The sequence below is a fragment of the Phragmites australis genome, chromosome 2, assembly GCF_958298935.1.
Source record: "Phragmites australis chromosome 2, lpPhrAust1.1, whole genome shotgun sequence".
NCBI lineage: Eukaryota > Viridiplantae > Streptophyta > Magnoliopsida > Poales > Poaceae > Phragmites > Phragmites australis.
The window spans coordinates 30,604,761-30,675,807 of NC_084922.1; the positions used below are offsets into that span (position 1 = coordinate 30,604,761).

At 43.6% G+C, this 71,047-nt stretch overlaps 6 protein-coding genes and 1 pseudogene across 7 annotated transcripts in view; 5 read left to right on the forward strand and 2 right to left on the reverse strand.

Annotated features, from left to right (window-relative positions):
- LOC133908350 (carbonic anhydrase, chloroplastic-like) overlaps positions 1-1,753 on the forward strand; it is a 10,127-nt gene extending 8,374 nt beyond the window's left edge. The window contains exons 10-13 of the mRNA XM_062350334.1: positions 699-815; positions 903-1,042; positions 1,143-1,248; positions 1,397-1,753. Coding sequence (XP_062206318.1) covers positions 699-815; positions 903-1,042; positions 1,143-1,248; positions 1,397-1,531 — 498 coding nt within the window. The 3' untranslated portion in view covers positions 1,532-1,753. The remainder of the gene's footprint in view (positions 1-698; positions 816-902; positions 1,043-1,142; positions 1,249-1,396) is intronic.
- Positions 1,754-6,949: 5,196 nt separating this feature from the next.
- On the forward strand, positions 6,950-10,853 carry LOC133905245 (carbonic anhydrase, chloroplastic-like; annotated as a pseudogene).
- A 24,757-nt stretch (positions 10,854-35,610) lies between these two features.
- On the forward strand, positions 35,611-37,615 carry LOC133905264 (probable glycosyltransferase At5g03795). Its single transcript, XM_062347009.1, has 4 exons — positions 35,611-35,976; positions 36,077-36,207; positions 36,500-36,848; positions 36,926-37,615. Exons 1-4 carry the CDS (start codon positions 35,611-35,613, stop codon positions 37,613-37,615), a joined length of 1,536 nt encoding a protein of 511 aa, XP_062202993.1.
- A 198-nt stretch (positions 37,616-37,813) lies between these two features.
- Positions 37,814-39,880, reverse strand: LOC133908353 (CASP-like protein 4U1). Its single transcript, XM_062350337.1, has 3 exons — positions 38,916-39,880; positions 38,419-38,554; positions 37,814-38,339 (listed from the first exon to the last, which is right to left on the reverse strand). The coding sequence occupies exons 1-3, from the start codon at positions 39,773-39,775 to the stop codon at positions 38,151-38,153; spliced, it is 1,185 nt and encodes a 394-aa protein (XP_062206321.1). The 5' UTR covers positions 39,776-39,880; the 3' UTR covers positions 37,814-38,150.
- A 2,077-nt stretch (positions 39,881-41,957) lies between these two features.
- Positions 41,958-45,696, reverse strand: LOC133908354 (uncharacterized). The gene is made up of 8 exons (XM_062350338.1): positions 45,440-45,696; positions 45,242-45,344; positions 44,566-44,663; positions 44,359-44,489; positions 44,161-44,269; positions 43,301-43,492; positions 43,030-43,166; positions 41,958-42,604 (listed from the first exon to the last, which is right to left on the reverse strand). The coding sequence occupies exons 1-8, from the start codon at positions 45,614-45,616 to the stop codon at positions 42,328-42,330; spliced, it is 1,224 nt and encodes a 407-aa protein (XP_062206322.1). The 5' UTR covers positions 45,617-45,696; the 3' UTR covers positions 41,958-42,327.
- A 2,221-nt stretch (positions 45,697-47,917) lies between these two features.
- LOC133908355 (serine/threonine-protein kinase STY13-like) lies at positions 47,918-52,333 on the forward strand. The gene is made up of 6 exons (XM_062350339.1): positions 47,918-48,559; positions 49,929-50,050; positions 50,708-50,904; positions 51,006-51,180; positions 51,619-51,753; positions 51,842-52,333. Exons 1-6 carry the CDS (start codon positions 48,241-48,243, stop codon positions 52,049-52,051), a joined length of 1,158 nt encoding a protein of 385 aa, XP_062206323.1. The 5' UTR covers positions 47,918-48,240; the 3' UTR covers positions 52,052-52,333.
- A 443-nt stretch (positions 52,334-52,776) lies between these two features.
- On the forward strand, positions 52,777-55,612 carry LOC133908356 (uncharacterized). 2 transcript variants are annotated; one of them, XM_062350340.1, is made up of 8 exons: positions 52,777-53,106; positions 53,236-53,360; positions 53,483-53,520; positions 53,674-53,784; positions 53,878-53,957; positions 54,567-54,603; positions 55,041-55,082; positions 55,189-55,612. In XM_062350340.1, exons 1-8 carry the CDS (start codon positions 52,864-52,866, stop codon positions 55,272-55,274), a joined length of 762 nt encoding a protein of 253 aa, XP_062206324.1. In that variant the 5' UTR covers positions 52,777-52,863; the 3' UTR covers positions 55,275-55,612. The 2 variants fall into 2 exon arrangements, with proteins under 2 accessions (XP_062206324.1, XP_062206325.1); XM_062350341.1 differs by lacking the exon at positions 55,041-55,082.
- Positions 55,613-71,047: the final 15,435 nt, after the last annotated feature.

Here is a 71,047-nt window from a genome sequence, read left to right on the forward strand (position 1 = left end):
AAATTCATCCCTTATAACACTATTACGGTATCCCCTATTTTTTTCATCTCCAGCAGCTACCCTATTTCCTACCTTCTACTACTTTTCATCACTCCTCAGACCCACGGTCATACGTAGCTACAGTAATACGGGTCCTTATTTCCGGCCGCAACTTTGCCGGCTCTCTCTCCTCTCCCGCTTCCCTGTTCATGCTGATACCGAAGCTGCTGGAGGCAGTTGCCGCAGCCAACGATCGGCAAAGGACAGCCACAGTCTTCGGCACAGTAGAATACGGCGAGGAAACCGATTTAGAGACCAAGGTAGAGCGATGGGGAAGCGGAACGGATAGGAAACGGCGAAGTGTGAAATAATGCATGCCGGAACAAGGTTCCATTTCCTATCCATGGTCAATGCTAAATCTCGTGGACCTGCCACGGGAACCTGTTTCCTGGTGCCTGGCCATCGATCTTGTCCTCCTTGTCCCTGTGGTAAGAAGAGGCCGGCTGAGAACAAGATGGTCAGGTCGAACTTAGCAGCCTTAGTATCGCAAAGTAATGTCCTGGAGTACTCGCAGGCAAATCCAGATACAGAACCGTGCATGTACCCCACCGATCAGGACAGGATCGATCTGCCCACCTCCTTATCGATAGCGCCGTGGGGTGTAAAGCGTTCTAATCCGGCTGCTGATCGTCGTCCCTACTGTGGTTGGGTGGATGCAGTACATGGTGTTCGCCTGCGCCGACTCCCGCGTGTGCCCGTCGGTGACCCTGGGTCTGCAGCCCGGTGAGGCCTTCACTGTCCGCAACATCGCCAGCATGGTCCCAGCCTACGACAAGGTACATTCGTCATCTCGTCTGGTAATTTTGGCTGTCGCCGTCGCCGGCAGCATCGACTCCACTTACGTGGTCGGTTGTCAACTGCAGACCCGGTACGCCGGCGTCGGGTCCGCCATCGAGTACGCCGTCTGCGCGCTCAAGGTGGAGGCCATCGTGGTCATTGGCCACAGCCGCTGCGGCGGCATCAAGGCGCTCCTCTCGCTCCAGGACGGCGCGCCCGACACCTTGTAAGCCACAGCTGAAAGTTTCAGACACAGGGTTGGGAAAAAAAAACAAGTCATGTTTTTGACTCGAGTATGTTCTCTGTTGGTTCGATGATGCACTCAGCCACTTCGTGGAGGACTGGGTCAGGATCGGCTGCCCCGCTAAGAAGAAGGTGCAGGACGAGCACGCCACAGTTCCTTTCGCTGACCAATGCTCCATCTTGGAAAAGGTACGCGCGATTTCTCTTTGATCATATGGTACTAGCTGTGCGAATTAACTGGCAATTAGTTCATCCAGGCCGCCATTTGGTCTTCCCTGACAAATGCACGGACCGATCTGCTGACGGAGTACCTGTTGGATTTCTGAATATTCTGCAGGAGGCCGTGAACGTGTCCCTCGAGAACCTCAAGACCTATCCGTTCGTCATGGAAGGGCTGGGGAAGGGCACCCTCAAGCTCGTCGGCGCCCACTACGACTTCGTCTCCGGCAAGTTCGAGACCTGGGAGCCGTAAGTGGTCAGCCAGCTGCTAACTCCTACACGACTAAACCATACATACAAATATGCACCCGATCGATGTGAATGCGTGGAGTGCTTATTTTCCACTGATGTGAGTTGTAATAAGCAATAGTATTATATATAATATACGATGCATAATTTTATCGCCTTGTGGTGGAAAGACATCGGCTATAATCTTTTAAATAATATTATCACAAAGAGTTTACCATTTATACTACTTCTTGCTGCTCTCTATCTTCTTGTCTCTCTGAAATGCTGATGGCTTTCACGATGGAGCATAATTTGTCCTCTGAAGGAGAAGAACTGTTATGGCGTACTATATTTATAAGTCTCCGAAGGTTAGGCTTCAATTCATAAGTCCACGATGAATCATGATTTCCTTTGGATGTAGTCGCCAACATTGCAATCCTTCTTTATTGAATAAAGTCATAAATCTCTTGCGGTTTGTCCTGAAAAATATCCTTATTGTTAGCTGCCTTGTTTAGAGAACACTGAACAACTGTATGTATATTTTGCAGATTTGCTTACTGTAGTTCATGTCTACGCACATCCATAAGTTGTAACTCACAGTGTTAGCTTGCAATTATGTATTTATGGACGTAAAGTTGTAATTGATCTACCGAACAAGTTGTAACTAACAGTGTTTCGAGTTGTAACTAGGAGATGTGCGCAGTTCGAATAATAAGTTGTAACTCACAGTGTTAACTTCTCGTGTTGTAATTATGCATTTCTGGACGTAAAGTTGTAACTGTTCTAACTAACAAGTTATAACTCACAGTGTTTCAAGTTGTAACTGAGGATATGCGTAGTGCGAATAACAAGTTGTAACTCGCAGTGTTAGCTTCTCGTGTTGCAATTATACATTTTTGGACGTGAAGTTGTAACTGATTTACCTAACAAGTTATAACTCACAGTGTTTCGAGTTGTAATTCGGAGGATGTGCGCAGATCGCACTGCGCATATGCGCAGAATAACTCATATATATATATATATATATATATATATATATATATATATATGATTAAAGCAGTAAATTTTCAAAGAGAAATAGAGAAATAACATCATTGGGCCATAAAGTCTTCCTGTTTAGTATGAACAGAAATATGATTAAAGCAACTAGCTAGTTAGGCATTCGTACTCATATTATTATTGTTTTGAAGTTTGAACACCGCGACCCATTTACCCGGGCTTTCATTAGAGGCTATACGAGGGTACGACACCGAGGGATGAACCCTGGTGGTCTCGGCAGCACATTCTGCTTTGCCACAACGCTCCTTGCGTGTTCGACTCTGTACTCATATTATCCCTGCAAACCTGTGGCCATGGAGTGTATGAAACATGCTCTAGGTTAGGCTCTCTATGTCAATCATTCAATCAAGGAATTCGGCTAAATTCACGCCTACCAAAACAAGTGGCTAGATTTCAGAGCTTCTCAATCAGTGAAAGTGCGCTGCATGAAATTCAAGAGCTTAACTGGATTTTCATACCTTCTCTTTTGGCATGACTTGTTCTTGGGTGGACTAAGTCCCTGATTTCCATTCGATGTAGTCGCCAACATTGCAATATTGCTTTACTGAATAAAGCTCTTGAGGTTTGCCCTAACATTTTTTTCTTACTGTTAGTTGCTTTATTTAGAGAACGCTGAAAACAACTCTAGACTTCACAATATATATAGAAAAACTATAAACTTTCAAAAAGAAATAGAGAAATAGCATCATTTGGCCCTTCAGTATTCCTATCAGTTATAAACAGAAATGTGATTAAAGCAACTAGCTAGCCATCTTATATTATCCCTACAAACATGTGGCTGTGAAGTGTATAAAGCAGGCTCTAGGTCAAGTTTTCTCTGTCAATAAAGGGATTATGTTAAATCCACTCGTATCAAAGCATGCCATGAAGAAAATATTGAGTCATCCTCATGTCATAAATACGGAATGTTCTGGATAAGACATGGTCTTCAATGCGTAACTTTGACTACTATTTTCGATTAGAATACATTTATAGAATCTCAAAATTTATGACATTATGGAAACACTTTTCAAGACTAATTTACACACATCATTTTCATGTTTTCAAACTAAATATTTTGAAAAGCTATTTATAGTCGAAGTTTTTGGAGTTTGGCCGAACCTTGTCTAAAATGTTAGAGTATTTTTTACCAGTGGGAGTATTATTTTGTAAGTGTTCCCATGAGAAATTTCTTATAGGAATGCAATTCAACTAAAAAATCCTCTAGTTTTCCTACATTTGCCCATTGTATTGGTATCTAGTTTTCTCAATTGCAATTTTCGTATTTATTAAATAACATTTTCACTGTCATCACATGCCTAATCCACTCCCCTCTTATGTTCTTCGTCATTGGCTCCTCATCCATATCCCCACCTATGTTGTCGTAGACTCGCAATTGCCTCATTATACTTTAGCATTCCATCCCGCTTCTCCTCCTCGTTCCATCGCTGCCAAACACAACACCAGCCATGGGGCCACGCCTCCTAGAGCTACAACCAAGGGCAAAGGAGAAGCTTGAACCCCGTTACGAGCTATGTGACTTCATGTACCCCTCCCAAGTGATGTTGCTATCTACCACAGCCATCAAGTTTCCTACCTTTCCCCCTTAGCTTTGGTGGTGGTGCCCACAAACCCCATCGATGTTGAGCGACTTTGTTTTCTCCGAAAATATCCTTAGGGGAAACTCTAATCCATGACTCCACACACGTTACACTTAGTGCATGACCTAGAGGTCCCACCAGAATCGACAATGAACCATACCATTAGGTTAGAATTTCAAACTAAGATTAGGGTTATAAGGTCACACTCTCCCCCGAACGTAGATTCCTCGACGGAAGGCCAACAAGCGGTGGGCAACGGGTTCCACTGGCTGGGGGTGGTGGCCACGGGCGGGGGTCAAGGTCTAGTCATGAGCATTATGCTAATAAAAAGTTAGGATGACAGGTTAAAGTGGTGGCGTGCGGGTCTTCAACTACACGGTGAGACGGTTAGGACATCAACTGCCATCGGTGGAGGAATATGAAGGATGGTGTTGCTGGCAACTGCAGCGCCACTTGCTGCACGAGACAGGGGCGGTGGTGGAGGGGTGCGAGAGGAAGGGGAGAAGCTGAGAGGGACGAAGACGTGGCGGATCGCACCCTCCGCTCCAGCGTGACCATCAACCTTCGTCCATACAATCCTAATCAAAGCCATAACGGCGGGGAATCGGATCCTCTGACTTCACTGACAGGTGATTTCAAACCTCCGTGGATCGTTGGATCGTGGATGGATGGACCAGATGTACTGCTACAATGTAACATGAATAGTAAAAGCGATACAACAAACTAATAGAACCGGCACTACAGTATTTTGCTACAGTATTAACGTCAGAAAATATTTATCTACTCACAAATTACTGTTCACTCATGACTCGTACCCCTGAAGTCAGGGATCCGGATCCATAACGACAGACCCGTATTGGTATCCGTCTCGTGCACAAGTAAAATTCTCGATCCACTCACGCATGCCGTTTCTGTGCTTCGGTGCAAAGTTTAAATCTGCGGCCTACCTGATAATCCTAAACTCTAGCGCTTTTAGTACTTTCCAGTTCAAATCCTAAATTCGAGGAAACAGGATAAGGCCAACTCCAACAGCATCTGTATCCAGTCCAACAGCAACAGTGACGCTACAGTGTTGCGGAAAGAGGGTGGGGTCTGTATTTTTTCGGACTACTGCAGCAGCACGTATCACTGTAGCAACACTGTCACAATGGCTGACAGTGGGCTGGGAAAAACGCGTCGGGTACTGTAGTAACACTGTTTATAGAGGCTGGCAGCATGTCAGAGAGGAAAAAAAAAAGTAGAAGATAGAAAATGTGGTAACTGCTGGAGATGGAAAAAAAAATAAGAGATGCTATAATAATGATAGAGGATGCTATAATAGTATTTTTGAGGATGAAAATTTAAGTAACTCCTGAAGATGACAAACACTGGATCCGCGAGTCCAAATTTATCCCAATTAATTTTAAAAAAAATTTATCCCGACCAAATCTGCAAGACCCTCTTCCCCTTCCCTGCGGTCTACGGACAATCCAATCAGGCAGGCAACGAACCCAGTGCGCCACCTCTCCATCGATCTCTTCCTCGTCGAGCGGCTCACGAGGGAGATTGAAGATGGGGGGATGCTGCTGCTGCTGCTGCTGCTTCCCCGCCCACAAGCCCCCGCGGGAGAACCCTATGCAGCCGGCTTGGGAGCCGCTCATCCGGTGCGGGCCGACCGCCTACCATCACCCACCACCGGTGATCACCTACAGTGAGGTCGGTCTCACGATCCCTGGAGTTTTCTTGGTGCGCCTGCATTGCGTTGTTTCACTCGTGGTTGTGGCTGACCATTGGTGACTCGTGGTTGTGGCTGACCATTGGTGACTCGTGGTTGTGGCTGACCATTGGTGACTCGTGGTGGATGCTGATCCTTGCAGGGGTTGAGCGCCGTCGATCGATTGAAGGCTGGGTTCAGGGCTTTCAAAAGAACGGTCTATGAGTGAGTATGCTCTGATGCCCACGGAGTGTGATTCAGCTCGTTCTTGTGATTTGGTGGTTGTTGGCAGTCAGAATCCGATGCTGTTCGGGCTGCTCAAGGCTGGTCAGTCCCCAAAGGTATGTGCCACCGGATTGATTGCTGAAAAAACCCACCTTTTGTTGTTCAAGTACATACAAAATGGGCTCTTGTAAATTCATTATGTATCTGCTAAGCACTCTGGTAGTTCGACAAACTGTAACTTTTAAGAGATTCTGGATCAGCTTTTCTTTGGTTGGGGGTGGGGGGGGGGGGGTGGTTAGATCAACATGTTTGATAGATCTGTGGATATTCTGATAATATTCTTGATCTTTTGCTTTTCTCACATTTGAACAAACTTTATATGATGTGACCACAGACAACAATTAATCTGCATGTATTCAGTTTAGAAGAAATAGGTAGTAGAAAGGGCAATGTAGATAGCATTAATGTTGCGTGATGTGGCCCAGACATAGTTAAGCAGGTCCTATTTTAGGGCAGTTTGTGCTGCTGGGCCATCATCAATTTCGTCAAGCAACATAAGTTTGGAGGTCTTATCACAATACACAGAGTGTTGGTTTTCTTGCTCGGGTCTTTGGCAGACTTCTCTCTGATAAGAGAGGTTCAGATAAAGAGCAGAAAGCCAAAACAGGCAAACTTTCACATGGAGCATTTCCATACAGTAAGATGCCTGTGAGATGTACTGGTTAGCATATTCCTTCCTCGCTCCTTGTCAATAAGTATTATGCAACTCTATCCAGCAAAGATTGTGTCTGTATAATATCAAGTCCCTTGTAAAATTCAGGTTCTTAGGAGTTATGAGTGCTCTTTTTTTCTGACTTAGTGGCTAATCTGTCCTTGCTTGCAATACATGGTGTTTGCATGTTCTGTGTCGCGTGTGTGCCCGTCAGTGACCCTCGACCTGAAGCCAGGAGAGGCCTTTACTGTCCGCAATATTGCCAGCCTGGTCCCAGCATACAACCAGGTTCATGCTTATTTAGATTCTTTCATGTTTTATATTCGTGAACTAATAATTGTGGCCTGCATTCTTGAAGGTATAATCAACTAACCTGCACGTTCATGTTTGACTACAGAAATTGCACTTCACTATTGGGTGATTTGGGTCAACCATTGAGTTCGCTGTGACCATCCTCAAGGTGAACTTCTCCTGGCTGACTTTTAGCATCTTTCCGTTCGAAGGCACGAATTTATATATTCTTGATCAGTAACACAACAGCTCAAAGTTTCTTTATACAATCTATTATTTGCCACAGTAGCCTATCTATTTAATAATTTGCTGTGCATGTGATTAAAAAGAAGTGGTGAAGAATATTGTCTTGCTACATGGTTCAGACTTTAGAGTAGCCATATGGGCTATCACTTTCATGCAGAAAGTAGCACCTCCTGTAATGTTGTCAAATGGAAAAAAGACTGTTTAATATTTAGACCTTTTTGGTGGCCCAGCTAAAGAATAGGTGGATCTAAGACTCATGAGCATACAAAGCACTCTCATTAGGAAAATTTATTGCATGCAGTCGGGCTTCACCCTGAGCATCCTTCATGTATTTTGGTCCATTATCAGTGAATGTTGTAGGCTTGTAAGGAAAAAATAATCGCACACATAGAAACAGTCAAATTAAATATTTGTGATGCACGAAGCTGTTTCACTCCTCGTATTGTTAGTCTGATTTAAGAAGGTCCGTAAAGTTCATGTGTCAGATGGTTATAATATGAAAGACTAAGCCGTGATTTGCAAGCTCATAATTTGTTGTTTGGAATTGTTATGGTTGCCTGATATCCAAAGGGGTATAGAATAATTCTGCAATAGTACGATACTGTCAGTTACTGTAAGCTCACATAAACTTACCCTAATACAAATTATCAGAGATTATATTCTTTTATCCATGAAAAGCACAGGTTGACAGATTCTCAATTTAGGTTATTGGCCACAGCTGTTGTGGTGGAATCAGGGAACTCCTCTCTCTGAAGGAAGATGGACCTCGCACCTAGTAAGTAAACGTCTCAAATATTGATCCAAGTTGGTCTAGATCCAGTATCTTCACTAATGAAAACAAACCATGCTAATTGTATTCGACCAGGGATCCGAGTAAATGAAAGATTCAAGAGTTGACTTTAAAATTAGCTACAGTATTGACATTGATAAGCTTCTCTCCCAGAGTCTCTTATTTTATTCTGAATTCTCTTGTTCATTTGATCACGAAGCCGCTTCATTGACGACTGGTCAAGATTGCTCTGGCCACCAAGAAGGTAGAGAGAGAAAACGCCTTGTTGTCTTTTGATGACCAATGCATCTTGTTGGAAAAGGTATGGTTGTGGATTTTGAGTCTATGAAAAATTAATGTTAACTACTTCAGTTTACTGATCGATTTATCTCTGCTAACCACACTTACCAATATTTTCCGGATGCTAGCTACTAGTTGTTTGACAATCAGATGACGCGCTGATGTGGCATCTTTTGCGTTTCTGAATGGTGTTGCAGGAGGCTGTCAATTTGTCCCTTAGAAACCTGAAGACTGGGCATTCGTCATGGATAGATTGGCGAAAGGAACACTCAAGTTGATTGGTGCCCGCTACGACTTTGTCAATGGAAGCTTCGAGACATGGCACACCTAAAGGCTAAATTCCTTTTTTTTATGGAAATACGCCCTCACGGGCTATAGCTCTGGATTAGTCTAGGATCCACCGTACGGGAGATTGCAGTTTACATAAGGGCCAATTACAAAGCTGCAAATTATAATCTAACCCTTATAACTAATGAAAAGGACATAGAATAAAATAAATATTACAACCAAGTCCTTCTTCATCCTCAGCGCACGGCACCGATAGTGAGAAAGGAGATCAAGCCGACATTGCACAGTGGCTCCTAGGTTCACGGAACCGCCCAGGGCGTTGCGGGAGCTGCTTCTTTGGCAGACTTGAGAATCCTTTTTGCAGACTGCAACAACAAATCCAATCCATAAAAAGCGGAGGTTGTAAATGCTTATCGGAGATCAGCAACATCTACCCGACATAGAAGCAAGTCACTGAGCTTTACAGATGTTGACAACAGCAACAACTACCTTAACTGAACCTTGAAATTCGGTGAATTCTAAAGATCCAAAGCAGACAAAGAGAAGAAGGGGGAGAAAACCATGCACGTCGAGGAGGAATCTGATAGCGGAATCAAAAAGCATACCGCTTACACCCTTAAAGAAGAGCAGAGGAGATAATCCTTACCAACTCCGGTGGCCAACAACGAACAAATCACCAGCGACAACAGTGATGGGTGGCATGGGGAGGGGAGAAAGGTCCATAGAACCTAAAAACTATAGATCTATTTATAGCTGTACAGGGATGGATTCCTCACCTTTTGGATCGCCGGTGGATAGCCGGAGAAGGCGGGGAGGGGCTGGATCCGTCCAGAGCAGGGAGACCACTGGAAATTACCGTTGGATACTGTAGCAAGAGAGAAGGATCGAGAGTCAGCCTTCAGTAAATTCCTTAAAGTAGCGGGGATGTGGTTGTATATAGCCCACCTTCACTCTTTTAGAAGTGAGGCAGGCGTTGCCTCGGCGTGCATATGCAATGGACTTTTTTGAATTTGTGTTATGGGTACACTGGGTATGTTGTGACATTTTGTTTGAATGATTTTAGCAGTACTACAAATTGTTGCAACATATTCGCAAGGCGAAAAATCAAGCGTAAACTGTTGACAAATGTGGAACAAGGTAAACTGCTCCGACTCCAGAAATGACCAGATGATTGTTTCTTTATTTCCCCAAATAACTGTGCAGATGAGCTATTTTGTTTTAGTAACAGTAAGCATTAACTTGAGTGCTCAGCTCCATATATTTGCTGACCAAATGCATCAACTTGAGTCACAGACGTGATATTAGCAACCAAAGAATGCTAACACCTTTCCTTAGCTGACCGGATGTTAGTTCTTTAATGCACGCACAAGAGACTAGTGCTACGGGTGCTCTGGTTTTTAGGTTTCTCTCCACCGCTCCTCCTTTCTGTTTCCATTCCCCCTCTCTTCCTCTAGATGATCCTTGCCCATGCCTTCACCTTCATCGTCTCTGGCGAGCTATTCTGCGTTCCCTCACCCCACCTCACACTTCTCCTCCGTCTCCAGTGGCTCCTGTCATTGGATTCGCCGTCGAGGGCCGTGCCTCGCTAACATGGGCCTTCCCCTTGCCTCCTCTACCTTAGCACCACCCTCCTACCTTCCGCGGCTCTAGCGGTGCACTGCCACCTCGCCACGCATCTGCCCACTTCCGATCCAGCCTCTAACCCAAACTATCCTCTAAGCCCGACACAACTCATCCCGAACCCTAACTCGAGCCACGACATCGTAATGGCGGGTAACAAAGCGACGATTTTTTTAAAATATATTTATTTTTATCAATAGTAAAATATTAGGCCCACATTTGCAAAATTCACAAAAGTAGACCATAGTCACCCAACCAGGGGGCGACACAGGGAAACTCGCACTTTGTTTGGGCTATTTTTCCAAAAGTTAGAAAAATATTGCATTCCTTTGCTCAGAACTTGAAACAAAAAATTCTGAAAAAATCAGTATTGTAGATTATGCTATCTTTAAGTGTTTTAAAAAAATTCCAGCTCAGGCAGTAAATTGTACAATTAGAAGAGAAGAAGACAAATTTCAATGAAGCAAAAAACTTGTCTTTTTTACTTCTTGTTGTAGAAGCCATTATTTAGGCTGAAATTTGGTGGAGAATTTGAAGGTAGCATCCTCTACACCACCAATTGTTTTTTTTAACTAATTGGTTGGCGTTTTGAAGGTTAAAAACAAAGGCACACAATATTTTTGTGAGTTTTGCAAATATCACCTAAATATTGGCAATTTTTGCAAAGTCACCTAACTTCGGGTGATTAGGGATTATCTCCTGTTGGTTGGGCGTGGGTAAGAGGGATCAATTTTTATAAAAATTTCAAATGGGGTCTAAATTTGTAATATTAATAAAAACATAATTATATTTTTAAAAACCGTGATCAAATATAAGAACATGCACGACGCCCATGCCCCAAGGTACAACAACCATTGCCGTTGGCATAGCTGCTGCCTTCTTTTAGAATTCTTGTTTTTTGTTTTTATGCGGCGCCCTCGCATTGACGTCGCGGCTTCCAAAATTCGCGTGCCCACGGCCCACCGAAAGGATAAAGAACACACTCGCACCTTTTTATCATAGCTTACATGATTACATCCAGAATGCTACGAGATCAAGGCCCAAGTTCGGATGTTGATGAGCCACCTGGTACGAAATTGATACGTAAACCCAGTAGCGAACGTCATAAGTTCTCCAGCCTTATCCCCTCGCCTTAGACGCCCTCCCGGCGTCGGAGTAGCAGGGTGGTCCTCCTCGGTGGTTAGTATTATTTTAGTTAGTTTCTATTTCCTAGTGATTGTAGTAGAGTAGATCTAGATAGATTAGGGTCTTTTTTTCCTCACGGCTTGCCGTCAGTTGGGGTTTATCTTCCTTGGTTCTCTCCGATGATGGTGGTGCTTTTACACTTCATCGGTGAGTTTCAAGTTTGCTACAACCTGATAAGGATGAGTTGGGTTTTCGTCCCCTTCATTTTGTTGGCAAGGGAAGCAACTTTTGGGCCATCATCGGTGGAATTCTTGCTGGAGGTTCTAGATCATGTCTTCCCCGTCGGTGAGTTCGACGTATTGTCTCGTATGGTGTTTAAAAATTTTGATGTGTCTCCATCGGTTTGGGATTCGACTTCCAGCTACGTTCTAGACGCTCCTCTCCGTCAAACTTCGGCGCGGCGGTTTGAGGAGGGTTGAAGTTGTTCGATGGCCTCGAAGTCACCTCCAGAGAAAGATGCTACGGAGGACCTATCGAGGGTTTCAATGTAATTTTCTTTTTTATCAGAGCCCCCTTTGCAAGGGGTGGAATGTAATCGTACAATAATTTAGTGAAATTTGGGTACAAAATGATCAAACTTTATCAAACTTTTGATTTTTTAAAATTTTGAATTTAAATTTAAGTAACCACTTAATTTTTAAATACGGTGCGGATCAAATTAAACGGTAACCATAATAATTAAACAGTTACCGTCGTATTTTCAAAGGTCGCATAACCATAGATGCCAGGCTCCTTCCTGAAGCAGCAGATCCCGACCCAGGCATCAAGCTCACGGTCCTCGAACGGTGGGAGCCACTCGCCGAGGTGGGTCCACTCGAGGCGCTCCGTGTCGAAGGCGAAGGTGCTGTTTCGTTTGTTGATGTGATAGTTCTTGACGGACACAAAGACGGTGCGCCCGTCCGGGTGCAACGCTTAGCTGCTGACACAGCCAGAGTTGAACGGCAGGTGCGGTTCGAGGCTGGTCCAAGACCACGACTTGTTAGCGGGTAGCGGAAGAAGAACGCCAAGGGCCTGTCAGCAACGAAGGCGTACACGAGTTTACAGGCACCGAGGACCGCTCGGCTCTTGGGGAAAGGGCACACCGTCACCCCCAGCATCTCGGTGTCGAACACGGGGACATCGGGGCTGAACCCCGAGGGTACATCGCGAAGATCTTGGTGCTGTGGGCGGCGAAGGACCACAATAACGTGTGCTGCGCCTCGATGTAGAACAGCAGGCACTCGGCGGGCGCGCGTCCAGGCCAGCGTCAGAGTCGAAGTCGTCCTCGCCCACCCCAGTCGTCCAGCACCAGGTACAGGTACCGCTGCTGCGCCGGCCGCTTTGGCCGAGCGAGAGCCAACCCCACATCCGATCTAATTTGGATTTTGAGTCTACGAGTGACTCGTAAGTATATGAGTATATATATTTATTATCATCTTGTTAGTTGAGTAAGGGTGAAATCAATTTATAAAGTCATTAAAGTCTATGGCATCAGTTATAGGTTAATCCTTTTAGTAAAATAAAGATGAAAATATAAGCGGGCCAATGGAGTGTGTGGTGTGCCCAATGTATGAATAGGTCTAAGTTAATTTTATAAATAATATCAGAGCTGATTCTCGCGATTACATGGGCATGTGCAGGCCAATGGCATGGGCATATAGCACATGGCGCGTGTGGACCCTAAATGGTCACACGGCTTGGCATATGTGCCGGCACTGACGCAGAGACATGTGCTAAGATAAAACGTTTTTGGTCATTTGTCCAAGTGTGAGTATGTTGGTCTGATGAAGACGTCAGATCCTTTGAGAAGGGTGTATGTGATATTCGGCTCAATTTAGATTGATCCCATAAGTGATCTATTAGTGTATGAGCGTACATGTTTAGTATCCCCTTGCTAGTTGAGCAAGGGTGTAACTAACTTATAAGTCGTAGAGTTTATGTCATCAACTCCAAGTTAACCCTTTTACGTGGAGCAAGAATGAAAATATAAAAAAATTGGTAGAGTGTGTGGTTTGTGCAATGTACTATTAGACCTAAGCTAGTTTAGACTCCCTGATGTTACAAACTTCCTCATGCTGCTCCTTACTCTCTGGTTCGTCTACTTGTGACTCTTTGCACGGCCGCTTTGACATGTCCGATTGGTCCCCCTCAATCAGCCGCTTCCAAAGGTAGTTCTCCCTGTGACCTTGCGCACAGAGAAAAAGATTTACACGAGCTGGAAGGCTACATTAACTAGGAGTGTATATAAATCTCCAAACGTCAGCTAACCCGTTCCCGATTCGAAATATCCTCGGTTCAAAAACGAAAAAAAGAAACATCTTGACTGACTTGTAACCCAGATCGGACTGTGACCTATGGTGGAACTCAGGTGGTTAACAAAGTCAGATATGAGAGGTTGCAAGAAAAAACAACATCAAATCAGTCCACCCTAAACCCCAAAATCGGAACATCAACTCATCCGTTCCCGAATCGAAATATCATCGTCCCAAAAGAAAAAAAATAAGAACAGTGGCAAACTTTTCTATTTCTAAGCAGAACGGGGTCAAGTTGGTCTGTTGGTTTTTGGTTGGTTGCTGGGTGGAAAGAGACACCGATAGGTTGCAGGCAGTCCGAGTTGCCCCAGGACAAGGAAGTAACCGTCGCGCTCCGCCACAACCGGTTCGTACTGCGCATTGCCGACGCCCACTACACGTACTCCTGCTCGTTGCGCGCCACCAGCACTGCGCATCACGACTTCCTTGGGGTCTTCCTGGCCCCGAGTTGCGCCTCCCGCAGTTCCCCAAGCTAAACTTGTCAACAACAATGACGGTGGACACTAAATCTGATGATGATGGGCACACCAGGTTCCCCTCGGACGAGGAGATGGAGTCACCTTTCCCCTACCTCCAGGTTCCCCTCGGACGAGGAGATGGAGTTGTACGTTTCTAGTTCATACGAGTGCAAATTGGAGAATCTAGAGGTACCTTTCAACCATCTTTAATTTAGCTAATAATACTAGTTTTCTCAAAGTGAGAAAATTTTAAGAAACTAGTGTTATTGTTAAACTAAAAAAGATTGGAGGGCACCTTAAATTCACCAATTTTCAGCCCTACTAGCTATACTCCATGGCACATCTACGGTCCTAACATGACATATGGATACGGCAGGGGCTACGACACCCACATATGGGCAATTGTGGTCAGTTTCTTTGGGCGTCAACTATGAATCGCAGGCGAAGAAGAACATGAAGCCGCAAAGAGGTAACACACTGGTGAACACTGCAATGCAAGTGCCGGCTTAGTCCAACCGAACTACAAGTTGCTAATGTTCCACTTAAAGCCCCATTTGGCAGGAATTCTGGATTCTGTTTCTCATCATAAATTGGAGAATCTGTCTCAAGCGATGAGACAATCAAGCGTTTCGAATCAGAAATAGGAGAAACGTTTATTGTTTTTACAAAAGGAGGAAGAAATGGCTAAAAGTGGTTTCTCATAAGAATCACCTCCCTGCTCTCACGTACACTCTTTCAAGAATCTAAAATCATAATACTGGCCAAATGATTGAACAAAGTAATTCTCAATCACCAGAGAAATATTTTAGAGAGAAATAAAATAATAAACTAAAATAAGAGAATGTGAAACCCAACGGCAAAAATCTAAAAGTATACAACATACGACATTGTATTTGCTAAAATAGATAATATGTCGGTGTATTTGCAAATTTAACACGTGTATTCGACACCTCATTTACCGAAAATAGGTTTTCGGTACACCATGCACCGAAAATTTTCCGGTCCCACATTTTTCGGCACACAAGGTACCAAATACGGCATTGTGCACCATATTTAGCACCTCATGTGCTGAAAGCTCCCCGTATTCGGCACATGAGGTGCCGAATATGGTCGGCCGTGTCACATCACGTCACGTCAAGGGGAGCTTTCAACGCGGATGCATGCTGCTGCTTTTTTTCTATGTCGCGAACCTGCATGTGTGGTGCATTTTTCCTTTATCGCGGCTGTTGCGTGCAGGCTATAAAAGGAGAGGAGAAGCAGCGTTCAACAATTAGGAGCAGCAAGGATGAGCAGCGGCACAGCGTGAGGGGAGGAGCAGCAACGTAGCGTGAGATGAGGAGCAACAGCGCAAGGAGAGGAGGAGCAACAGCGTGAGGCGTGGAGCAGCAGCGCAAGAAGATGAGGAGCAGCAGTGAGAGGAGTTTCGGTTATAGTAAGTACTTAGATTTTGTATATAATTAATACCTAGATTAGTAATGTGATTAAAGTAAGTTGATAATATTTGTTAAAATATATTAATTTGATAAATTAGAGTAATTAGATTATTTGTATAGTTTGATTAATGAATTTGATTAGTTGGTGTAATTAGGTTATTTACTTAATTTAATAACATGAATTTCATTAATCAGTATAATTAGATTATTCTCTTAGTGTAATTGTATTCATGTCATTAACTAGTATAATTGGAGTATTTACATAATTTAATCAGAGTTATTAGAGTTATACGATTAATCAGATTAATTAGTTTATTTGAACAAATGTGATTAATTAGCTTACTCACTTAGATTAAGTAGAGTAATATGATTAGGCAGATTATTTAAATAGGGTAAGCACTATGAATGTATTTATTGAGTAAAATAATTATGTAATAATTATTTAGTAAATATTTATTAGTACTTTTAGTGTTTATTAAATATTTAATCATAATAGTTGTATATTAATACTTAGTTATTGTTTACTGATAATTTAATTCAATGTTAAAATATATTAAGTTGATAAATTAGAGTACTTAGATTATTTGCATAGTTTGACTAATGAATTTGATTAGTTAGTGTAATTATATTATTTATTTATTTTAATAAGATGAATTTCATTAATTTGTGTAATTAGATTATTTACTTAGTATAATTGTAGATATATCATTAACCAATATAATTAGAGTATTTACGTAATATAATCAGAGTTATTAGAGTTATATGATTAATTTGATTAATTTTTTTAATTAAAATAATATGATTAATTAGCTTACTCACTTAGGTTAAGTAGAGTAATATGATTAATCAGATTATTTAAATAGGGTGAGTACTGTGAATGTATTTATTGGTTGTTGAAAATTATGTAATAATTATTTAGTAAATATTTTGTACTTTTAATGTTTACTAAATATTTAATCGCAATAGTTGTATATTAATACTTAGTTATTGTTTACTGAATAATTTAATTCAATGCTAAATATTAGTTATTTCATTTGAATTCAATATTGATGCTTTAATTAGTATTTTTAATTACTTAAATATTTAGCATTTTTAAGTAATGTACTATTTAACTTGCATTGTTAATTTACATATTATTTATAGAGAGGTGTAATTAGTTGTGTATCTTACATACATTTAAGTACTTATTTTATTATATGTACATTTGTTCAGCAGATATGGTATGACTATCCATATTTATTATGAATAACGTTCTATTGTTTTGCACAGGAGACTCGTAACAATTCAAAACTGCAAACACATAGATAGTATGATTGAGCTACCTATTAACATAGATGGCTTGAAATCACATGTTATGAGCATTTTGCTTATGAAGCAGCAATCTCGTACTGTTGTCCTGGACGGTTTGCAGGGACATCTTCTTCTAAACAGCGCGTTCATTATCTATACGTTGTTCGAGATGAGAAGAAACAACGCATGAGCTTTGTACTCACGCAAGATATTGGAGGAGAACTTTAAAATAGAGGTGTACGTAAACATAGTGTCACGACTGTTGTAAAGTGATGAAATGATTAGGGTGGAAGGATCAAGCCAGCAGGATATGCATGAACATGAGGGAGGGCAGTTTCGGTACAGCGGGAGCTAAAATGGACCCTTCTGAGGTAGATACAAGATGCATAGATGATGAAGCCGGTGATAGCGGAGATGAAGAAGCTGCTGACAACGATGACCCGGTGTTGGTGATCCAGTACTTTCGTGGTGTTGGGTTGTTGAATTATGCTATCATTGAGTACAAACCCATTATCTAACTGGGGATACCAGAATAACGACATCCAAGTCGGGCAACGGTTTTCTAACAGGGTTGTGGTCATCCACTTTATTAGCAATTGTGTTGTAATGGCAAGAAGGGACCATAAGTGCGTTCAGTCTAACCCTATGGAGTATGAGGTCAGGTGTATCAAGCACCCGAATTGTCCCTTCTTTGTACGAGCACATAACTCGAAATATGAGAACTATTTTGTAATAAGTAGACACACCCCACATACATGTAGGGAAGAGTCTGTTAGAAATGTGAGCACACCGTTGATGCGAGGTTCATGGCCCAACTCATCATCACCCTTGTTGGTACGAATATATGTTTGTCGCCAAAATCGATTATGCAAGAAGTACAAACTAAGATGGGTATGCTGATCAATTACCATACCGCGTAATGAGCGAAGCAGAAAGCGTTAAAGATGCTGTTTGGAAGCTTCGAAGAGTCTTACAATAATGCTCTGAGGCTACTGCAGAAGATTGCCATAACAAATATAGTGACGCAGTGGGTCATGGAGGATGAGCCAATAAAGCTAGATGATAGGTCATATAGCATCACTGACCAATAACTCATTAGGTTATTCTAATCCTTCAAACAATGCATTGAAGCTTTCAAACATTGCAGGCTGGTTGTATATGTGGATGACACATTTCTGAGCGGCAAATACCATGATACCCTTATGATAGCGATGGCGGTGGTTGCAAATAACCATATCATTTCTCTTGCCTTTCCAATAGTTGAGAGTGAGAACAACGATAGTTGGTTGTGGTTCCTCACCTTGGTGAGGACACATGTTGTTAGCAATAGGGAACGAGTCTGCATCATCTTAGACCGCAACATGAGTCTTTTGCATGTCTTGAATGTGCTTAATGATAGCACAAACAACTCCATTGCATGGCCTGATGTGGACAGAAGGTGGTGCATGCGACATTTAGGTATGAACCTGTACACAAGGTACCGCAACAAGTCTCTTGTAAAGAGATTCAAAGTGTTGTGTCTTCAGAACCAGCAGGCGAAGTTCAATAAGATATGGAGAGAGTTAAATAAAATCACTTGCAAGATGATGGTAGAGCGGCAAGCAAAGGGGGACCATCTGCGGATGCCAATGGTAGGGAGCCAAACTATCGTTAGTCGTTCTCGTGCTATGTTTAGCCAGTGGATAACGGGAAAGTCGGTGGAGCGTTGGACCCTAATCCATGACACTGACGGTACTAGGTTAGCATTTGAATGATCATATTTTACTCTATCATATGCAGATGGCCCATCTAATTTTTTTGTATGGCATGTTTGGTACACCATCGTGACAACAAACATAGCGGATGCATTCAATAATGTCCTGAAGGGTGTACGGGACCTCCCGTTGTGTGCCATCATTAAGCTCATATTCTATAGAATGACAAACTACTTTCGAGACTGTGCTAAGACTGCTATGGAGTGAAACACACGCTTCACACCTAAGGTGGCAGAGATCATATAGAAGAGGAGGAACAAGGCACACTTTCATCAGACCAGGATCTATGACCTAGCCAATAATTATTTCGGGGTCATGTGCCGCCATAGGTATGCTTCAAGGTATAGCGCAGGGGACATCGTGCAGCAATGTAAACTTGGGCCTCACGAGATGAAGTGCACATGCAACAAGCCTAAACTACACCATACTCGTGCTCCCATGTCTCTATAAGATGTATATGCTCCTTTCAACAATAACCTACACTTAAATACTCACAAGCAACAATATTGAGGTAAATCCCCAAATAATAATTTGAACGAGTAAAGTGCAAGAAAGTAAATGGAGACAAGATTTGTTCCCGAAGTTCGGCCACCTCACAAAGAAGTACCTACGTCTCCGTTGAGGAGCTCACAAAGAGCCGAGTCTTTTTCAACCCTATCCTCACCCAAGCGACCGCAAAGATCGAGCTAGGGTTCTTACTCAATTCACGGGTAATACAAACTTCCAGTGACACTCCACAATGATTAGGTGCTCTACGGGTGACCTCTTGCCATCTAGAAGCACAAAGCTTCAAGAGTAAAGAACGCAAATTGCAGCTTGGCAAGAACTCAAAATGCTCAAAGGTTTGCTTGTTGCTCTCTTGCTCTAAATCTCACTCCCCAAACCCTAACTCTCAAATCTTGCAAAAATCAAGCACTATAGGGGTTTGGAAGGGCTATTGAATGCTCTTGAGAGAGTTAGTTCACATTAGCTCAACAGCATTGAATGGAGGGGGTGAAGAGGTATTTATACCCTTTCCCCAAAAACTAGCTGTTATTGTGCTTTTCAGACAGACTCGGAGTATCCGGGTTCACCCGGAGTCTCCGGGTAGCACAGAAACTCACGCACCTAACCTGTCAGAACTAGTCGTTATGCTGACTCAGAGTATCCGGGTTCACCCGGAGACTCCGGGTAACACTTGAGAAAAACCAGCCAAGACACTAGTTCGGAGGATGCCCGGAAGGTCCGGAAGCATCAGGACCCAGAGACTCCGAACCAACTCGGAGACTCCAGCTTTAGCACCCTCGGTAGACAGAGACTCTTTCTCAGAGTCTCACTCGGAGACTCCGGGACACTAATAGCATCCGGAGTATCCAGGCTAACCTGGAGACTCCGGGCTCAGTCTTTGAAGCCAGCCAGAGACTCTCTCTCAGAGTCTCACTCGGAGACTCTGGAACACTTACACAGTCCGGAGTATCCAAGCTAACTCCGAGACTTCGGGTTCAGACTTAAAGCCAGACAGAGGCCTCTCGGAGTCTACTCAGAGACTCCGGAGCACTTAACAGAATCCAGAGTTTCTGGACTAACCCGGAGACTCCAGGCTCAGACAACTCTACCCTTTTTCCTGGTGTCCATGAGTGATTGTGTCTCTCAAAATTTGGTTTTAACAAGATACTTTGAGCACCGAGACACTAGCAAGACTACCAAAAAGCATCCCTCTTTATAGTACGACATTCCTAAACTCAAATTCAAAAGTAAAACAAATTGAACCCTATGAGTTTCTTCATGCCGCTTCTCTTTTCTTTTTGAGGGACGTCGATTTCTTTTAACCTTTTTCATTAGGACTAAAACCTGTTCATAAGCTTGATAAACTCATTAGTCCCTTAATCGTTTGACATCAATTAGCCAAAACCCATAAAGGGTCTAGATGCACTTTCAACTTTAAATTTTTATTCACCTATTAGTTACACTACCTATTTATAATATATCGCATGTACTAGCATCACATAAGATATTTTTTATTGAATTACGAAGCTTAAAATCATTGTCATGACTCATGGTGCTCTTCCCAAACTTCTTCAGCAGCGATACGACGAGAACCATAGGGGAAGGATGATTTTCACAGGGCAGCAGGTACCATGATTATATATGTTTTTAATTATCATGATAATTTGTTACTTACTTAGTCGATACATGTTTTAGAAACCTTTTGCAGTTGGTTCCGTTGCGGGCTCGGAGTGTACACACGCTTAAGGAGTTAGACCCTCAATTCCATGAGTCACTAGCATGTGTTGGACTACTACCTTTCGCTCTCATGATGGCTAGAGCTCTCATGACGAGTGGTGGCTGGACATCTCTCCCGCCGATTGAGGCAGCACTGCTCACAGGTCTCGTAGACCAGTGGCGTCCTCATGGCACACGTTCCACTTTCCTTTTAGCAAGATGACCATAACATTGAGGAGCGTGGCCATGCTGACCAGACTGCCAATCAGGTACGCCCCATTAGCGGTTTTGATACCAGCAAAGGAGGAAGGAAGGGTTACGTTGAAGGTAGATAATTATTTATTATGTAATACACTTCAAATATTCTAGTGCTATTCAATCTTCATTGAGCCTCTGTATGTTGTAGGTTTGATGTGCAGTATGACATGATGGATGTTGGACTCTCCATATCATGGTTAAAGGGCTGTCATAGTTCGATCCATGCTCATAGGATGCAGACAATACCACAGTTATGCATCATTATGAGGTGTACATGTATATCCTTCTTAGAGGCATCATGTTCTACTACACAGTAGGCGATTATATCATCCATCATCTTGTATAGTTAGTGGGTTAACTCGTATCACATCCTTATAAGTTGATATCTTACAGTTGAGGATATGTTGTACTTACTGCAACCTACAGAGGTTTGTGTGCTGCATCCAAGAGGTCAAAAAAGAAGTGATCTATTACATGCTGCCTACACCTCTTACAACTATAGAGCTCGGAGTACCTCCCAGTATGTCGACCTTGGGTGAGCAAGAGGTACTATCCAGTTCCCATCTCCGATGGTGTTACAGATGACATGAGGCCAACGATGGGGCACCGTTGGATTCATGCTAGGCCGAGAGGGTCCTGCTTGCTGTTCGTTTTATGTGGTCTAGGTGGTTGTGCCCTGCGTTGGTGGGGGTACGACATACCAGCCATGGACCCGTCCCGTGCCTCCCACAACAGGTGCTCATCCAGTGCCCATTCAGTCACTGTCGCGAGAGACACCTTCAACTCTGATGCATCATGTGTCACATTCTGGTGCTGAGGCCAATGATCACACGTAAGATCTTGAGCCCGATTAGTGTACACTAGGTTCACAGCACGCGTAGTGGACATAGCCTCCTTAGCCTACCATGACACCTCTGCATGCATCATCAACACATCAGGAGGGCATCATTAACTGCACACATCAGATGCCTGACTAGAGCGGCACATATGAGTTTGACTGGGATGCTGCAATGCATGCCTCTAGCTTCACCGAGCTCCTCAGCGGATAGTTCCACCAATATCTCGATGCACCTGGGGGTTCACAGTGGTACCAGCAGGGTGAGCCCTCATCACATCAGACTCTAATAGAGCACGTACTAGATCCATCCACATTACCGCATGAGATCCTTCATCTTGGTACATGTAGGGCCGAGTTAGCGGGCCTGAATACACGTTCGATGGGGTCTCACAGGGCAGAACGACGATGATGACGTGCAAGGGCACACATTATAGGGGCCAGCGCAGGCTACTGGGATGAGGGTTAGACATCCACCAAACACTTACACTCTCAGGGATTGCGTGCGGCGTCGTCTTTGTTGAGTAGCTAGTTCTACGATGCAATGTAATTAATTTTCATTTATTCCATTTTATCAAATAATTGTGACACATAAATTTATTTATTAGTTGTTTATTAAGCATTGTTTAATGTTTCTTAAGTAATCAGGGATTCATGCTTTGGTTCATAGCCAGAACGTTGTAGTGAAGGAACAAATGATGATAAACATTACATAGGACATGCAAATGGCCCCTAATCATAAGTAGATGATGATAACTAACCTAATAGCATGCCGCTGCTAAATCTAATATGACTCAGGGAATGAAAATATGATGGGTTACAATACATGCTCTTTAATGAATGCACCTAGGATATGTGCCCTTCCTCAGGGCATCGGGGCCCTCCGTCTTAGAGCGATGAGCTATCTCACGTTTCTGTTCCCTTTCAATAGTATGCTTCAGTCACGGTGCGCTCCTTCGTGGCCTTCCTCATGCGCTCCTCCTCTTGCTGCTTCATCGTAAGTTCCTCCTGATGTTGCTCGTACTCGTGGCATTCGTAAGCTTCCATCCTTCACTGCATGTTCAAATCAACCCACCGTTTCTGGTACTCATTTTGCTCTATGTCCACCCATTCCATGAAATCACAGATAGGTGGAGAAGACTGGATAAATGAAACAAGATGGGATATTAGTAAGAAGTGGATGGAATCGTATCGAAAGTGTCACATGAGTGATCTATATCGTTATACCGGTGGGTACTCATACGGTCCATGTTTGCGCGGGTCGTGCTGATAGTTGGTGCACATGAAGAAGTGTCTACTATAGGTGTAGCAGATGTCTTAAGACTCGCGAAGTCTACAAGGGTCGTCACAGAAGCACATCGGCGGTTCGACCCCCTGGAGAATGGAAGTCGCCTAATGTTTGTTTGGTGGGCTTGGTGGAGTTGAGAAAGACATTGTAATTGAGAGAGGTGAGGAGTGGGTGGTCTTACCATGGTTCAGGCGGGGTTATTTATGGTCAAGGGAGAAGAAGGGATAAGGTCACATGCGAGTGTCTAACCTATATGTGTAGGCCGGTTGTAGCTACAAGTGCTATGGATGTGATGCATCACGCGCTCGAGTATCTTCTATGACAACATGGAGTGGTTCCTTCTACAAATAGAGTGGTGAATTAACTTTGCAGTAGGGATAAGGTCTTGGGCCCTTGTTTCATTACATTTTTTTTAGGTAAAAAATATTTGTAGAATAGCGGCCAACGATAATTCATTCGAGTACGGTTACATAACACAGTTGCACTGCCATACGGCACACACATAGAAAAGTTACAATTTTTGTGGCATTAGGTATCATGGTGCATAGAAAATGTAATCATAATATGTAGCCACGCCTTAGGGAAAGTAAATAGCCAGTCTACGGTGGAGTCGCACTATAGTCAATCATCGTCACTTGATGCTTCTTTTATAAGTGATTATGCGCGGGCTTCTTTCTCATGTCTCCAATTAAGCTCGTCCTTGTCCCACTTCTCCCTGATATCCACACTTTCCTAGTTGTTAGGGGATATACAGTCATCGATCTACTGGTGAAAGGCACATATCCGGTTGGTGACTCGATACGATTTGTTGCCTGAAGACGATAAGTGTTATTATATGAAGGGAATGGAGAAATGTGTTTTCCCAAAATAATTATCTTAGAAGATTCGCTCTCTTCGGAAAGCGCATCTATGTTTGGGCAACAGAAGTACCTCGTCCCGAAGGTATCCAACTCATGGGAGCATCGAACACCGCATGTATCTCGGCAATGGCATTCGGGCCTCGGCATACTTTTGGCACGAAGCAGTTATCGAACGTGTCCCTGTTTGGATCATCTGGTGGAGGACATTCAAATTGTTACATGGCCCTTCTCCATATACCTTTGTATGACATGCTTGGTGTTAGTTATGTTCAGATGGTCGAGATGGATGTGCCTTATATTAACGAAGGGCATGAGAAACTCTGGTAACCTCATCATCTGCCCCTTCAGTGGCAATTGTGACCTGTGCACGAGTCAATGCTGCAGGGCGTAAGACCAGCCATGTGTTGGAATCGAGTCACGAGGGTGTAGTCTACCGAATAGATTTTTTAGTTCTGCCCATAATAGACCGGTGTAATCTAGTGAAGAGACTTTTCAATACTACCTCTAATAGGCCATTGCAGTCTAACAAGTAGACTTTACAGTGCTACCCCTAATAGACCGATGCAGTCTAGCGAATAGACTTTTTAGTGCTACCCCTAATATACTGGTGCAATCTAGCGAGTAGACTTTTCAGTACTACCCCAAAAAGGCTGGTGCAGTCTAGAGAATAGACTTTATTTATTAGTATAGCGAAAATGGCCCTATTAAATCATGATTGTGATTTTGGTGATTAAGGACAACATAGTCAATGGGACTAACATGTTTGTCAAGAATATATGTTAGTAGGTCTCATGGAGTCAATAAATAAAGAAGCCACCACAACCGAGACAAATTCGAATTGAATTGGAGAAGTCACAGGAAGATTTGCCTCACCGGATGTTCCGATACTCTGGGTGTTGAACTCACCGGAGCATATTTGGCAAAGGGGAGAGAGGACTAAAGACCTCACCAGAAGGTCCAGTGATCAGAAAAGATACACACCAGAGCATTTTATTCAAAGAAGATTGTAGCCATTGAAGTTGAAGATCAAAGCACCGGATAGTCCAGTGATCAATGTGTTGCATACACCGGATAATGAACAATGCAAAGAGGCAGAATGAAGATCAACACATTGGATGGTCCGGTGATGAAGGCTGTGCACACCGGAGCATTATTTCCAGAGAGGGTTGCATTGGCTCAGTTGACTGAAGTCAACTCACTAGATAGTCCGGTGATAAAGTGATGTATACCGCATATTTACACGAGAGCAATTTACATAGAGAAGAAGGAAAAGCTCGGATAGCTCAGGATAACTCACCAGATAGTCCGATGATGAAGATGAAGTATACACTAGAGTTTTTGATGTTGAAAGGACAATTATGTCGCCTAGAGGGGGTGAATAAGCGTATCCTAAAAATTTTACAAACTAAATGCAGCGGATTAGCAATATACGGACAGTCTGTAGATTTTTTCGGAGTCTCCTCAAAAGTGAAGACACTCCGCAGAAAACTGTGAATACTCTGGAGATTTTAGGAAAAACTCAAGAGATGCCTATGCAATACAACGTGAACCAAATTTACGAATTACCCAGCATCAGTAGATGTATTCCAGCCTATTTCACCAAGTACTTGCAGCTCAAAGTTCACAATAAAGTGGATCGAGCAATATGCACAAATGTTGAGCAATAACTCAGAAACAAGGAAATAAGAGAGGTGACACGTGATTTGTTTTTCGAAGTTCAAACACCTCCTCAAGAGATTCCTACATCTCCGTTGAGGGGCTGGGTCTCTCTCAACTCTTTTCCTCTCTAAGCTCGGTCACACTTAAGCTTGGCTTCCACTCTTGATTTCTTCCCTTGTGGAGGCGAAATTAAAGCCTTCACAAACTTCTCGCGGCACACCACAACCTTGGGTGCTCGCCGGCGACGCCTAGCTGCCTAGAGGATTGAATCCCTAAGAGTAACAAATGCTTCGCAAACTTCTTGCTGATGAACTTGAGTGCTTAAGAATAGAGTTTAGCTCACTTGCACTCAATCTTTCAATCTCTCAACCTAACTCACTTTTCTTGTCAAATCTCACACTAAAATGGAGTGGGGAGAACTCTATTTAGCTTTGGCTTTGTGTATCTTCGTGGAGGCACCAGCAGCCCTCAAAGGAGGTGGTGAGGGGGTATAAATCCCAACCCCCCCCCCCCCCAAAATTAGCCATTACACCTGAGAAATACGGACACTCCGCAAAAATGTGGTCTCTTTGCAAAAAGGTGCAGACACTCCACAGTTCCTAGTTAACCCCAAAACTAGCCGTTGGACCTAGAATTTGTGGACCCTTCGCAAAAATATGTGGAGTCTCTGCAGAAATGTGCAGAGTCTCCGTTATTAACAGAATAGTACAACCGACCTTCTGAAAAACAGCGATAACTTTTGATCCCAAAGTCCGATTTCTATGATTTCAAACTCTATGGAAAGCTTATTCAGAGGACTACACATCCCAACTGAGTTCATGATATTAAACTCATAGGATCAAACTAGGAACTCTCTGAAACCTAATTTGGACACTTCTACACTTTCGGCACCGGGCTCCTAAAGCGAACTCTCATTTTGGTTTTGGTTAGAAATTCTTGAGCACTGAGACACGACATAGCTCTATGTTGCATCCCTCTTAATAGTGTGGCATACCTATACTCAAATTCAAATATAAAACTCGTTTGAATCACATTTGAGCCTTCGAATACCTTCGAGTACCGCTTCTTTCTTTCAAACTTTGAGGGTTACTAACTTCTATATAATCTTCACTCCATCTCTTTTTGAATCTTCATATGATTGATGCAAATCATTCATAGCTTCGCATGACCTCACACGGTCCATTGGCATAAAGCCTTCACTCACTCTTCACCACCGTCGTGGTCCTTCGGCGCCAAGCCATTTGCTTTCCCTTCACCCCGGATGGTCCATCGTAGCCGAGTATTGCTTGTCATTCACCGTCTTTCCATAGAAAACCATTTTGCATCTGACATCTTCAATAATTTCACTTTATTATGTATGGAGTCCATTCTTTGTTCTTCATTCTTGGCATATATGATTTCAATTCAACTTATGCCTTCTTATGGATCCAAACCCAACTGACTCTCAAGCACAAAGCACATGGGTTAATCCATAAAACTTAATTGACAACTTTATACATTTAGTCAGTTAGTCTTCACAAGTGACTTAGCCTTCATGTTTATTATCAATCTTCAAGCTTCTTCTTCTTCTTCTTCTTATGAGCATCACTAAGATCTCAATGACTTTGATGCAATCCTTTGAACTCATGGCATTCTTCAACGAATCTATACTTCATTTCTTATGCATCTCCTATGGAATAACCTAATAACAATTCTCAACATAATTATTACTCTATAGGTATTATCATCACTTACCCGAGCATCACATAGAGCTTATTGATCTTGATGCATTAATGCATCACCTATGGAACATCATACTAACAATTCTCAACAATATAGTTAGTCCATATGTTTTGTCATTAATTACCAAAATAACACATAAGAGCTAGATGCACTTTCAGGTGTTCACAGAGGTTTGGGTGGGGTTTCAACAGCTAGTTTATGAGACTGTACTCACCAGATGATCTGGTGTTAGTATTATTGTTCTCACCGGATCATACGGAGTTAACAACTTTTCTGAGCTGTTGGGTTAACGGTTAGTGCGTGAGTTTGAGGCTATAAATACCCCTACACTTAGTTATTCGAAGCTGTGGCGTGCTGCTGGAGTCTAGAGAAGTTCATGTACACCTGAGAAGACATCCAAGCCACCAAAGTGCTTAATGTGATTATCCAAGGAAATTAAGTACAAGATTAGTGAGTGATTAGTGCTTATAGGCCTAGAGAGAGTGTTGCTAGGTGATTGCTGCCTAGAGAGTGGATCAAGGAGTGATCCAACCATGTATCAAGTGGTACATCGACACCTTAGAGTCTTGGTGACTCGCCGACAAGCATGTTGACCATCCGACTTAGTGTGAAGTGGCGGCAAGGCGATTGTGTGGGGACGCGGAGACCTTTGCCTTGGTGGCTCAAGCTCTGAAGTGATTACGGCGGCAAGGAATTGGAAGAGAGTCTAGTGGTGAGACCTTGCCTTGGTTTCTTGGTGGCTCATCCGGGTGGAGGCCTTGTCTTTGTGACTTGGTGGCTAAAGAGCCGTGATCGGGTACCGACCGGGAGCATATCCTTTGTGGAGCTCCAACGTGTATTAGGGGTGGCATTCATGCCATCGATATCAGGGGAATAATCCCTTGTGCCGATTTTGCTCTCTCTACCTTATTTACATTTCCGTATTTATATTATTACAATTTACCTTCTTAGATAGGTTGCAAGCGCTTTGATCAGTAGAATAGACACACTAGATAAACCTAGAGCATATCTAGATAGAATTTGATACAAATTCCCCCGAAAATCCAATTTCACTTGTGTTATTTTTGGGGCTGAAATAGTTCTAAGTGTCCTAATTCACCCCCTCTTAGGACATCACTGATCCCTTCAATTGGTATCAGAGATATGGCTCACATCTAGCTCTACAATTTGTGTTAGAGCTTCATACCTTTCACAAAGTTCTGCCAATTCAAGTGGCATTTGAGCTTTAGTCTCATTGTGATAGGTTAGGCTTTACCGTCTAGTGAATTGTGACGTTCGAGGTTGAGATGGATTCTCATATTACTCCACTTTTCAATGGCATAAACTTCCCCCGGTGAAAAGTTCTAATGACTTGTTATTTGAAAGCTCGAGGGTTGGATGTTTGAAGAGTCACCGAGTATGGGATGAAACCTTGCATCACCAACAACCAACAAGGAGAGACAATTAGATGTATTGGCCAAGAGTATTCTTTTATCATCTATATGTGTTGATGTATTTAATCGTGTTTATTCTCTCGCCAAAGCACATGATATTTGGATTAGTCTCATTAAAATACATGAATGCACAAAGGATATGCGCAATGAGAAATATCATGTGCTTGTTATTAAGCTCAATGGCATCAAGCAATTACCCATGAAAGTGCAAATGACATGTACTCGCGTTTGATTATTCTTGTTAGTGAGATAAATGGGTTAGGTTTGACGCTAATTGAAAATGATCAAGTGGTGAGAAGAATACTTCAAACTCTTATTTCAAAGTACAAGTTGATAGTCTCTATCATCTATGACAATAATGACATCAAGAAGATGACTCTAAGTCAAGTGCTCGGTAAGATCACCGCCCATGAGATGATAATGAGCATGGGGGTGGAAGCTTCTTCCTCATCCGATACCAAGAACCTTACTCTCATAAGCAAGCAATCTCAATGCCAACACATGAGGGCAAGGATGAGGAGATAAGAGCAAGAGTCAAGCTCAAGCGAAGATGATGGTGATTAAGATGAAGGGAGCTATGAAAAAGATGAGCAAAGCACCTCAAGCGATGAAGAGATGGACTCCGAAGTTGTCAAGCTCATCTCACAAGTGGAGAAGAACATCAAGAAGATCAATGCTAAGATTGATCACCCAATCTCCACTAAATACTAGGTCAACACAATTGATCGTATCAAGAGGGAGAAAAAAAAGACCAAGATCGAGAAGAGGGAGACGAGGGGAAGAGCCAAGGAACTTGCTAGCATAGGAAGATGGGTGAGTGATAATGAAGATTCAAGCTCAAGTGATCAGAGCATCACCATACATTCCTCCAAGAGAATCTCTTCCTCAAGGTCGTCATCACACAAGTCGTCATCGTGCAAGTCATCTCACAAGTGCCTTATAGCCAAAGGTATGGATATCGATGTAAGTGATGATGAATTCGATGAGGATTCTCCTTCCTGTGATGAAATCCTTCATTTGATCAATGAGCAATAAAGGGTCCTTAAGAAATAATTTAAAGAGCTTAAGAAATTCAATGCACTTAATAACTTTCAGGCTACCTTTGTTTTTAATTATGAACAATTATTGTACAAATTCAATTTGCTAAACAAGGAGTATGAAGAGCTTAAAGCTAAATTTGAGTGCATTGAATCTCAAACTAAGGTCTATTTGAAGCAATCTACCTCTCTATTTAATTTCAAGTCTAAGGTAGATGCTTCTACTTCTTGCAATGATTTAATCGATTTGTCTAGCTCACCTCTTTGCTCTTTGCAATGAGAAATGCATCGAGAATATTTTTTAGAATCATCTAACAACCTCATTGCACAAGAGAATGATGAGATTAAGAAAAAATAGAGAAGCTCAAGAAGGACTTGGCAAGTTTAAAGGGCAAACGATATGTCCAACATCTTCAAGATCACCGTGCTTTCATGGTGAAGAAGCTTGCGGAGGAGTCCACCGTGACATGATTTAAATACCATAAAAAAAGCCACAAGTCTTTCCAATATAAACAAGTGAAGAAAGATACCAAGGAAAAGAAGAAGATAGCGAGCCTCTCCAACAAGACCTCCAACATCTACACCAAACCCAACTACAAGATCAAGACCAGGAGCAATAACTACAAGCTCAAAAAGAAGGACATTGGCAAGATGGTTGTATATATAGTTGGGAGAAAGGATTGGAGGTGGAACTAACCTATTTGAGTGTCTAAGAAAGTCATCACCAACATAAAGGAGCCCCAATCGATTTGGGTTCGAAAGAAGACTTGAAGCTCGAAGTGGTTATGGGGATTTAGAGGCTTGACTTACAAAATGAAGTGAAGATTCAAGCAAAGAAGTCAAATATACAAGATGAGCGCATTGATGAAGATCATGATCATCACATAGCTAAATCCCCATCCAAAGGTAAAAGAGATAAATGGTAGCTAGACTTATATTTATGTGTTTTTGTCTTGCATCTAGCTCATTTGCCTTGTCTAGGATTGCATATGCTTATTTCAATTTATTGCAATGCCTAGTGTAGGTTTTTATATGGTAGATTGATTGTGTTTATCTCTAACCCATAAGTAACCTACATAGTTTATTAGTTGTAGATCTTTATATGCCACTAGTTTTTACAATTGATATCTTTCATGTGCCATGATCCAATCTATAGGATAAATCCCCATTGTTATCAATAACAAGTGCATATATATCTCACAAGTATTCAAAACTTGTATGCACACATTTAGGGGGAGTATATCCTATAGGTTGTAATTTTGAGATTAACATATGTTTCTAGTGACATTTTTTAGTCTCATGGAGTAATCAATATGTTCCCGAAAGTATGCAATGCTTAAATGCTTCAATTGGTATCTTTATCAAATCTTTTTATTTATTTAAGCTACATCCATGCATAATATAGTTTAAACTTCCTATCTTGACATATTATCTAGTTGTGCATATATTTCTTTCTCATCATATGTATGCACACATATAGGAGGAGTTTAGATTATATTATGTGAGTTTCATAAATTATGATACATGTGCCTTCATAGCTTACAATTAGTATCATTCATTTGTAGTGATATCTATAGAATCGGTATCCTTCTATTGGATCATGATTTGTGAAGCTCTCTCGCATGTGCTCCAATGTTTTTCCCTTGACTTCAACATGTGTTTATAGCCTTTTTTGGGAGATTATTGACAAATAGGGAGAAGTTTGACGACCAAAGCAAGATGAACAAAGCGAAGAGATTGTAGCAACAAGCAATACATCTAGGAATGCCGAAGTTGACAAAGGGGAGAAGAAAAGATGCTCGGCGCCTAGATTGACAAAAAAGAATCTCTTGCATAAGTCGTTCAAGGGAGATAGTTGCAATGGAGAAAGGGAGAGCTACAACAAAAGGGGACTAAGTGGTAAAAACATGCGTCCAAGCAATGTGGTAAGACTTTATGCTCGTTTATGATCTTTACATTTAGTATCATTTATTATTTATCACTTACTTTGGTTGTATTGTCATCAATCAACAAAAAAGGGGAAGATTGTAGCGAAAATAACTATTTTAGGCCATGATTGTGATTTTGGTGATTAATGACAATATAGTCAATGGGACTAATATATTTGTCAAGAATATATATTAGTAGGTCTCATGGATGCAATACATGAAGAAGCCACCACAGTCGGGACAAAGTTGGACTGAATTGGAGAAGTTCCAGGAAGATTTGCCTCACCGGATGGTCTGGTGCTCTAGATGTTGAACTCATAGGAGCATATTTGGCAAAGGGGAGAGATGCCTGAAGACCTCACCGGAAGGTCCAGTGATCAGAGAACATACACACCGGAACATTTTGTCCTGAGAAGGTTGCAGCCATTGAAGTTGAAGATCAAATAACCGGATGGTCTGGTGATCAATGTGTTGCACATACCGGAAAATGAACAATGCAAAGATGCAGAATGAAAATCGACGCATCGGATGATCCGGTGATGAAGGTTGTGCACACCGGAGAATTATTTCCAGAGAGTGTTGTATTAGCTCAATTGACTGAAGTCAACTCACTGGATAGTCCGATGATGAAGTGATGTGCACCAGATGCTTACACCGGGGAAATTTATACAAAGAAGAAGGAAAGTCTCGGATGGCTCAGGATAACTCACCGGATAGTCTGGTGATAAAGATGAAGTATACACCGGAGTGCCCGATGTTCATAGAGACTTGAATGGGGTTCCAACAGCTAGTTTGTGAGAGTCTACTTACCGATAGCTAGTTTGTGAGAGTGTACTCACCGGATGATCCGGTGTTAGTACTATTGTTCTCACTGGATCATCCAGTGTTAACAACTTTTTTGAGTTATTGGGTTAACGGCTAGTGTATGAGTTTGAAGCTATAAATACCCCTCTACTCAGTCATCTGAAGCTGTGGCGTGCTGCTGGAGTCCAGAGAAGTTCATGTACACTTGAGAAAACATCCAAGCCATCAAAGTGCTTAATGTGATTATTCAAGGTAATTAAGCATAAGAATAGTGAGTGATTAGTGCTTATATGCCTAGAGAGAGTGTTGCTAGGCGATTGCTGCCTAAAGAGTGGATATAAAGTGATCCAACCTTGTACCAAGTGGTACGCTGGCACCTTCGAGTTTTGGTGACTCATCGGTAAGCTTGTTGATCCTCTGACTTGGTGTAAAGTGACAGCAAGGCGATTGTGTGGGGACGCAGAGACATTTGCCTTGGTGGCTCAAGCTCCAAAGTGATCACGACGGTAAGGAACCGGAAGAGAGTCTAGTGGTGAGACCTTGCCTTGGTGGCTCATCCGGGCAGAGGCCTTGCCTTTGTAACTTGGTGGCTCAAGAGCTGTGACCGGGTGCCGACCGGGAGCATATCCTTTGTGGAGCTCCAACGTGGACTACGAGTGATATTCATGCCATCGATACCACGAAAAAAAAATCCCTTGTAGCGAATGTGCTCTCTCTACCTTATTTACGTTTCCTCTGTCTACCTTATTTACGTTTCCGTATTTACATTCATACAATTTACCTCCTTAGATATGTTACAAGCACTTTGATCGATAGAGTAGACACACTAGATAAACCTAGAGTGCATCTAGATATAATTTGATATAGGTTTACCTTGTGTTTTTTTGGAGCCAAACTAGTTCTAAGTGTCCTAATTCATCACTCTTTTAGGACGTCACCGATCCCTTCAATTAGTTATATAGTAAGCATTGTTACATATTAATTGTGATGTTCAATACTTGTTTAATGTTTTTTAATTAATCAAGGATTCGTGCTTTCGTACATAGCAAGAATATTGCAGTGAAGGATCAATAAATCTATGGCTTGATCTTCTATTAAAGCCTTTTCAGAGACACCTATAACAATCTATATAGCACTTAATGCATCATTGTAGGTTGTGCGTGGAGGGAAGGATGATCCATTCAAGGAAAATAACATAATCCAAGTGGTGTCCAAATTGCATGCAAGACCCTTCTGTTCTGCGCTAACCGTTACGCTCCAACATGTAACCACCAACGACCTTATGGTCATCTTGCATGAGCGGCATTAAAGGTATCTCAAGGTGTGCGAACTAACCAACCATCCTTCTATGCTAGGTTACTCTAGGAGGCAAAGAAGGATAGTGATGTTGCCCCACCAGTATGCATCCCACATCTAAGTTTTGCATTTTCTATTTGGTCACCGTACTTATCTTTGTTCCATTTATTCAAATGCTCCTCTTTTACGTTAGGCATTTCCGAAAGACGATGAGTTGATCAACAAAGACATCCAAAACTTCTTAGTGATGTATATGCTCTGGGGGGGGGGGGTGATGCCTGTTCGCGTAGAAGACAATGAAGATCAATGAACCTAAGAGGTACATGAGTGTCCTCTGCTATTCAACTAGAAAGTGATGAGGATGATTATTTTATGCCACCAATGCATCGACGTTTCAGCAGCAATACAAGAGAAGGTTCAAGGAACATTGCAAGAATATGTTTACGCACCACATCGAGATACCGTACAACAAACGATGATATAGGATGTGCTCCTACCGTAATAGCTCAAGATGACGACGACGACGATTTCATACCACAATGACCCCTCCCTCCGAGGCTTCCATCTTGGGATGACACTGATGACCCTGGAGATGAAGGTGGATTTTCTTGTACCCATCCTTATAGTTTTCCATCACCACATAGAGACGACAAGTATCTTACCCTAATAGCATTGACTAACATAACTATCATTCTACCGCTAATTTGCATCATCACTTTTTGCCGCCATCTTGAGATTATCTAGGTATTCAATAGCTCTGCAGTATGCCTGTTCTTCTGTCTATTATGTGAGGTATTATTGTTGCTCTACGCCGATATGACGATCTGCCAACTTAGGCTACAGACACGAAGTAACCACTTGACGGAGCTTTAAACATAAAATGACAACACTTCTATCCTGACTTAGACTTTTGACACTAATTGACCATATGACAAAACTTTAACACGACAATGGCAGCACGCCATACGCTGAAAGCTTTCATGCAACAAAAGGAAACAGCAGCAGCACGCCGACCTAACGCACGCCAAAAGCCCTGAGCGGGCAATGCGCGAGGCACCGTGAGCAAAAGGTAGAAGCACGTAGCATCCGCGGGCCATTCGCGCCTGAGCGACGTGACACGACAAAAGCAGCATCTGAAGCGACATGATGACGCAGCTAGCCGTATTCAGTACCTCGTGTGCTGAAAAAGGTGGGATCGGGAAATTTTCGGTGCACGGTGTACCGAAAATCCGTTTTCGGTAAATGATGTGCCGAATACACATACTAAATTTATAAATACATTAATATATTATCTATTTTAGCAAATACGGTACCGCATGCTGTATACTTTTGGATTTTTTGCCGAAACCCAACCGGGCCTAAAAATAGAAAAAGTTGCTTCCCGTTCTTAATTCCGAAATTATGGGTCCATGCATGCTTAAATGGGAAAAAGACCGTAAAGGTGAAAGAAGCATGCCAAACCGGGAACACCGCCATGCGTCACGGCGTTATAGCAGTTTGAGGCACGCCGAATAATCACCAGACATCCGCCCACGCGCCCGCCCGCTCTTCCCTTCATGCCTCCCGTCTCCTCCTCCTCCCCCTTCCAATGCTGCCACCACCGCACCTTGCCGCCACCGCCGTCGCCAACCCGAGGATCGCCGCAGCCGCCTTCCCCGCTGGGTCGTCCCGCCGCCGGCCCCGCCACCGCGGCGCGATGATGTCCGTCTCCTGCTGCCGCGTCGCGGCGCTCGCCTCCCTCCTCGCGGTGGGCGCGGCCACCGCGTTCCTCACCTTCTCCCTCCCTTCCTCCCCGCGCGTGTTTTCCACCACGGAGTTCACAAGGGAGCTATCCGCCCGGAGATCCGCACCGCCACCGCCACCGCCAACTGTGACACGCGCTAAGACGCCTCCTCCTCCCCCGCTGTTACCGTCAACGACGCCACCGCCCGCCGCAAGGCGCCGGAAACGAGAGGTGCGGCTACGCGCGCGAGATGGTGTTGCAAGTCTATTTGCCATTGTGCTTTCGTCGTGACTGACCGCGCGAGGCTGTTTGATTCTATGTTGGTGATCAGCCGTCGTACTGGAGGATGGCGCCGGAGGAGGCGCTGCGGTACGCCAAGAAGGAGATTCGCGACGCCGTGCCGGTTGTTGACGACCCGGACCTGTACGCGCCTCTGTTCAAGAACGTCTCCCAGTTCAAGAGGTAACCAACGGTACTCGTCTACGCCGCAATGGTGCATGCGTTGCTTCTCCAAGCATGGAGCAGTTTCCAAGTTTCTCGAGTGCGTTTTGGCATGTTTCCCTGCACATTTTATGCTGCATTTGACGTAATCGTGCTGCCTTTTTTGCTCGATAAAGTGTCCAAGAAACAGCATGCTTTTATTATGAAATTCACATATCTTAAAATGGAGCTTTACATTTCCACGCATTGTATTGCTAGCAATTCCGTTCATTAAACTAAACGCATCGTAATTGTAGCAAATGTGATCATCCAGGAGCTATGAACTGATGGAACGGATACTCAAAGTTTACATTTACCAGGACGGCCGGAGGCCCATCTTCCACACGCCTCCCCTCAGCGGCATCTACGCCTCCGAGGGCTGGTTCATGAAGCTCCTCAAAGAGAGCCGCCGGTTCGTCGCCGCCGACGCCAGCAAGGCGCACCTCTTCTACCTGCCCTACAGCTCCCAGCAACTAAGGCGCACGCTCTACGTGGCCAACTCCCACAATCTCAGGCCGCTGGCCGTGTACCTGAGAAACTTTGTCAGAGGCCTCGCCAACAAGTATCCATTCTGGAACCGTACAAGAGGAGCTGATCATTTCCTCGTCGCCTGCCATGACTGGGCAAGCTTTTGATCCATAGGATTCGATCAAGCTCAAGAAGTGTTCCTCTGAATGTGACCATTGTTTGGTTCTTGCAGGGACCTTACACGACAACGTCGCACGGCGATCTCCGGAGGAACACCATCAAGGCGCTGTGCAACGCCGATAGCTCAGAGGGGATCTTTACCCTCGGCAAGGACGTCTCCCTCCCGGAAACGACCATCCGCGCGCCGAAGCGGCCCCTCCGGTACGTCGGCGGGCTGCCGGTCTCCCGACGGGGCATCCTGGCCTTCTTCGCCGGCAACGTGCACGGCAGGGTCAGGCCTGTGCTCCTCAAGCACTGGGGGAACGGGCAGGACGACGACATGAGGGTGTACGAGCTGCTGCCAAACAGGGTGTCTCGGAGGATGAGCTACATCCAACACATGAAGAACAGCCGGTTCTGCCTGTGCCCCATGGGGCACGAGGTGAACAGCCCCCGGATCGTGGAGGCGTTCTACTACGAGTGCGTGCCGGTGATCATCGCCGACAACTTCGTGCTGCCGCTCAGCGAGGTGCTAGACTGGAGCGCCTTCTCGGTGGTCGTCGCCGAGAAGGACATACCGGACCTGAAGAGGATCCTGCAGGGGATCTCGCTCCGGAGGTACGTAGTGATGCACAACTGCGTGAAGCGGCTGCAGAGGCACTTCCTGTGGCACGCCAGGCCCATTGTTAAGTACGACCTCTTCCACATGATCCTGCACTCCATTTGGTTGAGTAGAGTGAACCAAGTTCAACTTGAGGACTAAATTAACAGCCAGGTTTTACCTACGGCAGTTTGCCTATGTTGTATACTAGTAGAAGATCGTTTAGGTTCTTAAGATGTACTCCCTCCGTCGTTTTGGAAAAGGTTTGGAGGGAGTAGATGATTTCGTTAAGATTTTGCCGTAGATTTTTATTGGTTCAGCATAAGCCTCTGTCTTTCACTGCATCAAAAGGGAGTGTCATTGTGTCAAGCTGACCCTGACCATACGGCATGCTTTGTTTTTTATTAACGAGACGTCCACAGTTCCATACTCCGAGTGACATGCAACAGTACTGCAATAGTACACGACAACATGTTGTACTATGCGACGAATAGCTAGCCATGCACAAAGAAACGACTAGTTTGAGACACAGCTGCCAAATTATCAAAAACTCAACATTCTGTTTGCCCCTTACATAAAGCAATTCCTGATGTGCCGATGGCCTAGTACCAAGAACAGAGTATGTGCCGTATATTTCCGACTAATTCGCGTCAATATGTGCTCCAAAATTTACACATCGGCAACGGTGATCACCCTGTCAGACCATGCTGAAGAGATTTGCCGTGGAGATGAGGGAGCTTGCAGCGAGCGTCAGGAACCCAATGAACGACAGCCAGACCGCGACGCTGATCTTCTTGTTGAAGGGATCGGTGCCGAACCTCGACACCCACAGATCGTTGCGCGACGCGGCCGCTGACGATGCCGACATTAGGAGATACGCCAGTACCTGCAGTATGTTGTCGAAGCACTCACAGTTCAGTTACTGCACATGAGCATTTTCAGTTCCAAGAATGTGCTGTACTTGCCTGGTCCAGGAACAGGCTGAAGTAGTAGCTTGCCATGCTCCGGAAAATGAAACTCGTCGAGATCAGGCGGCGGATTTCACCGAGTGATTGCGCGATTGAGTAAACGCAAACGATCACGTTCACTCCGACAGCGTACCTGCCACACATTTGCGAAAAAAACAGAAACATAATTTACCTCCAGTAAAAGAAAGAAGAAAAAGGCTCTGAACGTCTGAATGGACAAGCTAGGAACTTGATCAGGCAGGTTAGATTCATGGTTCATAGTTTTAAGTTTGAAGTAACATTCAAAATATAAATCAAAATTGGATTTGCCATTTCAAATGGATGGAGTATTGTTATTCAACAGGATTTGAACTCGTGACTCGAGCCTAGTCAACTGCCTCTTGTACGACTAACGACTCCAATAACCGTCAGAAACAGGACACATCCGAATAAAATGCAAAAGAATAAAAAGAAAAGAAACGGGCGAAACTTTTGAACAAGTGGTGATCACCGACCTGTACTGCTCGTGGCGGCCGAAGTAGTCGCCGGCCCACCCGGACGTGCGGGCGCTGACCATCACCGAGAAGGCAACCAGGCTGAGCACCGCCGTGGCCAGCCGCAGCGCCACCGACAGCAACCTCCTCTCCCCGACCGCGGCCACGGCCGCCACGTCGGGCGGCACCGCGGTGGCAGCGGCGCCCCCATTCTCTGCCGCCGCCTGCGCGCGCTGCTGCTGGTCGAGCCGGGCCTTGCCGATGCGCAGCGGTGACGTGACGGCTGCGCGCTTCTGCTGGTCGATCCGGGCCTTGCCGACGTGCAGCGGCGACGTCACGGCCTCCTCCACAGGGTCGAACTGCACCGCGATCGCCGCTGCGACGGGCGACGCCGGCGGCTTCCAGGCCTCCGCGCGCTTCGGCGTGCTCTGGCCGCTCTTGCAGTTGGGTGCCGTGGGAGCGGGAGTAAGCGGCGACGGCGGCGTCGGCGATGGCGACGGAGACGGCGACCTAGCGAGAGACCCTTGCGACGGCGTCCGGACGAGGCCGGTCGTCAGGCGAAGCTGCGGGCGGCCATGCGGCGCCGCCTGCGCGGTGGCGCCCCCTTCGTGCGCGTTGCCCGTGGGGGATTCGGGCGGAAGCAAGCGGTGCGGCGGGGGGAAGCGCACGGGCGAGAGCGGCGGGCTCTTGGTGGGTCCTCTCCCATCGCTGGTCAAATTGGTTTCCTCCCGCGGCGACGCTTCGCCCAGCGACGGCGGCGGCGTGTGGAACTCCTCGCCCGGCGGCGATGGCGACGGGTCCGGGGGCGGAGGCTCCAGCTGCGGCGGGGGAAGGGCCGGCGGCGGCCTCTCCGGCGGCGGCCTCCTTGGCGTCGACGCCATGGTGTGTGTGGCCGATGCGCGTGGCGGAAGGAGGCGGGCGGGCTGATGCCGGGCAGGGGAGGAAGTTGCCGTGTTATGTATGGGAGGTTACGTGTTGCTTTCCTGTCTACGCAAATAGGTACTTATGGCTAATGTCCTCATGGAACAGTGTTAAAAATCTACATAAAAACTATAATTTGTAATACAAATAAAAGTTACATGTATTTTAGTACTAATATAAATAATGGTCCGTAGATATCTTATTCTTCACTAAACATGGACTGAGTTCATCTGATTTTAATGTCATCGTGACAATATCAGTGATAAAGTTACAGTGACATTGAATTTAGAAAATCCCAATACCCTTATATGTGCTAATATAGTTTAGAAAAAAATCTAGATTTTTTATAAACATCTTCTCTTGCGCTTCTTTCCCTCCCTGGCACTTCTCACATTCCTCAGTAGTTCTCTTCACTGCTTTTGCATAGCGCCCATCCAAGTACAAACAACTCTTGTATGTCTCTCTCTCTCTCTTTTTCACAATGCTTGCATTTTTTTATCAGAGACAAACACTTTAAATTCGTATAGATGATTCCATCGATTTGGCCTGGCCGTACACACGATGTTTGCATGGATTACCACGCGAGGGGCGCCAAACCGAATGCAATATTAATCGCGTCAGAAATTTTGGGTTTTTTTTTTTATCCCTTTTCCTTTTCCCTGTTTCTAGTTCTAGCTTGCAAGTGACAAACTGGGATATATTTAGTTTGAGTCTAATCTTGCCACGTCTATACATCTTGCAAGTGACAAACTGGGGAGTTTGATTTTAGTTTAATCTTGTCACGTCTAAACTTAGTCATGTCATAGATTTTTAATCTATTATTTGATTAACTGTCATAACTATGATAAACCATATTTTATTAGTCATTATCCTACATGTCATACATTTAGTTTTTTTTTTACTAACTTTAACACACATATAGCTAAAAATTTATTGACCATACTTTTTGTAACAAATCACATTTAGTTACGGTTAATCTTGTCACCATTAGGAATGAATCAAACATGCCCTCATTAGGCGACTGTCAAATTACCATGTGATGTAATCCTAAATAATTGTGGTGTCCACTTCGTCGGTAGGCGACTGGGAACTGTCTTTGACGGGCTCAACTTAGCGGTCAATATGGCATCTTCGCTTCCTGCTCGTGTTGTTTAAATGTTTATTGCTGCACTCTGACAGGAGTGAAGTGGATCGGGAGATTTGTCGAGCAAATACAGACGATGATTATCCGGCTTTCGATGATCTTGTGGGCATTGTGACGCCAATCGAACCACGCAATGAATCATGATATGTGTGTTAATTTCTTTTGCTGCCTTGACATATACGTTATGGATCGATCAAGGAAACTACATTTCTCTACGGCGATCCAATGGTGCCTTGAAGCAGATTTTGTGGAGGACCATGAAAAGGATGGGGCTACATGAAGTTAGGCAGAAGAAAAGAATTGGTTCGAAGTGGACCTCACGATAGAATATCGTGGCACCTTGTGGCCGTAAGGCAGCAAATATTCCTACTACTAATGCTCGTTAACCAGCTTGGAACACAGGAATTTCACATGAACTCCGTAGGAACATAGTTCATTTTTCGCTTGTGGAGCTGTGGTAAGAACAGCATGTATGCAAAGTACGTAAGAAACTTGACCAAGATACTCCCACCAAACATGAACAAGACCTAAAAGATCACTTGCAGAATGGCCATCTACGGGATTAGACAGTGCTGTGTGCCGTGGAACGAGGAATATCTTAAGCTTCTGCTAAAGCAACGCGTGGTCGTGTAGACCGTCTACCAGTTCCGTTGCAGATTAGTGCTAAAGACGCCCATTATAAGCAGTGTAATGTAATGGACTTGCTTTTTGGAAAGAAGGCACTCTGATCTGGTGGGGCTTGCGCTAGTTTTTTTTTCTTCCTGCTTTCCTCCCTGGCCAGGTGAGTTGGTGCCATGCATACCTTAATGGTTAAGGTATCTCAGGCGAGGCAAACTTGCGAGCCTTCCGTTTCCTTTCTGTCATTCCTGCATGTCGCCCTCATCCAATGTGCTCATCGATAGGATGATCCGAGCCTTTTGGAACAGCCCGCAACAGAATTTAACTTTGACAACTCAGACCGCAGCATGAACCATGCCAAACGGACAAATGTCACGCACTCAAAGAAGTTGGAGATGCATTGCTTTAGAACTTTAGCCTCCTGCGACGGTACGGTATCGAAGTGCGAAATGCAAACATCTTGTTACAATCTTATATAGTGAACCAAGTGCGAGAAATACCCAGTGTATATCCGTGTCAAACTCTCGATTAGGATACCCCCGGATTAGCTGCACCATGTCAAAATGTGTTCTTGCCCCGTGGCAGATGAAGACCCATCGCGGTGATACCATATCACGAAATTCCGCGCAGTCCTCGGAGATGGCATAGCTTCTAAGAACTGCACGATTGTATCTTCATTTCGTGTCAATTACTTGCGTTCGTCAAGTTGCCCCCCAGTACCTGTTATACAAATGACTGTACCGTTTCGCATCACACGGCGACCTGAAATTTCTCTGGTACACGGAGCAGCGGTAGCTTGTAGTCTCCAGGCTCTCCTAGCTGCCCGCAAGCAGCCATCTGATCATCCCCTCTGCTGAGCCGAAGAAAAACCACAAGGCCAGATTGAATTAAAACGTTGCGGAACTCAATTATTTTCTCGTCCGGTGTGGGCTTGAATTGGGAACCACTATGGGGATTGAAAGAGATGAGGTTGATCTTGCAAGGAATCCCATGGACGAGCTCTATAAGCCTCTTCGCATCATCCATACTGTGAGCACAGTAAATCCACCAAAAAAAGAAGTTAGGGTGCATGCATTAACTTATTTAATTTTGTGAGAAAAGAATACTACAGAAAAGGATTCAGTTTGCCAATGGATAAATGATCACACTAGGTTACCCAAAAAAAAGAGATGGAGAAGATTCAGTATTTCAATCTGTTTACGAGCGTATGATTACAATAACATTAACAATAGACTATTGCTAGTAGGCCTACATGTATGCCTGGATCAAATAGGAAAAATAAAAAAGAATCCCCCTTCCGAATAAACAGAAGTACTCAAGTAGCCTTTTGAAAGCACTAAACAAATGCACGCAGACCTCAACAGAAAAGATGTTTATATCATTATATGTAAGCTATGCCAAGACATCACTAGATATAAACGGTCAGCAAAGACACAGAAGCAGATTCCTGACCTGTCGTTCACTCCAGAAAGCATGACATATTCAAATAGCACTTTGTAATTTTTTCTGAAGCGAAGTCCCTCCCTTAAAGTGCCAAGAAGCAAGTTAAGATTGTATTTTCTGTTTATGGGCATTATCCAGTTTCTAACCTGCAAAACAATGCCAAAACTATTTCGCATGATAAGAACCACAAAATAATGCCACAAATATTTCGCCTGATCAGTACTTTACAGAACCACAAAATAATGCCAAGACTATTTCGCCTGATCAGAACAACCCTTACCTCATCTGTTGTTGCATTGAGACTGACGGCCAGGGCGCAATTGGATTCATGGAGGAAGCGTTTTAACTGTGGGACAAGACCACTTGTGGAGACAGTAACCTTGCGAGGACTAAAATGAAGGCCTTGCTCATCAACCATTATTGCTGATGCTTTTATCACATTGTCAATATTGTGCAATGGTTCACCCATGCCCTGAACAAATCAGAGAAAAATGAATGATTCGGGGCAAAAGTAACAGCATCTAATCAACAAAAGAAACAGAGTTTCAAAATCCGGTATGCTACATGATGAGATATTATTAGTAGCTAACTACGGTAGGTAAACATAAAAAGATGCTACATTAGTAGTGAATAATCCATGCCCAAATGAGGTACACATGGCATTGCTATCACTATACTTGCTAACACAGTACTCCAAAACCAACATCAAGAAGCCATGAAATCAGAAGCCTAAGAACTGAAAAAGGAACATAACTCAATAATACCATTGATAAGGACACGGCAACTGATAAAACAAGATGTAACCATACATAGGTCAACACGATTCTAGAATCGCACCAAATAACTGAATATGGCATGAAAGCAGAAAGCAAGGACAATATCACAAATTCACAATACTGCAAGAAAAAAAGTGCTGCTTCAACAGCAGCAATATAAACTGACTTGAGAGTTGCAGTTTAAGATACTGTGTAGACAGTAATACATATTTTTTGCTGCCACTTTAGGAAAACTGGCATGCAAAGGCAAGAAATCAGGATTCAAGATGTACACTACAAATTGTATGCTATTAGTTAAACAAGATGCTCAGTTAATCATCGTAATAAAGTCAAAGCCCTAAGTTACAGTGAAGAGAATGATTACCATAAATACAACATTAGTAATAGATCCAAATTCATCTGAAAATAATCTACGAGCAAACACAGCCTGCTCAACAATTTCAGCTGTCAACAGATGCTTTCTCAAACCCATCCTATATGAGTCACAAAAAATGGAAGCGAACATAGGGTTAGTGATGACCAAAAGAAAAGCAAATGTCTTATCCCAATGAAGTGAACAAACCTTCCAGTGAAGCAAAACTGACAATTCATGGCACAACCCACTTGACTTGAAACACAGACAGTTGTCCTGCCCCTAGCGCAAGGAATGATAACTGTTTCAATCACCGGACCATCTTCAAGAGAGAACAGTATCTGTAAAATCCTGTGTTCCATAATCAATCATATTCTGTAAATCATTGCAGAAGATATCAGTAACACTGAAAACTACCTTACGAGTTCCGTCAGATGCAGTAAGGATGTCCTTAACAGTTAAGGCCTTGAGATGAGCATGCTCGGTTATCATCTTCCTGAAGTCCTTGTTTAAACCTGAACAAGGTTAGCGGTAAAGGATGAAATCCATTCAGCAAACATACCAGCAGAGGACATAAATTTCTACCAAGGAGGAGAAAGATAAGCACATTCAAAAGTAAAATTCCAGGTGACACGAATAGATCCCTATACAGAAACTAAACAGTATGAATGGTGTCAATGCAGTCAGAGAAAGATGCCACACAAGTAAAACTTATAAAGGTAGAGGCATTTGCAAGTTGCAAAGTTCTTTTATTTGCTTATCAAGATATAAGTTCTACTTGATAGTACAATATGCGCTAGAGACTTTCTATGTATTTCCAACGGCAAAATTTGATAATATTGTGTATGAAACATGACTTTCTGTGAATGTCAATGATACTGACAAAACAATTTGGAAGGACAACTCCATGCAACCATGACCAGTACCCAAGCATGATTGGGTAGCTTAAGTACACGCTCCTACATAGACCTCATAATAACTTTCTACAATGTGAGGTATCAGTTAATAACTTACTCCAGAATAGATTAATTTCACAATTCATCACAGTCAAAATTATCGAAGTTAATATTTATAAGGAAAAAAATTAATTTACCAGCCAGTTCGTCGTGGCAATGCGCCCAGACGTTGTTCCCGTAAAGGCATTTCCACAGCATCATGGCCTGCCCCGGCCGGAACCCCTGCGCCTGCACCCAATCCTGCGCAAGACTCACGCCAAATCAGCTCGCACGCATGCGCATACCACCAACCGACGGACTACATAAAACCCGCAGGTCGAGAGCCGAGCCCTTACCTCGAGTTCCGGGTAGTCCATCCCCTTGAGCACGACCTTGGAGCCGGCCTCGCAGCGGGCGGCGGCGGGGCGGCGAAGGGCTGAGAAGAGGCGGCGCGGCGCGGCGGGGGAGGAGCGGGCGCGGAGGGATGAAACGCTCCGGCTCCACCGGAGGAGGGGCAGCGCCTGCGCCGCCATGGGGACTTGCCTGGCTCTGGCTGGCCTGGGTCGCGCGAGCTTGCGACCTCTCTTGCGACCCCTCGCGGTTGTGAATTTTTCTGGCGAGCAAGGCTGCCGATGGCAGGATAGAGTAGGGATGGGCTGCTTTTCAGTATGGGCTTCTGTTGCTCGGCAGAAGGGAGAGAATCACATATTGGGCCCTGTGTTCTGCTCCGAAATGGGCCGAGCCAAGTATGTTATTTCACTGGGCTGCATATGCGTTACAGTATTTCTTCAGATTTGTTGTGCAAACTGCAAAAGTGCAAAGGCTGTTCGGCCTATCCACCTATTAGGGGGCTAATTTGCCAATTTATATCTCGGCCTAGAGACACCGATTCAGCACTATGGCTGGTGGCATCACACAAACCGTGATGGAATAAGCATAAACATAAACGGAGCACCAACATAGTTTTGGGTATTAGGGCTTATTATGCACAAATCCTGTTACTGTATCTTCATCCATGGTTAGTGAAAATATGCACCAATAGTACGGCAGACAAGACATACCATTTCTTTGTCTTCCTCAGATCGCTACGGTAGCGTCCAAAAATGGAGCCAGTGTAGATCACCTTCATGTAAGATTTGATCAGTGTTTTGTTAAAGATCATATTATTTCTTCTAAGCCATAAAGCTTAACAAAGTGCAAAAGCCCTTGCCAACAATTGCAATTTTAATTTCGATCCCATCAGCATTAGCCAATCATCAAACATATCATTAACACTAGTAGGTGGGTCTAAATTAAAAGCAATATGAACGCCCCTCTAAATAAACTTAGCAAAATGACAATAAAAAAGAGATATTGTATAATCTCATTACTAAAACAAAAGCAACATTTCTTACTTTCATTCTAGTTATGTCTAGCTAAATTGTCTTTGTCAGGATTACACCTATTTTTAAATACCAAAAAAATGATCTTCAAAGGCACTTTAAGCTTCCAAAGAACCATGTTTGCATTTACAATACCATTGTTCAAAATGGCTTTATACATCACGAAAACTCCATCTAGAAACATCCGAGCTATTGTTTAACTGGACATTGGCAACTCTTGGTACAAGGTTGTGCCATTCCACTAATTTATCTTTCACCAATGCTATATAAAAGGCTATATTGAGTGGGACACTGTTTAACACTTTAGCTACCAATGCATTTTTTTCCGAACAATGTTATATAGAGATGGATATTGATGATGACTACCAGGCCAGATCTTAGTTTGATTGACGGAATCCAAAGCTACCTCTATGTTAGAGTCAGAGTTTGGTGTGGAGGTGTTTGTTACGATAAATGATGTTTTGAGGTTGCTACTAGGAGTAAAGAACTTGCACACTTACTCCACATCAAGTCAAGCGAAAAGGTTAGGACCTCAAATAGCCACATCTTTAACGAACCAACTTCTCAAAAAGCTACAATACAGAACAAACTGCGGAGAAGCCACAAGAAAAGCAAATATACCCTTAATGCTACTTTTATTTTGTTAGTATATATGCCCACACATCAACATTTAGAATGCAACAGAATTTGTAGTAGCTATTACACTTTAGTTTGACTGCCTTAATGTTTGCCACTTGTCAGGACGAAATTGCAAAATGAATGAAGGCGTATGGCCGGAGGAGTTTCCATGAATTTGTTGTCTATCCCTCCAGATGGTAACATTATAGTCAATTATAGTATGATATGTTAGATAAATCAAATTTAAATGTAGATATACGTTTACTTGGCAATGGAACATAGGTTTCTTTTGGGACAATGTGGCTTGTGCGGAAGCCAGCTATGAGAGAATTTGGTGAATGTTCCCTGTGCTTCTATAGTCGTAGTTTTTGCTTTGTCAGTACTAGCGAGTAGGGAGATAAGTTTTGGTTTTTTTGGATCCAAAACTCATTTAAATAAACTAAAGATTTATCTCTATCTAATTAACTTAACAAAAATAAACTAAGTAGCAACCATAATTACTCATTGTGTACATATTTGCATCCAGAGATCGTGTATTCAAATGCTTAGAGCATGTTTGGTTGGCTAAATCATGTTCTTCAAGTGCTTAGAGCATGCTTGGTTGGCTAATGCATTTTACAACACCTAGTTGTGATAAAAGTGTGGCGAGGAAACATTTGGTAGCCATGTATCGGCTGTGGGCTTTTGTGCTAAAAACTGCATTTTACAACACCTAGTTGTGACAAAAGTGTGGCAAGGAAACATTTGGTAGCCATATATCAGCTGTGGACTTTTGTGCTGAAAACTCTTGTCTTGCTCAACTGTGGAAATGAAAAAGGTCTATCTGTGACGGGACGCCCTTGCCCGAGTCAATTCGTCGAACCCCTGGGCACAAGCCTCCTGAGGGCCCCCGGCAACACGAGTCCTCGGTCACTTGGCTTTCCTCCCGTACCGTACCCCGTGGCTACTTCGGCAACCCGCTGTCCCAAGCGCTCACATGGAGTCTCCCGCACGAACTCGAACCACCTCCGCCTCGCCACCTCTTTCCCTTCCCCAGTAGCCGCCGCCGCTACCCGCTCCGGAAGCCATACCACCTGAGGCCTTCCACGCCGCTCACCCACAGCAGCCCACCGCTGCCGCCGCGCCCCTCTCCGGCCATCCCGGCTCCTGCTCCAAGCATGAGGCAGCCCACCGCGGGCGGGGACGCGGGGTTTGTGCGGGCGGACCAGATAGACCTCAAGAGCCTGGACGAGCAGCTCGAGCGCCACCTCGGCCGCCCGGCGGAGCGGGGCGGGCTCGCCGCCGCGGCGCAGACCGGGACGGGGAGCCGCCGGGGCGAGTCCGCGAGGCTGGGTGAGGAGGAGCTGCAGACGCCGCTGCGGCGGTGCCGGGAGGACTGGGAGATCGACCCCGCTAAGCTCGTCATCAAGGGCGTCATCGCGCGCGGCACCTTCGGCACCGTCCACCGCGGCCTCTACGACGGCCAGGACGTAGCCGGTATCGTGCCAGCATCCACACTACTTCTTTTACACATTTTAACACATACGCGTGCATAGCCACCCGACGAGCCAAGTTTCAGTGTCCATAAGCTGTTCCATGAAATCGCCATGTTACTTATCAGTAACTTCACCTGCGCTAGACTTTTGGTTCTGAATCTGATTGATTCGTTCGCAAGTTCTTAGGAAAGTCTGCTGCATGCTTCATTTTTGTTCCTGGTTTAGAGTGCCGAGTACAATTGATCGATAGATGGCAATGGCATTTGCCATAGGTGGTCGTTTTGGGTGATTTCACGTGTTGTTTTCGCCGGTCGTGTCACCGGTGCTTTTCCTTGTCAGCAAATTGCTAAAGTTGATATCTCTGCTTTTCTTGATTCCATGGTGTATTCCGTGACTTCTTTAGATAAGCCCGCTTTTGGTTTGTAAGTGTAGCCCCCCTCATGTGATCCGAACCAACCAACAGTGAAAAGTTTTGGTACGCGTGATCCTTGTGTTCATCTTATGATGAGCCCCTGGAAGTCAACAGATTACAGACTAAAGCAGCTGATTTTTTTTTTTTTGGCAAAAAGTTGCAACTTGCAAGTGGCGTTGTACTTTTCATGGGACCAGGAAAATCGGAAAGAATCTAAACTGGGTTAGTTTTTCCAAACAAAAAGCGCAGAATTTTGCCGCTAGAATATAAGTTACCAGTTTTGCATTGTCCCACTAAAGCATAATCACATGGCACAAGACAAAGCAGATGCAATATGTCCAGAACTTTATCATTCATTGCATGTTGCCCTCTCAATACGTTTTATTCACCAGCTAATTCAATTCTCAAAGGTGTGATTAAAATGCCATACTAAATGTGTCGAGGCATTCATCGGCTCACTGAAGTTATTAAATGGCTTGTTTTGCCTTTACTTGATACTTCGGTTGTGCGATGAACTCAGCTTCCTCACTGTCCTACATAAATTACATCTCAGATGTCACATTCTACTTCCCTGGGTGCTTCATTTACATGCTATGCCCTTAAGAGGTGTCTCACTATTCCATTTTTACACATCAGGCAAAAAATTCTAACTGATACATTTAAGCTTTTATTAAGAATTGCTGTTCAACGTGCACAACTAAATGCAGCCTTTTTTTTTTCAAGAATGTGTTACCTTGGTCCTCATTAACTGCTAACCTATTTTTTGGATTTGAAATGTGTTGTATCCATCCTCATACAGTCACTGCTGTTATGCATAAGAGTCAACAATATGGAGTAAAATGCACAGTTCAAAAGTACCTTTGTGAGCTTGTATCAACTGTTCAGTGTACGAAATTTTATGGTTACCATGGAGACTTCCATTTTTCAACATTAATTGTTAAATATTATTATCTTCCAGTGAAATTGCTTGACTGGGGGGAGGATGGCCACAGATCAGAACAAGAAATCTCTGCACTAAGAGCAGCATTTGCACAAGAGGTTGCTGTCTGGCATAAGCTTGATCATCCAAACGTTACTAAGGTAATCTTTGCCTGAAGAAGCCTTTTTCCCTCCCCATCAAATTTCATAGGTTAAATCACTTTGCTGTATACATCAATTCATTTCGTAGCTTTGGTTCACAGGACAGAGTCTAGCATTGCTATCCGATATTGTCCATGACAACCCCATTGTTACACTTGTTTACTACCGCATGGGATATCTGTAGCAGTATACTGAAATATGTGGTCAATCATCCCTGTGGTATCAGTCTTCACATTTTCTCCACATATATAGATATCTGACAGCATAGTGATGGTCTTGTTCAGTACTACCAGCTATCTTTATGCTTCAATGTCATAATCTAATTCTAAACATGCCATATATGTCAGAGTTTGCATGTTTTCCTCCTATGGATATAATAAGGTATAGAACATTAATTTTTTTAATAATAGTAGCAAAACTGGATTTTGTTTTATGACATACTAATTTGTCTACATATATCACTATGAGAATTGACCTCAACATGATAGCAAATTTAATTAGCAATTTATAGGAGGCTTTTGTTTTGTCGTCTGTACAATTCATTGTGGATTATCAACTACTATTATTTGTTTGTTCTAGTCTCTTGGTGGTGAACGTAGATATCTTTCTGATTGTCAACTAGATGTCCTAACAATATCTTGAACTTTCATCTGACAGTTTATCGGGGCTATAATGGGTGCAAGAGATCTAAATGTACAGACGGAACATGGGCATCTTGGCATGCCAAGTAATATTTGCTGCGTTGTTGTTGAATACCTTCCTGGAGGGGCACTAAAAAACTTTCTGATAAAGAACAGAAGAAGGAAGCTTGCCTTTAAAGTTGTGGCCCAAATAGCTCTTGACCTTGCCAGGGGGTAAGTAATTAACTGATTTTATCTTTTGGTTTTGCCTAAAATGTTGTTGTTCTGCCTCTTCAGTCATCAAAGATATAATTGTGAGCGTTGTGTTTCAATAGATTAAGCTATCTTCACTCAGAGAAGATAGTGCATCGTGATGTCAAGACTGAAAATATGCTTCTGGACAAAACGAGAACTGTGAAAATTGCTGATTTTGGCGTTGCTCGAGTTGAGGCTTCAAATCCTAGTGATATGACTGGTGAAACAGGGACACTTGGTTACATGGCACCAGAGGTATTTGATCTTTAACCATTCACTTTTTTTCTTAATTTTAAAACTGAACATCTGGAGAAGTTACCTTATATCATTTATCAATTGCAGATATGTCTTAGTTGCACGAAAACTGTGTAATTAAGTAGGAAAATATGTGGCTTCATGGCACAGCAATATTTGTTTTAGTGGATGGCACAACAAAGTTGCTTGTTTAGATAGTTGAAACTGCAAGATTGGAGCTCATCTTTTCGATAATTTGGACGAGTGTTTGTGCTATTTTCTTTTCAAAGCTACGCTTACCCATTGCTTCATATATCACACTGATTTATCATTTATAAGGAAGCAGGCTTTTCCCATTGATCTCAAATTTATTTGTTCTTTTTTGCACTGGCACTTTTCTTTTCCTTGTTTCTTGAAAGAATATACTTGTTCTTTACATTGGCATATGCATACGTGCAGGTTCTCAATGGCCATCCTTACAATAGGAAGTGTGACGTTTACAGCTTCGGAATCTGCCTGTGGGAGATATACTGCTGCGACATGCCGTACCCCGACCTGAGCTTCTCGGAAGTCACTTCTGCTGTCGTTCGCCAGGTAAAAAAACATGCCTCTGTCCCGTTCCTTTCCCTCCTTGCTACCATCTTGTGTCCTGAAAGCCTGAACCGAAAACGAAATTTCACAGAACCTGAGGCCAGAGATCCCGCGCTGCTGCCCGAGCTCGCTAGCGAACGTGATGAAGCGGTGCTGGGACGCGAACCCTGACAAGCGGCCCGAGATGGCCGAGGTGGTGTCCATGCTGGAGGCGATCGACACGTCCAAGGGCGGGGGCATGATCCCCAAGGACCAGACGCAGGGCTGCTTCTCGTGCTTCCGTCGGCACCGAGGCCCCTGACGCCGCCGTGTGATCCGATCGCGCCGCGGCCGTAGCTACCCGGTGAAACCATGCTGCTATTGATCGCTAGACCTCGGTGTAATCTAGTTGCAGAACTGGCTATAATTGGGATGTTGTCATGGGTGTAAATGAATGAGCCGTTCGATCTCATCCTTGCACGCTTGCTGCGAGTTCTAATGCTTGCTGTACGTTGAGGTCAAACCTAGGGAGAGAGTTGCTCACATGGTTTGATTATTGTCCCTGAAGCAGGCTTTGCACTATTGGATTAACCATGTTTACATACATGATGTTAATAATGATTATCGATAATGAATAATAGTATGAATCATCATCAGGATATGACATGAAACTGGATTGAAGAGAGCTTTGCTGAATCTAAGGACAGGTCAACGTGTGCTAATGATTAGGAAGCAAATTCTATAAAATCCTATTTTATAAAAGATATTTTGATGATATGTGTCACTCATCTCTCCTCTTCAGTACAACTATTGAATCATAGGATGAATAGTGTGAATGGGATCTAGGGTTTTTCTGGATATAATTCTATAGAATTTATTTTCATCCGATCTCACCTACGCACAACCGGCATGTGTGTGAATATGGTTATCTCGATCATCTATTTTTTTATTTAATATTCATCTATGTGTTTATTTTTAGCTATTTTTGAATTTTTTTCTCATATCTTCAACACAAATAAACGTCTGATAGCTATGAGTCGGCAAGACGAATTTTCCCTTTCCCTCCACTCGCCGCCGTTTTTCTGTGGCCTTCCGATCCGGAACCTAAGCCCCCCACTCCTGTACCTCTCCCCGATGGCCGTGAGCTCGCGACTCCCCTCGCCTCCCGCGGCGCGCGGCCTCCTGCGCCGCTTCCCGCGGAGCATCCTCCCCCTGGAGCGCGCGCCGCGCCGCCTAGCCCCGGGCGCCCGCGCCGTATCCGGGAACCCCGGCCCCGGCGGCTCGCCCCTGCCCAGGCGAACGCCGGCGCCGGCTGACTCCACGCCGTCGTCGGCCTCCTCGGTCATCGATTTCCTCACCCTCTGCCATAGCCTCAAGGTACAATTATACGCGCTCGCCATAATTAGTCGCGCTTTGATTTGGATTGATTCGTACCCCTCATTCATTGATTCTTAGATCCATGAAAGCTCATGACTCTGACGCCTATTGCTTTATTGTAATCTTCAGACCACTAAAAGGAAAGGATGGATAAATCATAGCATTAAGGGCCCCGAGTCTATTGCTGATCACATGTACCGTATGGCCTTGATGGCTTTGATTGCTGGAGACCTGCCTGCGGTGGATCGAGAAAGGTCTGTTTCTTCAAATGATTGTTCTGTTCTTCTGAGTTTTGGTTCTCGCAAAGCATCTGCCTTGGACTTCCCTCATCATTTTTTTGTTCGGTGCTGACCACCACATTGTTTGTCTGAAACAGGTGTATTAAAATTGCTATCGTGCACGACATTGCTGAAGGTAGGCTGTGAACACTGTGCATTAGACAAACTATTGGCCTGTTGTCTATTGAATGCGCCTATTTGACCGCATGAACTGCACATCACCTGGCAGTAGATTAGCCTGAATCTCAGCTAAGTAAAACTCAGATATTGAAACTACTTTGTTCGACAGCTATTGTTGGTGACATTACTCCATCTGATGGTATACCTAAGGCTGAAAAAAGCCGGCGTGAACAAGCAGCTCTAGATGAAATGTGTGAAGTTCTTGGTGGTGGACCAATAGGTGTCTGTCCATTCTTTTATGTTAAATGTCAGTTCATGCAGAAACATCCAACAACAAAAGATTCTCAGTGATCTATAATTGGTTGTTTTGCAGCTGATGAGATTAAGGAGCTGTGGGGAGAATATGAAAATAATTCTTCTATTGAAGCCAATCTTGTAAAAGATTTTGATAAAGTAAGCTGACAAATTTTTTTCCTGAAATGTCTACTTGTCATTTTTCTCCAAAATCTCAATGTATGTAATTTACAAATTAACTACAAGAATATTAGTTTGGGTTTTATAGCACTTGTTATCAAACTTGAAAATATCCATTGTAGAAATACATGAGTTTTCTAGTAGCTACCAGGATTGCCATTTTGATCAACCTTGGTAGAGTATAAACTCTTGGTAAACTTATATACAAGTCCCTGCACAAATCACATGAACAGTTTGTTCTGACTTAATCTGTTCTGTCCATTCGAGAGTTCACTTAAATGCTTCTATTGACGTGGGCATAATAGACATATTGATCTTGAATGGCCCAATTTTCCAAGTTGGAACGTACACAGTTTGTTAGGAATGCAAAAGCTTATTGGGTTTATTCCCAATATCCCAATGTTCCAATCCTTCAAAACATGCAAGTAAGCTGTTGATTTTTTTAATTACAGACATGATATTCGCTACACATTTTTATGTGTAGTATTTCAGTTAACTTCAGTGCATTTTTAGTTTTGTTTCTTTTGTTTGTTATCTTCTGTTTGGTGCTTGAGATTTGAAGTTTTACAATACTTTTATTTGTTTCAGGTGGAAATGATTCTTCAAGCATTAGAATATGAGAAAGGTATTGACTTTTTGTCATATTTGATTTGTGTACCCACAAACAATGAGCTAATTCTCATTTTGCTTACTTTAAGTATGCTATGCTGTACATTCAACGGTAGTACTCCTATTGAAGTATTGGGTTTCGTTCACTTTACAACAGCTTAAATTGCTTCGCTGGTATGAAAATGATTTGGTATTATGAAGTATAGATGATGAATTATCGATGTTTTTAATGATGATATTCTTGATATATTAAGAAATTGCCATGGTTCTTTTTGGGGTTAATCATTGTGCAAAACACTTGTAAGCATTTGGCTTGGATAAATAATTAGAATTGATGCCTGCCTTATCATGTCAAATGTCGTACAATAGAACTTATTGATCCATACCACCAAAAATTGTACTTCAAACACATCCATTTATTCTGCTAAATTTTTGCATCTTGAAAATTCGCAGAACATGGCAAAGTGCTAGATGAGTTCTTTCTCTCTACTGCTGGTAATTTGATCAATCTCTGTTGCAAAAACATGCAATTGCTAAAGTGGCCACAAAACATTTCTAGTTGCTTCCTTTTGTTAAATATTTTCCCAAACTTGTATTGCAGGCAAGTTCCAGACAGAGGTTGGTAAGAGCTGGGCTGCTGAAGTGAATGCAAGGAGAAACAAGCAGCGATGCGGAAAACAGAAGTAGGAGCGTTTGATTGCATCATTCATCCTCTACTGAAACACTTGTTGTGATGACGGGGGTGGTGTGGCGAACTGGTGATTGGTGTGTTGCAGACCCTGGAGTCAAACCATAAGCCAACTTCAACAATGGCATTTAACCGATTGCTGCAGCGATCCAGCCTCGGTAAGGAATAACGGGAAGGGCATTGAGGACTCGGGATGTAAGTTTAGTTAGAGCGCAAGGTTCGAAATTAAGACTAGCTGTACGTACTAAACACTAATGTTATAGTTAGGGTCCAGTGAGGAATAAGTTATGCTTTCGTTACTCGGGGGAATAATGAAAAGGTGATGCTGTTGGCCCCATCCCATCGTCTTTTCCTGCCGACCTTTTTAAATAATATTATTTTATTCGAAAATTACAAAAATAATAGTCAGAAAAACAAAATTACAAGAATAGCTATTTGTGAGGAACCGTCCAAATAATATTCTAATTAATCACCAGGAGGATCATTATTCATAATCACAACCTCGATGATTAACCAAAATATCATCCCGGTAGTCCCGGCACGTGTTTTGTGCCCAAGATCGGAACACATGCCTTTCCAACATGTACATCACAACAAAGCTTAAGAAAGAGCGAGTAATTAACATTATATTACAAGTTCTTAAGCATGCAATAAGTTATCATAATTTACAGCAAAAGAGAATTAGGAGGAGACTAAAATCTGCTCAACTCCTAACCAGCAAAAGAACTAAGCAGCGGAAGACTAAAAGCTATACAACAAAAGGATATGGAGCCACATGCCCTTAGGCTCCATACCCGAACACCGAGTTCGGAGTAGAATGTGCTACTCCTGCCCGCCACCCTGATCGGCAGGCACAAAGTAGCCAAACACCGCCTCTTCCTCAACAGCAGCACCTGAAACGCAGGCATGAGTACGAAGGGTACTCGCAAGACTTAAACCATATAGAGCACATAAACATAGCTCGACTCCAAGGATTATGCATTGAGCCATTAGCAAGGATAAAGCCATATGGTTATGTTAAACATTAGCGGTAAGCAATCTAAACATCTATGTGTGAGCAACTAACTTAACCAACAACATGATTCTACCCTACATATACCAACTGAACATAAAGGTAACTGTAACCAACATAAACATAAAACTAGAACCAACATGAGTATATATGTAACCAAGAACCAACTCGCCCATCTCCCACATAACCAACCACAACCACAATCGAAACTCTACGACCGGGTGCAAATGAAACAATAGCATGCTCATGACCGAGAGCGCGGCAGTTCGAACTGTTTATACACCCTGCAGGGGGATACTCCTGGACCCACACGACTCGGGGACCATACGGCTTGTGCCACCCGCTAAAGTGCACACAAGGGGGTACCCGTGTCAACCTTTCCCAACCAGCCCCAACCGTGTGGGGCATGCATCGCTCGGCGCGGCGATACTAGAACTACTCCCGGAGCAAACTAGTACCGCTTACAAGCCCGCCCGCTCACACCGTCGATGTCCACGCCCACAAAGCCACAGCTGCGAAGGTATTCGGCTCGCCTTACCATTAGATCGGCATGTGGTGAGTAAGGTAAGTGCTAAAGCCAACTACCCCGACGATCGGCCTTAAACGATGCAAGCGGTCTACGGTGTCCGGTCTTCCTCTACCGGCCTACCCAGGGGAACTCCACATCCGGGCAGGACAAAACACCATCCTAGCACCGCCCACATCTCGTCTCATACTCACCACTCATACAACCATCACCAACCAATCTCCAACATTGTGATCATAACAACAGTAAATAATGCCTATGCTCGCGAACGATGAAACCATTCACCGCTCGACTTCTACCGAAAGACCTATGCATTGCTAAGCATTTCGATTAATTTGTAATCTAGACAACAACATATTCAAGGCAACAAGGGTATGGATAAACAACATATCAAGGTAGAGGATATGCAATTCAACATAGGATCTACCCATTTATACCCGACAATAACTCACTAAACATGCAAACATACACAAGCATAATTTATCAATTTTAGACTTCATTCAATTCGATTAAATGGGTGCAATATGCAAACATAATAGGTTGCTTGCCTTGATGCACTGGTTCACAAAGGTGCGGCGCCTCGGGATCGACCTCGGTCTCCGGGATCGATGGATCAGCGCGTTCTAAGAAACATAACGCGTGCAATGATAAGCATAAATGAAATGCAACAATCTAAGCCACAAGGTGCAAATGATGAAATATCATGAAAATGTACTTTAAAATGTAGGAAAATATTTTTCCTAACTAGAACAAGTCATAAGAAGACTAGCAAAATTGGTTTCATCCATTTTGGATCTGTAAAGAATTAATGGTGAATTAATGAAGCTTAAGCCTAATTAATTAGCCTCAAAATTTTAATTCGATATTAAATTGCTGGGGATATTTTTAATAGATAGAGTAGTTTATTATGAAACCAACAAAATTGGTTTCATGATTTTTGGAGTTCGTATGAATTAATTATGAATTTTACAAGTTTCAGCAGAGACTGATGAACAGTGCACCCGGATACTCCGGTGAAGGCCGGATACTCCGGGGTACCGGAGACTCCGGGAGACTCTCCGGCAGCACCCTCTCTGTTATTTTCGGCTGGAGCTCACCGGAGACTCCGGGGAAGGCCGGATACTCCGGGGAAGCTCCAGAACTGGGCTGTTTTGAGGGGAAAAATGCCCGGAACGAATTGCAATCTTCTCCAAACCAAAAGGGAACATGTTTGAGCTAGTTCAAGGGTTCTAGAACTCATTTAACAACTTAGAAACTCCATTCCTAACTCAAATTCATCCAATTCCTCAATTTAGGGTTAAACTCACAAAAACTCATGAATTTCACTCTTTTGCAAAATCGACCAATCGAATCACGAATTCCTGCTATGGGGAGCCTAAGAGACTTACCCACAACACTTGTGAAGGTTAGTGGCCGCCGGGTGATGAAGAAAACGGTGGGAAATCGAAGAATTCCGGCGTTCTTCACTTTTCAACCCTATCACCAAAAGACATCCAAATCGGCTCAAATCCTTCGGGAATGAGCAAACAAATTGGAGGAATGGAATGCTTGTGAGCTTGTGATCGCAATGGTACCACATGCATACCTTGATTCGGCTCCTAGAGCACGGATTTGAGGGAGAAAGGGAGAGGGGCTTGAGAGAGTGAGAGAGGGAGGTGGCTCCCTTGCTTGCACGGGAGAGGCACGGGAGTGAGGTGGGGCTGCTGTGGAGTTGGCAGCCGAGTGAGGGAGAGAGAGTGAGGTGTGGGGCCGGCCAGCTGGTGGGTCCCACATGGTAAGGAAAGAGTCCGCTTTGACTGCGAAATTCATTCTTTTCGCTCCCGAATTCGATTCTCTCATCCGATTGACAAGAAACGAATTGCGCTAGAGTTATAAAACAAAATTACACAAAATTAAACATAATGCTTAAGAAGCATAATTATGCTTAATTATGTGATTATGGAATTTGGGACGTGACAAACCTCCCCCCCTTAAAAGGAATCTCGCCCCGAGATTCGGTACGAGTCGGGGAAGAGCACGATGAGTCTAGGAACCACGCTGTGAGAGGTAGGATCCAATGAACATTTCCATTTAACACGGTGATGAACACATACATGCGAAATGTTCCAACTGTGCAAAATTTACAACGACTTTTCCAAGCCTGCAAAGAGCTCGGGATACTCGGAGCGGATCTTATCCTCACGCTCCCAAGTTGCCTCGTCTTCCGAGTGGTTGCTCCATTGGACTTTGATGAATTTGATGGAACTTCGCCGTGTCTGGCGTTCGGCTTCGTCCAAGATACGGAGTGGCCGCTCACAATATGTCAAGTCCGGTTGCAACTCTTGGGGTGCAACATCGACAACTTCCGTTGGGACTCGGAGACATTTCTTCAATTGTGACACATGGAACACATTGTGCACGGCGGAGAGAGACGGAGGTAAGTCCAGTTGATATGCCACCTCTCCACGACGAGCAACAATCTGGAATGGTCCCACGTATCGAGGCGCTAACTTGCCTCGAACTTGGAATCGGCGAACACCCTTGAGCGGTGAAACCTTGAGGTATACATAATCTCCAATTGCGAACTCGAGGTCTCGGCGACGACGATCCGCATAGCTCTTTTGCCGGGATTGAGCCGTGAGAAGACTCTTGCGGATATTTAGAACATGATCTTCCGCCTCCTTGACCAAATCCGGACCTAGATAAGCACGTTCGCCGGATTCGGACCAATTTAGCGGCGTTCGACATCTCCGGCCATAAAGAGCCTCAAACGGCGCCATCTCAATACTAGCTTGGAAGCTGTTATTGTAGGAGAATTCTGCGAATGGCAGGCATATGTCCCACTTCTTCCCATAAGTGAGAACACACGCTCGGAGCATGTCTTCTAGAATTTGGTTCACCCTCTCGGTTTGACCGTCTGTCTGAGGATGATATGCCGTGCTGTGAAAAAGCTCGGTTTCCATAGCCTCTTGGAAGCTCCTCCAGAAATGAGAAGTGAATTGCGTGCCTCGATCGGAGACAATCTTCTTCGGAATACCATGAAGGCAAACTATCCTGGTGAGGTACAACTCCGCATATTGCTTGGCCGAAAATGTGGTCTTGACGGGCAAGAAATGAGCGGACTTCGTAAATCGGTCCACAATCACCCATATAGAGTCGTACCCATTCGAGGTCTTCGGCAAGCCGGTAATGAAATCCATTCCAATTTCCTCCCACTTCCAGGAAGGAATGGGCAAAGGCTGAAGTGTACCGGCTGGCCTGAGATGCTCGGCCTTCACTCTTCGGCAGACATCACACTCAGCTACATATCGAGCGATCTCTCGCTTCATGCGAGTCCACCAAAATCTCGGCTTGAGGTCTTGATACATTTTTGTGCTTCCCGGATGAATAGAGAGCAATGAATCATGAGCCTCATCAAGAATCTTCTTTCTCAAAGCCTCAACCTTCGGAACCACGAGACGGTTCCCAAACCATAGAATGCCCTGCTCATCTCCAGAAAAGCATAAGGCTTGACCGATCTTCATCTTCTCTCGGATTCGAGCCATGCCTTTGTCATCCTTCTGAGCTGCCTTGATCTCATCCAGAAGAGTGGATTTGATCTCCAGGTTGGCAATGAATCCATCCGTGACCATCTCGAGCCCAAGCCGTCGGAACTCATCACAAAGTGTGGAATTTCCGGGCTCGACCCTAAGACAATGGCAATGAGCTTTCCGGCTCAAGGCATCGGCGACCACATTCGCCTTGCCGGGGTGATAATGAACTTCCAGCTCGTAGTCCTTAATCAGCTCGAGCCATCTTCGCTGCCTCATATTCAAATCTGCTTGAGTGAAGATGTACTTCAAACTCTTGTGATCCGTATAGATACGGCACAAGTTTCCCAACAAGTAATGACGCCAAATCTTCAGAGCGTGCACGACAGCAGCAAGCTCTAAGTCATGTGTCGGATAATTCTCCTCGTGGCGCTTCAACTGTCGTGAGGCATAAGCGACAACCCTACCTTCTTGCATAAGGACACATCCGAGGCCCATGCGAGAAGCATCGCAATAAACATCGAAACTCTTGCTCATATCGGGCTGAGCGAGAACTGGAGCGGTCGTGAGCAACTTCTTCAAAGTCTGAAAGGCGGACTCACACTCACTTGACCACTCGAACTGGTTGCCCTGCTTCAACAACTCAGTCATTGGCTTGGCAATCTTGGAGAAGTTCTCGATGAACCGGCGGTAATAGCCCGCAAGTCCGAGAAAACTCCGGATGTCAGTGACATTCTTGGGCTGCACCCAATTGAGCACATCCTGCACCTTGCTCGGGTCGACTGCAACACCGTTTTCTGATAGAACATGACCCAGAAAAGCTACCTTCCTAAGCCAAAACTCACATTTGCTGAACTTGGCATAAAGTTGATGATCTCTGAGTCGGCCAAGGACAATACGGAGGTGCTCAACATGTTCTGCATCAGTCTTAGAGTATATAAGAATGTCGTCGATGAAAACCACGACAAACTTATCCAATTCCTCCATGAACACCGTGTTCATCAAGTACATGAAAAATGCCGGTGCATTCGTCAATCCGAAGGACATGACGGTGAATTCATATAAGCCATAGCGAGTCGAGAAAGCCGTCTTCGGAATATCCTCCGGTCGGACTTTGATTTGATGATAGCCCAGTCTTAAGTCAATCTTTGAGAAAACCCGGGCTCCAGTCAATTGATCAAACAGAATATCAATCCTAGGGAGAGGATATTTGTTCTTGATAGTGACCTCATTCAACGGACGGTAATCAACACACATCCGTAGGGTACCATCCTTCTTCTTCACAAAGAGTGCCGAGCATCCCCAAGGCGAGGAGCTCGGACGAATGAACCCCTTCTCCAGCAACTCCTTCAATTGTTTCTTCAGTTCCACTAATTCATTAGGTGGCATCCGATACGACCTCTTTGAGATTGGAGCTGCACCGGGCACGAGATCAATAGAAAACTCGACTGCTCGGTCGGGCGGCATTCCTGGCAACTCATCCGGAAAGACATCCGGGAATTCCCATACCACAGGAATACTCATCATGTCTACGGTGGGGATAGCCTTCAAGGCAAAAAGACAAGATTTGTCACCCTCAAGCTTCAATTGAATACGAGTGTTGGACGGACCATTTAGAGTAACTGTCCGCTGAGCACAACCTAAGACTGCCTCATTCTTGGTGAGCCAGTTCATCCCCAATATAATATCTATTCCCTTCGAGTTCATCACTAGCAAATTTGCCCCAAAAGATATCTCATTGATGATTATCGAGGCGTTGGACACGCATTGCTTAATAAGGACCTTGGCTCCAGGTGCATCTATAAGATAGGGCGTAGGGGTGGTGCTGACTGTCAACCCATGACGCTGAGTATAACTTGCCGCTATGAAGCAGTGAGAAGCTCCAGAATCGAAAAGAACAACTGCTGGAGCTATGACAGAATGTGAATGCACAATCAACGTACCCATCAGGACGGTGTCACTCTCGTGAACGTCTTCAGCGGTGGTGTGGCGTGCTCGGCCACGCTTGGGGACGTGGGTCGCCTGAGAGGACTGTGGTCCAGATTGAGCCGGTGGTGGCCTTGGAGCGGTCACCACGGCTCCCGACCTCGGGTAGGGGCAATCCCGCGCGTAGTGGCCGACACGGCCGCAGTTGTAGCATGGGCCGCCAGGGCCACCAGTCACGCTCACTTGCGAAGCGGTCGGTCGTGGAGGCTGTCCCTGTGGAGCTGAGAACGACGGGCGTTGCACGAGCCACATCGGACGAGGAGCACTTGATGCCGGCACGCGAGATGGTGGAGGTAGACTCTCCGTGCGGGCGCGCTGCAAGCTCCCGCCCACAGAAGGCGAGGGACCCCTCTTGCGCTTCTTCTCCTCCTGGTGGTTCTTGAGCTTGAACTCCACCGTGAGCGAGGTGCTCACAAGTTTGTTGAAATCGGCGAACTCGTGCGCCGACAACCGGTCTTGCATCTTTGAATTGAGACCGTTAATGAAGCGGTATTGTTTCCGCTCGTCAGTGCTCACTTCATCTTGAGCATATTGTGCAAGGTGGTTGAACACCTGCACATATTCCATCACCGATCGGCCTCCCTGCTTGAGGTCCATGAATTCCCGTCGCTTGATCTCCATAAGACCCTTGGGAATGTGGAAATCCCGGAATGCCTGGCGGAACTCCGCCCAAGACACCTGGTGGTTGGCAGGGTGCATGGCCAAGTAGTTGGACCACCATGCGCCCGCCGGGCCCTGAAGTTGGTGGGCGGCGAAGAGCGTCTTCTCGTGATCCTCGCATCTGAGGAGAGCAAGTTTCTGCTCGATAGTCCGGAGCCAGTGGTCGGCATCCAGAGGATCCTCAACCCGCGAGAAAACCGGCGGCTGAGTCCTCAGGAAATCCGAGAAATCATCTCGGCGCCCGGCTCCACCCCCTCCATGAGGAGTCGTGTTGCGCACGAGAGCCTCCAGAAGCGCCTGATTAGTCTGGCGGTTCTGCTCAATCTGCATGAGCACTTCCGCCATTGTTGGCGGCGGGGGAGGGTTATTCTCATTCGAGCCCTCGGGATCATCCGACTCACGACGAGTTCTCACCATACTGTACCGACAAAACAAAAAAGGGAAACGTCAAATTCCAACATAACCTAAAAGCATTCGCCGGATATCATTTACTAGCCCCCCCATAATACATGTATATAGATCATGCATGCATGAATGCAGTATGAGAATGACGCTATGCTCGATCCTAGATACCGTTTCTTTCCCGTGCACTTCTCTCCACAACAAACATCGAAACTCACAAGCAGTTATACTTAGGGGCATAATATAGCAGATTCATACATATTGACAGGAAAATGTATAAGTAAACTTTAGTTGGTTGCTTAGTGGGTTTGACACACTTACTAAACAACGTTCTAATTGTGTTTAGGCTACTTAATTAAACCAAGCTCTGATACCACGCTGTGAGGAACCGTCCAAATAATATTCTAATTAATCACCAGGAGGATCATTATTCATAATCACAACCTCGATGATTAACCAAAATATCATCCCGGTAGTCCCGGCACGTGTTTTGTGCCCAAGATCGGAACACATGCCTTTCCAACATGTACATCACAACAAAGCTTAAGAAAGAGCGAGTAATTAACATTATATTACAAGTTCTTAAGCATGCAATAAGTTATCATAATTTACAGCAAAAGAGAATTAGGAGGAGACTAAAATCTGCTCAACTCCTAACCAGCAAAAGAACTAAGCAGCGGAAGACTAAAAGCTATACAACAAAAGGATATGGAGCCACATGCCCTTAGGCTCCATACCCGAACACCGAGTTCGGAGTAGAATGTGCTACTCCTGCCCGCCACCCTGATCGGCAGGCACAAAGTAGCCAAACACCGCCTCTTCCTCAACAGCAGCACCTGAAACGCAGGCATGAGTACGAAGGGTACTCGCAAGACTTAAACCATATAGAGCACATAAACATAGCTCGACTCCAAGGATTATGCATTGAGCCATTAGCAAGGATAAAGCCATATGGTTATGTTAAACATTAGCGGTAAGCAATCTAAACATCTATGTGTGAGCAACTAACTTAACCAACAACATGATTCTACCCTACATATACCAACTGAACATAAAGGTAACTGTAACCAACATAAACATAAAACTAGAACCAACATGAGTATATATGTAACCAAGAACCAACTCGCCCATCTCCCACATAACCAACCACAACCACAATCGAAACTCTACGACCGGGTGCAAATGAAACAATAGCATGCTCATGACCGAGAGCGCGGCAGTTCGAACTGTTTATACACCCTGCAGGGGGATACTCCTGGACCCACACGACTCGGGGACCATACGGCTTGTGCCACCCGCTAAAGTGCACACAAGGGGGTACCCGTGTCAACCTTTCCCAACCAGCCCCAACCGTGTGGGGCATGCATCGCTCGGCGCGGCGATACTAGAACTACTCCCGGAGCAAACTAGTACCGCTTACAAGCCCGCCCGCTCACACCGTCGATGTCCACGCCCACAAAGCCACAGCTGCGAAGGTATTCGGCTCGCCTTACCATTAGATCGGCATGTGGTGAGTAAGGTAAGTGCTAAAGCCAACTACCCCGACGATCGGCCTTAAACGATGCAAGCGGTCTACGGTGTCCGGTCTTCCTCTACCGGCCTACCCAGGGGAACTCCACATCCGGGCAGGACAAAACACCATCCTAGCACCGCCCACATCTCGTCTCATACTCACCACTCATACAACCATCACCAACCAATCTCCAACATTGTGATCATAACAACAGTAAATAATGCCTATGCTCGCGAACGATGAAACCATTCACCGCTCGACTTCTACCGAAAGACCTATGCATTGCTAAGCATTTCGATTAATTTGTAATCTAGACAACAACATATTCAAGGCAACAAGGGTATGGATAAACAACATATCAAGGTAGAGGATATGCAATTCAACATAGGATCTACCCATTTATACCCGACAATAACTCACTAAACATGCAAACATACACAAGCATAATTTATCAATTTTAGACTTCATTCAATTCGATTAAATGGGTGCAATATGCAAACATAATAGGTTGCTTGCCTTGATGCACTGGTTCACAAAGGTGCGGCGCCTCGGGATCGACCTCGGTCTCCGGGATCGATGGATCAGCGCGTTCTAAGAAACATAACGCGTGCAATGATAAGCATAAATGAAATGCAACAATCTAAGCCACAAGGTGCAAATGATGAAATATCATGAAAATGTACTTTAAAATGTAGGAAAATATTTTTCCTAACTAGAACAAGTCATAAGAAGACTAGCAAAATTGGTTTCATCCATTTTGGATCTGTAAAGAATTAATGGTGAATTAATGAAGCTTAAGCCTAATTAATTAGCCTCAAAATTTTAATTCGATATTAAATTGCTGGGGATATTTTTAATAGATAGAGTAGTTTATTATGAAACCAACAAAATTGGTTTCATGATTTTTGGAGTTCGTATGAATTAATTATGAATTTTACAAGTTTCAGCAGAGACTGATGAACAGTGCACCCGGATACTCCGGTGAAGGCCGGATACTCCGGGGTACCGGAGACTCCGGGAGACTCTCCGGCAGCACCCTCTCTGTTATTTTCGGCTGGAGCTCACCGGAGACTCCGGGGAAGGCCGGATACTCCGGGGAAGCTCCAGAACTGGGCTGTTTTGAGGGGAAAAATGCCCGGAACGAATTGCAATCTTCTCCAAACCAAAAGGGAACATGTTTGAGCTAGTTCAAGGGTTCTAGAACTCATTTAACAACTTAGAAACTCCATTCCTAACTCAAATTCATCCAATTCCTCAATTTAGGGTTAAACTCACAAAAACTCATGAATTTCACTCTTTTGCAAAATCGACCAATCGAATCACGAATTCCTGCTATGGGGAGCCTAAGAGACTTACCCACAACACTTGTGAAGGTTAGTGGCCGCCGGGTGATGAAGAAAACGGTGGGAAATCGAAGAATTCCGGCGTTCTTCACTTTTCAACCCTATCACCAAAAGACATCCAAATCGGCTCAAATCCTTCGGGAATGAGCAAACAAATTGGAGGAATGGAATGCTTGTGAGCTTGTGATCGCAATGGTACCACATGCATACCTTGATTCGGCTCCTAGAGCACGGATTTGAGGGAGAAAGGGAGAGGGGCTTGAGAGAGTGAGAGAGGGAGGTGGCTCCCTTGCTTGCACGGGAGAGGCACGGGAGTGAGGTGGGGCTGCTGTGGAGTTGGCAGCCGAGTGAGGGAGAGAGAGTGAGGTGTGGGGCCGGCCAGCTGGTGGGTCCCACATGGTAAGGAAAGAGTCCGCTTTGACTGCGAAATTCATTCTTTTCGCTCCCGAATTCGATTCTCTCATCCGATTGACAAGAAACGAATTGCGCTAGAGTTATAAAACAAAATTACACAAAATTAAACATAATGCTTAAGAAGCATAATTATGCTTAATTATGTGATTATGGAATTTGGGACGTGACACTATTTGTTCACATGCAAAGTACCGACAGGCCGATAGGCTATGTGGCACTAGGTGTAGGGACTTGATAGCATATGGAATGCGCAGAAAAGGTATGTCGGTATTTCATATTAGCGATAGACCCTTGGGTAGACACCAATATGGGTGTTAGACTAGTTGACAACTGACCAGTCTGTCGGCACGTGGAATACTAACAGATATGTTGGTAATTGGAATACCAACAAATATGTCATTATTTTACGTGCTGATAGGTTATGTCTATTTTTTTGTTTTAATAAAAATTTGAGAAATATTAATGAGTTATAGTCAAAATTCAGTGTACATCCTACAGAAGAAGTCACACTCGTTTGAAAATAGCAACTACGCCTACACAAAGACTAAAGCAATGAAGTGTGCGAATGTTTTGTAATGAGGCTGAGCTAACGGCATCTTGGAGTGGCTTATTTTTTACTAATTTTAGTTCAATGTGATTTATTGACATTTATTTATTTAGTTGATCTAAATTTGTGTGAGTAATTTTTTTAGTAAAGTAACATTGGGATGATACAAAATCTAATTTTATGAACAATAGTAGTTGTGAATCACAATTATCATAACCGGTATGGAGGTTATATACGCGGATAACCTAAAGTGATGACGATAACAACCGTTGGTATATATGATACGTCTAAAGATAATCTAATAGTGTATCGATGCTAATCCTAACATGCCTTAGAAAATAAAAATATGCTGAGTTACAATAGATGCTCTCTGCTGAGCGCATTTAAGATATTTGCTATATCTCATAACATCAAGGTACTGCACCTTAGCATGATCGACCCTCTCCTGTTTCTTTTCCCTCTCTGCTTCGTGTGCTTCAGTCATGGCACACTCCTTTGCGTTCGTCCTGATGCGCTCCTCCTCTTACCGATTCATTTGCAGTTCCTCTTGATATTGCTCGTACTTGTGGTGTTCATAAGCTTCTCTCCTCTACTGCATCTCCATATCAACTCACTGTTTTTTTTTTTTGCCCATTTTGCTCCATATCCGATCATTCTATGAAGTCACAGATAGGTGGAGCAGATTGGACAAATAAAACAAGTGGGGAGAATAGTAAGATATTGCATGAAATTGTATAAAAAAGTGTCATATGAGTGATCTATGTCGCTATACTGGTGGGTACTCGTACGGTCCATATTAAAACGGGTCGTACTGGTAGTTGGCACACATGAAGAAACGTAGGCTATAGGTGTAGGATATGTCTCGGGACTCGCGAAGCCTACAAGAGTCGTCACAGAAGTATATCGGCGATTCAACCTCCTGGGAGATGAAAATCCCCTATATTTCTTGGATGGGCTTGGTGGAGCCAGGGAGGATATTGTAGTTGAGAGAGCTGGGGAAGGAGTGATGTATCAATGGATGAGAGTAGGGTTATTTATAGTGGATGGGGCTGGTGCATGGACTGAGTGCATGAGCTTGCATAGGGGCTGGAGCATAGGATTCGCTGCGAAAGCTGAAAAAGTTGTGGCATTGATGCTTGACAGAGATTCTCTGTTAAAGTTGTTGCTTAGTGTGGTCATTTTATTCTACAAAAGTTCAACAATGAGTTATTATTGCCTCTGCATGTAAGATAGGAAATCCTATAAAAACATTGGGCTTAAAAACGTATTGGTACAATGATAAAATTCGATCATTTCATTAAAAAAGTAAAGTACATCACAAATAAAGTTTATTCTAAGCATTCATTGCATATATGTGGGTATAATACATAATACAATATGTACCAACTCGTACACATTCTATAACAAGTTATAATGACATGTAGTACTCCATCGATAAACAAAACATGCCTTATAGAAAAAAATTGCTAGGTGCAAGAAAATATCTACTGAGTGAGTGAAAAAAATGAAGCCTTCTTATCCAGATATTACCAGCGGATCTCTTTAAAGTTGCATCCATGGGGATAGGGCTTGCTGCATATGTACCCTTGTACCATTTCATGTGCCACAGGTCGCGGCACAGCCGATACACCACACACGTGTTATGGAGAAACCTGCATTTACCGCATGTAGTGAGGTATTTATCATATCACTCTTCGTTGAACTCCTGTAGCCTCATATTCAATCGTTCAACATCCACACGCCTCATTACCTTAGCCTCATTGTAGCCATAGCATGTTCGCATCTCTTCTAGATTGTCTAACTATTACAAAATTCCTAACTAAGTATGATTTGTGCTATATTATCTATTCTATACATATCTAAATTTTTCTACTCTAAATTTTAAATAAATCACATTTTCCCCTTCCATTCTAAATACAATTCTACAAAAATCCATAACAATTCAAATGTAAAATTCCTACATCAAATAATATCCAATTTCCAAATCATATTGAATAACCTATTTTAACTATACATTACCAAAATATTTGAACTTTTCTAACTATTCTACATTTTCTAACTAAGAATACTATATTTTCTACCTTTAACTAATTTCCGAACCATACTTACTATATTCTATATTTCATATCCTTATTTTTCCAAATTATCTACTCTACTCGACATTTTTCTAATATTCTCTAACTATTTTTCTACAGTTTTCATAAATACTCTTAATTTTTTTAACTAATTTTTTAATTTTTATAACTATTCCTAAATTCTAACTAGTATCAGCTATTTTTCCTAAATCACCTAGGATTTTTCTACCTACTCCTAATTTTTTATAATTTTCTAACTACTCCTAATTTTTCTAACTACTTCTAACTATTTTTTAAAAAAAAGAAAAAAAACTTACCGACGCCGCTTGCTCACTGCACACCACACGCCACCGCCCCGCGCCGCCCACCTCCCTGCATCGCCCGCTCGTCGTCAATGCTCGCCATCGCCACTCGTCGCCGCCCGCTCTGTGTACGATCGCGCATGGGAGAGAAATTGGTGGTCATAGAATATATAAAAGCATATCGGCATTCCATGTACCGACAGACCTAACGTGGCACCTGTCGATATTTCATATGCCGACATGTCATAATGCGTCACCTATCGATATTCCGAATACCGAAATGCCAACAAGCAACTATGCACCACGAAAAGCCTATGTAGCACCGCCATTTAGCCGGACTTACGACCAGTCGGTATTTTGTATACCAACAGGGCTTTGGACCTAGCATCTGACATTCAGAGTACCGATAGTTACATATTCTTATAATTTTTTAATCTAGTTATTATTTTTATAATTTTTTAATAAAATAGTATTATTTAAAAAACTCCTTCCTGCCCACATGATAATTGAACCTGATTTGAATTTAATCATCGGTCTCTAAATTTTGTTTGTATCGTGAATTGAGCATTTGAGCTACTGTGTTCTTGACATATGATGGGCTACTTAAGCTGCACTGCTGCTGGTTGCACTGCCTGCTGACTTCATACGTCCATGAAGTTTCATGGCATTGATCAAACGAACGTACGTCTCAAATTTAACTCTTGATTGCTCCTCATCCCCCTTGTGCGACATCGATTACAGTCTTACAAACTTTGAGAAGCACTGACGTACACGGCACATAATAAACACAAGAAATTGAGGACACAGCTCGCTTGCGATGGTAGGAGGCTAAAGTGTGTTTGATTAGAAAACGAGGTTGGATACGATAGTTTCATTTATATATTTTTTTGATAGGTATCTAATTTTTTGTTTAATTAGGATATATGAGATAATTCAGTTTTTTATTTGGTTGGTGAGATTATCATATGTGGTGAGATTAGAGTTGATACAATGAACTAGTTTTCTGTTTAGTTAGTGAAATTAGAATGAATAAGATGATCTATTCATATTTATATACGTTCTATAAGTATTTGGATGAATTTATGCATGTTTAAATTTATTTAAGTTGAAATTAAATTAAAAAAATAATATCACATGAAATGATAAAAATGCATATAAATAGAGAATTATAAAAGAATTTACTTTTTCACCAATAAACTAGTGTTAGAAACATTTTTATAAATTTTTACATCACACGAGAAGAATATTAGTAATTTTTTTCCAGATTTTTGAGAATATATTTGAGTCATTAAAAATTGTTACAATTTACAAAAGTATGCTTCTCTTAAGAATTTTAATTAAATATTAGTTCATGTTCTTTGGATCAAATTGATTAAAATAGGTTGCTAGTGAGTTCTAATTTATTCATAAAAATATTTAGAATTTTAAGACCACTTTTACACTTTCTAATAAAATTGAGAATTCAATAAAAAATCATAACGCG

Coding starts and splice junctions, on each gene's coding strand:
- LOC133905264 (XM_062347009.1), top strand. CDS start 35,611: ATGCTGCCACCACCGCACCTTGCCGCCACCGCCGTCGCCAACCCGAGG. Junction 36,208..36,499: donor AACGTCTCCCAGTTCAAGAG/GTAACCAACGGT, acceptor GTGATCATCCAG/GAGCTATGAACTGATGGAAC. Junction 36,849..36,925: donor TCGTCGCCTGCCATGACTGG/GCAAGCTTTTGA, acceptor TGGTTCTTGCAG/GGACCTTACACGACAACGTC.
- LOC133908353 (XM_062350337.1), bottom strand. CDS start 39,775: ATGGCGTCGACGCCAAGGAGGCCGCCGCCGGAGAGGCCGCCGCCGGCC. Junction 38,555..38,915: donor GGCCGCCACGAGCAGTACAG/GTCGGTGATCAC, acceptor AATGTGTGGCAG/GTACGCTGTCGGAGTGAACG. Junction 38,340..38,418: donor TCAGCCTGTTCCTGGACCAG/GCAAGTACAGCA, acceptor AACATACTGCAG/GTACTGGCGTATCTCCTAAT.
- LOC133908354 (XM_062350338.1), bottom strand. CDS start 45,616: ATGGCGGCGCAGGCGCTGCCCCTCCTCCGGTGGAGCCGGAGCGTTTCA. Junction 45,345..45,439: donor TGGACTACCCGGAACTCGAG/GTAAGGGCTCGG, acceptor AGTCTTGCGCAG/GATTGGGTGCAGGCGCAGGG. Junction 43,167..43,300: donor TCAATGCAACAACAGATGAG/GTAAGGGTTGTT, acceptor ATTGTTTTGCAG/GTTAGAAACTGGATAATGCC.
- LOC133908355 (XM_062350339.1), top strand. CDS start 48,241: ATGAGGCAGCCCACCGCGGGCGGGGACGCGGGGTTTGTGCGGGCGGAC. Junction 50,051..50,707: donor ATCATCCAAACGTTACTAAG/GTAATCTTTGCC, acceptor TTCATCTGACAG/TTTATCGGGGCTATAATGGG. Junction 50,905..51,005: donor GCTCTTGACCTTGCCAGGGG/GTAAGTAATTAA, acceptor GTGTTTCAATAG/ATTAAGCTATCTTCACTCAG.
- LOC133908356 (XM_062350340.1), top strand. CDS start 52,864: ATGGCCGTGAGCTCGCGACTCCCCTCGCCTCCCGCGGCGCGCGGCCTC. Junction 53,521..53,673: donor CGTGCACGACATTGCTGAAG/GTAGGCTGTGAA, acceptor TTTGTTCGACAG/CTATTGTTGGTGACATTACT. Junction 53,785..53,877: donor TCTTGGTGGTGGACCAATAG/GTGTCTGTCCAT, acceptor GTTGTTTTGCAG/CTGATGAGATTAAGGAGCTG.